The sequence below is a fragment of the Tinamus guttatus genome, unplaced genomic scaffold (genome assembly GCF_059628265.1).
Source record: "Tinamus guttatus ecotype Peru unplaced genomic scaffold, ASM5962826v1 Tinamus_guttatus_pri_ptg000330l, whole genome shotgun sequence".
Classification (NCBI taxonomy): domain Eukaryota; kingdom Metazoa; phylum Chordata; class Aves; order Tinamiformes; family Tinamidae; genus Tinamus; species Tinamus guttatus.
The window spans coordinates 942,537-1,006,889 of NW_028288864.1; the positions used below are offsets into that span (position 1 = coordinate 942,537).

The 64,353-nt window shown below is 39.9% G+C and overlaps 3 protein-coding genes across 4 annotated transcripts; 2 read left to right on the forward strand and 1 right to left on the reverse strand.

Moving 5' to 3' along the window:
* Window positions 1-2,273: 2,273 nt before the first annotated feature.
* Window positions 2,274-35,040, forward strand: LMTK2 (lemur tail kinase 2). 2 transcript variants are annotated; one of them, XM_088529434.1, is made up of 14 exons: window positions 2,274-2,529; window positions 13,004-13,128; window positions 13,929-14,073; window positions 15,856-15,929; window positions 16,414-16,532; window positions 17,945-18,032; window positions 23,938-24,071; window positions 25,762-25,846; window positions 26,527-26,648; window positions 27,295-27,444; window positions 27,695-30,617; window positions 31,981-32,116; window positions 32,967-33,212; window positions 34,110-35,040. In XM_088529434.1, exons 1-14 carry the CDS (start codon window positions 2,409-2,411, stop codon window positions 34,136-34,138), a joined length of 4,497 nt encoding a protein of 1,498 aa, XP_088385560.1. In that variant the 5' UTR covers window positions 2,274-2,408; the 3' UTR covers window positions 34,139-35,040. The 2 variants fall into 2 exon arrangements, with proteins under 2 accessions (XP_088385560.1, XP_088385561.1); XM_088529435.1 differs by lacking the exons at window positions 2,274-2,529; window positions 13,004-13,128; window positions 13,929-14,073; window positions 15,856-15,929; window positions 16,414-16,532 and adding an exon at window positions 17,387-17,404.
* A 7,461-nt stretch (window positions 35,041-42,501) lies between these two features.
* On the forward strand, window positions 42,502-43,082 carry BHLHA15 (basic helix-loop-helix family member a15). Its single transcript, XM_010223240.2, has one exon. It carries the CDS (start codon window positions 42,549-42,551, stop codon window positions 43,080-43,082), a length of 534 nt encoding a protein of 177 aa, XP_010221542.2. The 5' UTR covers window positions 42,502-42,548.
* Window positions 43,083-46,274: 3,192 nt separating this feature from the next.
* On the reverse strand, window positions 46,275-63,388 carry TECPR1 (tectonin beta-propeller repeat containing 1). The gene is made up of 24 exons (XM_010223230.2): window positions 63,128-63,388; window positions 62,159-62,341; window positions 61,555-61,677; window positions 60,806-60,931; window positions 59,523-59,697; window positions 59,324-59,424; window positions 58,259-58,360; window positions 57,729-57,874; window positions 56,411-56,934; window positions 55,372-55,517; window positions 54,885-55,040; window positions 54,225-54,374; window positions 53,400-53,557; window positions 53,128-53,255; window positions 52,758-52,860; window positions 51,909-52,005; window positions 51,435-51,514; window positions 51,052-51,108; window positions 50,175-50,349; window positions 48,862-48,997; window positions 48,417-48,509; window positions 47,577-47,683; window positions 47,057-47,176; window positions 46,275-46,875 (listed from the first exon to the last, which is right to left on the reverse strand). Exons 1-24 carry the CDS (start codon window positions 63,356-63,358, stop codon window positions 46,675-46,677), a joined length of 3,618 nt encoding a protein of 1,205 aa, XP_010221532.2. The 5' UTR covers window positions 63,359-63,388; the 3' UTR covers window positions 46,275-46,674.
* Between the last annotated feature and the right edge of the window lie 965 nt (window positions 63,389-64,353).

Consider the following 64,353-nt stretch of genomic DNA (forward strand, 5'->3'; position numbering starts at 1 on the left):
CTCATATAGTTGCTACCAGTGTTTATCCACAGGAATTGTATTGGGCAAATTGTAACATTGCTGCTGATAGTAGATAGGCAGATAGGGTTGCATCTTGGTTTTTGTGATGTTCATGATGTATTTGAGGGCAGGGAGTAGCTGTGACTCACGCACAGAACAAAGGATGGAAGATTTGGTTATTTGCTTCCACTCCTGGTTCTGCCAGTGACTAATTCGCTGCTGACCACGAACGTACCATCATTATAAAACAGCACTCTGACAAGTCCTTTTAATGATATGCGCCGGCATAACTTCCCAGATGATATCACAACATGATTTTTTTATCAGTGAAGCACATCAAAGGCCCGGCATTCAATTACGATAGGGTGGTTTGTGAAATAAAGCAGGCTGTGGTGTTCAAAACACGCTGCATTCTTCTCACTATTGAAGTGAGAGCCCTCTTACGTAGTAAACCTGTTATACGTGAAGGTTTAGACATGATGTACATTGCTGCTCTGAACCTCAGAGTTATTTCCTTATGTCATTTGTGTGGTCAGTGGGAGATGTCAGACATACCCCAGATGCTCGATGTTATAGTAACAGGTACATTAGATTGACTGGAGCAGTCGGACAACAAACGTGCTGTACTTTGGATAACTGTCACAAAAACATGGATGTAATGTCAGCTAGAGGGAGACACATTCACACGCAGGGGCCTTGCCACCATGTCCATAATCGAGGAAGAGAGATTTGGTGAGAAAGGGGGGAAGTCCATGGAATCTTTAAGTTTCCAGAAATATTTCACTATTCCAGTATTTCAATATTCTTGATATTTTGGTATATCTAGACAAAGATTACATTTTTACATCAGTACCAACCTGGTAAAATTGAGGTGGCATTTGTGCTTAAACATTCAATTAATAACATATTGCATATGACTGATTTTACATGGCAAAGATGGAATTTTAGCTTTGTCCACAACACCTATAGGCAGCCAGACAAGAAATACTTTGGAGCTATTTTCTGTTTTTTATTGCATTAAAGAAAAAAAACACACAATCAGCACAATGCATTAATGATAGTTTATTAAATCAACCGAAGTGCTTCCACGTAACTATTCAAGAAACATATTTCCCTTGGAAGAAAAACTAATTAGAACACTTTAAAAATATGGGTCATTTGATTATACAATTAATGTCTTCCTGGCAGAGAGGACAGCCGAGCATACACACAGACCTGATAACAAAAACGTTGTTAAATTTTAAGTAGATTTCTTTGGTACGGGAGAAATGACCCCAGAAATGAATTTCTTAAAGCCATGGCAGGATTCAGGTGAACATTTGTGACTCCCCTGGACATCCTGGGCTGCTGCGAGCATGAACCTATCCTTGCCTGGGCCCGGGGTACAGGTACCACCACACATTTCTTTGGACGATCTGTTCTCGCAGGCTCATTATGTAATTTGGACATAATTAGCCTTTCTGCTAAAGCATTGGGAAGAGGGAAATCCAGTTTGCTGGTCATGCGATACCGCCCCGTTTCCTCGCTTATACGGAGCTGCCTGTGGCGTCCGACTGACGCTCCCGTCACACTGTTACCTGGGTTTACGCGCACAGGGTGGCTGCGCACCCAAACCTAACCCAGAGGGGCCTGTATCCCGCAGCCGGCCCGGCCACCCCGCGCATGGGTTTGTGCTGGGGGACACCTGCCCTTTACGGACGCCCCAGAGGCTCCTTCCCTGGGAGCCGAGGGGCCGTTGGACAGCAGGAGGCTCTGCCCGGCGAGGAGCTGGGTCCCTACCCCGCCGGCCGGTCCCCGGGAGCTCCACGCCGGGCGGGTTTGGGCCCGTGCTGCTGCCCCAAAGGGCCTGCGGCCTCTGCCGCGCCGGGGTCACCTCGCGGGAGCGCTGCCCCCGCCGCGCCGCTCCCGCACGGGCTGCGCTGCGCCCCGCCTCCCTCTCCCGCCCTCGGGAGCCCATTGGCAGAGCGCGCCGTCAGTCCCGTGGGGGCTCCGCCCCCTGCCGTCACCCGGCGGGCGGGCTGCTTGGCTGATGCGCCCCGCCCTCCTCCTGCCGCAGCCTTCGCTCGGTGCGACTGGCGGAGCGGGCTGTCAATCAGGGATTAGCCTCTTCTCAGGCTTTGGGCCCGCCTCCCGAGCTGGCCGCGCCGCTCCATTGGCTCGCTGGGCTATCGCTCAGCGGCGAGCTCTGCCCCACACGGTCAGGTAGCCCGGAAGATGGCGGCGTCGGCGGCGTCTCCCGGGGTCGGCGGGGCTCTCTGAGGGGCGCGGGGCCGTGAGCTCCGATGCGGCGGACGGTCGCGCCGCGGCGGGGGGCGGAGGCAGCGGTTGCCGCGGCCGTGACGTGCTGCGGGCGCTGAGAGCCTCGAGCCCCTCGTCGGACGCCGAGCCTGGGGCCCGGAGCGCAGGGGATGCAGCGGCGCGGGGGGCCCGGCGGGGCCGGCCCGCTGCCCCTGGCGTTCGGCGTCGCCTTCGTGGCCTCGCTGCTGCTGCGGAGCGGCGCGGCGGCCCCGCTGCCGCCGCCAGGTGCAGGTGAGGCAGGGGTCGCGGTGCGGGTCCTCGGGTCGGGTCCCTAGGTCGGGTCCCGGGTCCGGCTGCACCGCCCGGGCCGTGCGCGCCCCTGCGGTGCGTCTGGTTGGGGCCCTGAATCACCGGGATCCAATGTGGGGTGGAGGCTCCTCAGGGCAGACGGCGCTTCTCTCGTTTCCGGTGAGATTAGGCGAATTCCCCCTCCCTTCTCCCTAAGACAGGGAGCTTACGTTTATTTGCCTCCTGTGTTAGGTATCACTCACTTCCTTCGATTATCCTGGCAGTTTTCCTATTCATCTTAGAAATGCAAACTGAAAGATGTGCTTTTTCTGTCGTATGGGCAGCTGTGTAAAAGCTTATTAGCGCCAGCAGGTAGCAATCATCTGTGCTTTGGGGCCCGGATCATCGCGTTTTGCCGGGCTGGGCTTTGCAGGGCGTCCTTGGACGCAGGCTGGGGCTCAGCCCCTGCATGGGGGTTTGCGGCTGAGCAGACAGTGTGTTGAGAGGGAGGAGAGGGATCTAAGGCACAGAGATTGGGTAACGTGCCTGCTCTTCACGGAAAGTGACAACGCTGGCAGTGGAATCCATCACTTATTTTATTTTATTTTTATTTTTTTTCCCCCTCTCCCCTCATTTTCGCCCCCCCTTCAGCCTTCATGTAGGGCTGTCTTGTTTTCTGCAAATATAGGCTTTTGGGAAAAAAAAAATGCCAGCCAAATTTGTATTTCCGTTGAGACTGAGTTGAAGTTTGTCTCAAGCTCCACTTATTGTCCGAATAATATGAACTTGTCATCAAGCTGTAAGATAAGAGCTATAATTTAGTTTTGTGTGGGGATTTTTTTTCCTCTTTGTTTATCTCTTTTCTTCTTGAAGTACAGGTAACCTTTCTGTTTTAAGGTAGAAGACATCACACTGTGTGGATCTTGTATTCACAGGGTAGCCTACTTCATTTTAATAAATTCTTCTTAATTATTGGGGCTATGATGTGTATTTTGCAAAACTGGGAGCTCTAAAAGCATCATTCTCAGAATGAAAAGTTGGTTGAATGCAGTGGAAGAGATAGCATTAATATAAAAATGAAACAAAAACAATCCCCCAAAATCAAGCCATATATGTCAAGTGCAGGATTGCTAAAGAGAAGTACTTGTGGTGTTATAGTTGTAGCCTAATATGAAGTAAACTGGATATTGTAATTTCATATGTTGTCTTCAGTGATTTCAGCCTATATATATATATATATAAAATCTTACCTGAAGTTCAACAACTGGTCCTAACCTGTCATGGAAAAGCCCATGAAATGTAGAAAATAGAGCTTGTGATTGGTATTGTATCTTTGCCCATAGAGTAAGAAGTTAGGCTTTTGACTTATATTTTATTGAAAGATTTTATTACTTAAGCCTTTAAAGCCTCAAGAGGGACCTTTTTCAATATCACTGGCATTGCTTTTGTTGGCAGGGCTTTCTGCTGGATGAGCTAATGTGTACAAGTGGTTTTGTGTGTAACAGACTCAGTCTGCAGCACGTCCTGTTGTAGCTCTGGTCTCATCAGTGCCCGTGCCAATGTGCCAGCAGCAAGCAGGGAAGCTTCAGGAGCTCCCCCAGTCACCCTCACTGAATAGTGGGCAGCGAAATGCTTCTAAGGTTCCTGTCTTGAACTTTCGTGGTCCTTGTAGGCAAATTTTAAAAGAAGCTTTAGAAGATGAGCCCCCTGATTCCTGCCTGGGGGTTGGGAAGCGTGAAAAGAGCTTCCTCCCTATTATAAATCTCTTATCTCTTCCATGATAAACTGCTTTGACTTCCTGTATTAGAACCTGCGGTTGCTGGTGACTTTTGGAATATGGGACCTAATAGTGCTGTCCATTCTGGGGCTTAGCAATTTTTGCAGTTCCAACATGGTCCTCAGTCCAGGGCTTGTGAGTTGTAAACCTGTGAAGGTTTTAATGGACTCTTCATAAAAAGAATAACTTGTTTCAGAGCTTTTTCAAGGCTCCCCAGTTCTTTGCCTATCAAGAAGTGTTGCTTCTGATGTGTGTGTGTGGAGGTGCATTTTGTTTTTCCCCTTTTTCCCATAAAGATATGAATCCACAGAAAGAGGAGGAAAGGATAATGTGCCTGACATTGTTCTGATGAACTTTGTGGAATAATTCATGGGCTATACCCATCATAACTTAACTCCTCCTTTGGGGAGGAAAATGGAAAGCAGGAAGTGGCTGTGGGCACGTTCTAGCAAGACTAGATTGGGTTTCTTATTTAAAAATGCTCGCTATTGAGGAAGTATGCCAAGATGCCCTGTTCTGTGGCTGCGGAATTGTTTTCCATCCAGGGCCTCAACGGAGGTGAACGGGCCAGTTCTCTGTAAGTCTGGCTTCCTAGTCTTGCCTGATTAAGGAAGGCACTGATGTTGTGTGTGCCTCTTGCTTTTTGTTTTTAAGCTTATATTTCTAACCTCTTTGTTGAAAACAGTCTTTTAAATAGGAAGAGGACTAAAAGAAATTAATCTTCAGAATTATTCTGTTGTTTTTTTTGTTGTTGTTGTTTTTGTTGTTGTTGTGTGTGTGGTTTTTTTTATTGCTGTTTTTTTTTTGGTTTTGTTTTGTTTTGTTTTGTTTTTTTAGACTTCAGCTGGTAGTGGATGTGAAGTCTTGGCCCACTGGATGTCAGTTTTCAAGCGTATTCACTGGCCAGGCTGTCAAAATAGAGAAGTTCACAGAATGAAGTGGGTTTTTTGCCTATGGACCACTAGAGATCTTTACTCAAATGCATCAGGCTAAGATGACTTCCATTTTTAGTAAGGCTTTTATGTTGTGTGGAAATTTAGGAAATACTCTTTAGTAATGGTGTTTTGCAGGCAAATGTACTGCACTGTAATCCGACACTTCTGCTCTGCTGTGATAAAGCTTTATATTCAAATTCAGGTTTTTCATTGTGTTCTTCTGAGTTGAATTTTCCTACTTGACCTTAATTCAGCTGCCTCTCCAAAGAACATGGAACCTTGATCAGTTGTGTGTAATGCTATATAAAATATTTCTATCATCTCTGTAAAATCTGAAGCTCTTCCAAGTAAAAAGGAACAGGAGCTTGAAAATATTCTGTTTTCCTGTAAAACTTGAATAGGTGGTAACAGTTTTAAAGGGTGTGTTCAATTTTACATTTATGGTAAGTTACATAGAATATTAAATTGAATCTAGACAGCCAGGCTGGTGCCTACCTGCTCTCTTGATTTGTACTGAGAACCTCAGTCTTGGGACTCCTTTCTTGGATCTGGTGAGCCTAGTGGCAGTGGCTTCTTGCTGAAAAGCCTGATCATGTACAAATCCAGGAAAAGGAACTTAGGAAATAGGGTATAATATTCAGAAATGGCTAGATAGGGTATCTAGATGTTTGTGTAACTCAAGTATCTTCAATTGGCCGTAGATGATGGGTTATATTACTTTTTTTTTTTTTTTTTTTTTTAAACTGGCTAAGCTGCACTCTTTAGCATGGATATACTCTTGAGAAAACACTTGCGTCTGTGGTGTGCTGTTTCACTAGCAGTTCTGTCTGGCCCACTTGTGGCCGTGATCTGTGGTTGCTCCCAGGCAAGAGTTGTGTGACATTTGTACCTCGTAAGGAAAACAGCAATTTTCTGAATACATGCAAGTTAGAGACTCAGACCACTTGAAGTTAGGAGAAATCTTGGTTGTAAACTGGTGACTTTAATTAGTGGTTTAGTTTTCTTAGGGTGACTCTTCATCTAACCTTTCTCCTCCATTTAAAGCATTAGATTTTTGTCTGACTTCCATCCCAGACGCATAATAATTTTGGCACTAGAGCTGAGTTTTTTAATCTTTTGTTTCTATCTGTGATGCTGGAGGTAAGAAGTCAACCGTGACTCCTTGGCCTGCAGGAATGTCCCTCCCGTGCCCAGGGCTTTGTTCGCCAGCCTGGTCTGCTTTCTCTGCCACTGGCTGTGAAGCATCTGGAGCCAGAGACCAACTAAAGCACTCTGACAACTTTATGGGGGGAGGCTGCTTTCTGAATTCAATTTTCACATCTTTACTACCCGAATATGTTTAATTCCTCAAGTATCATTGTAGCATGTTAAATTTACACTGGTCAGAAACAGACTTGAAAGTATGTGCTTGTAGCATCAGGTCTTGGCTATCAGTTTGAAAGGTCTAAGTGGTTAGTGCTGATTTTGACACAGGACCCCTATAAAAAAATGAGTTTATCCTATATAGCCAGATCCAGCAGTGTATTTGAAAGGGCTTCTGTATTCTGGGGGGAAAAGGGATAACTGTTAGGCAAGACTTAATAGTAATCACTCTTTGGGGCCTTTGCCATACTTTGGGTTCAGTCGCTGCATGCACAGGATATGGGATCTTCAATCAGTATCATGATTGTGAGGCTGTGAAAATGAAGTCCTAATGTTCTGTTTCTGCAAATGCAGGACTTGTACTGCACACACTACTAGAGCTTTCTTTACATCTTCTTTTTTTTTCTTCCTATTTAATGTATGCATCCAGTATGTGGAGCCTGATAAGGCTCTGGATAGGATTGGCAATAGCTTTGTCGCTTTTATTGCTCCCTGCAAGCACTTTGTTTTCATTGTACTGTGCTTGTGAAAGCACTTGAGCGACATCAGTGGTGCTAGAAATGTTTGGTAGATGCGCTCTCCTAAGAGAAAATATACCCACCGTGTCAGGAGAGCTGTTTCAATCCTTACGCTTGGTGTAAGCACTGCAAGCACAATCTCTGGTGAGAAGATGGTGTTGTGCTGGGTATAGCTTAGGCCAGATGATTGAGTGAAGGAGGTTGTGTCAGTCACTTGTCTTCTGATGGCTTTTTGTCAGTATGAAGTGCTTGTCCAAAGTAACACCTTGTCCAATGTTACACTTAGTTTCCTCAGTGATAAGAATGTATACTGCAGCGACTGAAGTGATGTGAATTCTTAGGTCTGCTTTTGCAATCTGAAATTAATTTGGCATGGAAGAGGTGTTGAGCAGTTTAACAGTAAACTTCTGAGTGTTGGCTTAGGTTTTCAGCTTGTCAACAAGATCCGCTTCTGCAAAATCAGTGATCTATGCTAGGGCCTGTTCCCTGGTAGTATTTCTCTCCTAGGGATACTTCTGATGGGAGCAGGAATGAGAAACGGAGTCGAATAAGCTCTTTTGGCAAACTGCTGGTTCTTAAGTGCCTTTTCTGTGTTTTTTATCCCAGTCTCTCACATCAAGAGTTGGGAATGAGTCTATCATGCAATTCCAGATAATCTCATTGCATGAAGTATTGCATATATGAACTCTTTTCATGGACCAAAAATCCTTTCCCCAAAAGTGGTATACCCACATTAATGTGTGACCTTCTCTTCCTGCTTTAAGTGCTTGTTGTCTGCTGTTTGAAAAGCTTTTAGTACCGGTGCCATACTATTGGAGAAAAGGCACTTGAGATCATACCATACTTATCTAGGAACTGAGTGTTAAAAGCAGTATCTGTCAGGGTAGAATAAAATGAGCTTTGCAGAATTCTTTCTAAGCATGGGGACTTTGATTTAGGCCACGTAAGGCAATTCAGATTTAGGCAGGGAATAGTTTATGTTGCTGACAAATTATTGTTTGCCGCCTGTAGTTTTTTGTAAGATTAAATACAAGTGTGCACAAATAACTTGGACAGCTGTAGCTTCAAGTTTTTAAGCTTTTTTTTCCCTTTTGAAATGATATGTATTTTCTGTGGCAGTAAGAAATGATGAAAAAGAATAAGACGACTTTTTTTTTTTTCCTCCCATACAGATATACTTCTATTACCATACCAAAGATTACTTCATTACACAACTTTACCTTATCCAATGAAAGGGTAGTGATAACACAATCTTATGGAAAAGTTTTTAAATATCATTGCCTCCAGTTCATTTTCTACAGTTTGAATTTTTAACTTTGCATCTCAGTTGAAGGTCAGCGGAGTTTTGAGTGCAGGTCTAATATGTAAAGTTAAAGTTGATTTTTACATCCTGTTATAATATAGCCCTGCACAACTGAACAATGGTACAGTGAACTGTACCAGTACTGAGTATTAATCTCAGAAATGGTGCTGGTTTTGGCTTAGTTGTTAAATGGAGCATGAGAGGAAGAGTGTGAGGTGGTGGAAATGCAGCAACTACTGGTGTTTGCTCTGGGGCTCTTCTGGGGGGAACATAGGAGGTCACTGCGTGCGGCGTGGTAACTGTGCAAGTGATGTGCCCAAGACTGTTTATTTCAAAGTGGCTTTTGTTTTAAGGCTCTGCTGGTTTCCTGTAGGCCTCCAAAATTCCCAGGCTTAGGTGTATCTGTAATGGTTTGGTGCATATTAGCTACTGAACCTTTGAAGATTTAGTGGAGTAAACATATGTGGGATGAGTCCTTTTTAAGAAAAGGTAATGATCTAAAATTCCCTTTTGAAGGACTGGGTAGGGTTCAAAAATGCTTCCTCGCTTAATTGCTATCGTAGAAGACAGGCAAAATTATTTAGGAAATTAGAGGTAGCTTTTAAAGTCATGTTTACAAAAAGCACAATAAATTAGGGTGGCATTACATGGTGAATATAGCTACATTGTTAATTATTACTACCACAATTAAATAGTGTTCAGACTTGTGCAAATGCTGAGTACTCTGGAAGTAGGGAGCAAAGTTGGATGTAGTGGCTCTAGTATTTTAAAGGCTCTTCTGACTTGGTGATGTAAAGTTACGTCTCTGCCTGTGATCATATGATCTGAGGGTGTTCAGTATTAAGCGACTGCTGTCATGCTACTTTGGTGCTAGAAATGGTTCTAGCTGTTAGTGCAGAACTGCCATTTCTGTAGCTCTTGAAAGAAAAGAGGCTCCTGCTTATGCAGTGAGACTGTTGTTGCATAGCAACTACTGTACTGGAAACTTAAAATCAGATGCTCCCTTGAAGATCACAGTGCCTGGAGAATGCTTACTTTATCTGGGCCTCGCACTGCCTCTCTCCTAGCAGTGAGTGTCATGTACATTTTTTTTGTCCTCAAGCTTGAGAATTGTGTACAATTTTTTTAAAAACTCTGATTTTCCTGAAGAATGTGTTCTGTGCATTTGCATTTATCCATTCATAATGTGATTAATCACACTTATTAGCAAATTTGAGGGACGCAGAACTTGGGCTCCCACAAGTATTGTGAGCTTTGGAGCTTGGGTAACTGTCTGGGGCAAGAGAGGCAGCGATGCTGTCCTGACAGGGCACGGGCCATTGCCTCTGGTCCTGGCTCCAGTGTGCAGTGGCTGTGGGTTGGCAAACGAGTGTGAGTATCTGTGCCGTGTGGCTGGCTGGTACGTATAGCTCCTGGCAGCGTGGGATGCCACAGGTGGAGACAGAAGTGGGAATTTGGGAGGCCTGTGGGGAAGCTCGGAGGTTGATTGGCTAGAGGCAGAAACCAGTCCTAGGTTGCTGGGATGATAGTCCAGCTTTTCTCTGCCTAGTTGCTAAATTTGGCAGATAAGTGAACTGTTTTATGCAAAAAAAAGTAGACTTGAGAAAATTTGGGAGATAAACAGAATCTGACCTATATAAATTGCTTTGAAAAATACTTTATATGAAAGTAACATTTTTCTACCCCTTAAAATATGCTAATCCATGTTGAAGCACATGTTCTCATGTTTGCGCTTCTCCCTGAGAATGCCAGCACAGTTTATCATCGTTGGTGTTTTTAGGGAGTCTCTTTGCTCCCCTTGAGCACTTGTCTGTGTTCATGGTTTGACTTCAGATGTTTGCTGTGTTCAGATTTAAAATGTGAAATTTGCTTACATAATCATCTTCAGAGATGCTGAGAATTTGCCTCAATAGCTGTTAATTATCTCTCTAAGCTTTGAATTATTTATGATACCAGGTGCTTTTAAAAAGGAGGTTAGTAACAGTGTGGACTCAGTATGTAACACTGAAGCTTTGAAAAAGGTCCTTATCTTGTATATCCAGTGCTTGGGATGATCTAGGTGTTGTTTTGAGATGCAACATTTACTAGTGTAAAACTGTGCAAAGCGTCATATTGTGTTAATGATGCAGTAACACACACACATTAGCACAACCAAAGCAAATATTCTTATTTTAATATAATAGTGATAAAATCCATACCTCTTCTGCATGATGTCTGAAGTAGTCCAGATAGTGTATATTAACAGACAGGAAGCCTTAATGTTGGCGTTTTGATATAGCGATTTCCTTTTTCTTTTTTCTTTCATTTGTTTTACAGTTAACTTTCTGAGGACCTGACCCTGATTTCTGGACAGAATTAATGAATTCTGTATGTTTGGAATCTAGCATATTAAGATACTTATCTTCTACGTTTATTATGATATTGTGATTTTAAAATCACATAATAATTTCAAGTTTGAAATAGGCATCAAACTTGACAGTTGTAATGCAGATTGGAAATAATGAAGTTAACAAAAAAGCCCAGTTAGAAGAAGAGTTAGCCCATATCTGGAGCAGAGAGGCTGGTGGTGCTTATCTGCTGTGGGAGAGGATGCAAAGGCTACTTCTTACATGGTCAGCCATGTAGGCAAGGGGAGGCAGATGTTGTACTGTGCCATAAACCTCAAGTATGTCTGTAGATTTGATAGCTGAGCTGTGTTACACCTGGCTTAATGATCTGCACTGAAATTTGTCATCTTTTAAGATATGCTTGTTCTCTATTGCTGTCAGAGCTCCTTCTGCCCAGTGACTTAATTTTGCTCAGCTAATTTTCATGAATGCCTCTAGTGCAAGTGCAGGGTTCAAGAATTTTGCTCTACTGCCAGTAATAATCAGTAATTGGGGTGATGTGCTCACGAGGGGGTGGTTATTAGTTGGGGACAATTTGTATCTCTTTGGTACTTGGCCTGTGGTGAGTTGACTTTTCTGATTTCAAGTAAAGTTGAGTGGAGGAAGGTGCTTGGAAATTAGGTGGGATGTTTTTGGAAAAAAAAAATCTTTAAGGCTGTAATTTTAATTAGTAATACTTAATAATGTAAATACATCCACTTTTTATCCTAGTAAAGCTGTCTTTTTAATTTCTGTTCTTCATGAGGTCAGGTTGCCAGAGCTATTACGGAAACTAAAAAACTGTTGCTTGTTTGAAAAGTTTACTTTTATTGGATTAACTGCTTTCCTGTTGTATAGATAATCTGTTATTTAGTGCACAGGAAACTTTTATCTTTCTAAATAACAAGCTAATGCTTTTTAACAGTATTTTAATTGTGTCAGGTTACTCTATACATGTTACTAAATTATGCAAATATTCTGTAGAACTCTGTGAAAAGCTGTGGCTATTCCTGTGGATCCCCTAATGTCTGTTCTTAAGTGTTTTGAAGGTTCAAAGAGTTAGGCAAGTTTGTATCTCCTTCCTCTAACTAGTAGTCAACTAATTTAAAAAAAAAAAAAAAAAAAAGTTTTAAGGAAGTTAGACTGTGTTTATCTCCTTACATCAGGCATTGATACATGGATCTTCCCATTGGTATTTAGCCACTTGCCTACCTAAAACCCCAGGCAATTCACGCAGCCTGTCATTCAACAACTTTAACACTGCTACAATATCTAAATGCTCCATAATTAAATACCATTCAACTACTGTTCAAGTCCCCGTGACTGTAGCTGTTATAAACAAGCAACCAACCAAACCCAAAAAACTTCCCCTCCACCACGAGAAGTGTTCTGTGATCTCCTAAGGTGCTGTACAAATACACTGTTCTCAATTTAAGATCAAAACAGGGATTAAAAACAGATTTAGTTTCCCTGGTAATGACTTAAGTTTTTGATGAACTGCTGTGTGACTTTTTTTGCTTTTTCTTTTTTAACCTGACTCATTTATCAACAGTGTTTCAAGGAGTTCTTTTTATATATATAGTATATATGTATATAAAAGCTTGGGAAGTTGCTTAGTGTTATACTTGCAAAAAGGCCATTTCAAGCCCTTGAAGACAGAACACCTGAGGGATCATGAGAGATTGAGACTGGGTGTTGGGAGGGGCGACTGTGCATTTCACTTGTCTTAAGAAATTTGCATTTTGTCAGCCTGTCATTAATAGGTTTATTCAGAGGGAGGACTGCCTCGTAGCAGAATATAGTGAATTTATACATCATGTAAAGGAGGATTTCTTCTAGTTGCCTTATTCTTCAGACAGGTATTTTAGCTCATGGGAAATGTCTTCAAAAAACATGCCACAAACTTTTAATATGCACTGTTTAGATGTCTATAAAAATTTGTCAGCGAAAATCAGAATCCTGAGTCTTGGGGCTGTTGTTCCTCATCACTTAATCATTTGAATCATATAAGCCAAGAACTATGCAGGCATGAGAAAGAGCACAGAAATGTTTTGCCAATATGCCCCTTCTGTTCTTGTTTATTTCTAATCATATCCAGAGTGTTAAATTTTAAAACACCAGGTTTGAAATAAATACAGATTGTTAAAATATGTATTATTAAAAAAAAAAAGTTAAAGGCTGCCATATATTTAATGCTGTGTATGTCTTCCTTCTAGGAGAAGGAGCGACAGCTGAAGTTTCTTCATCTTTTGTGATTCTGTCTGTATGTAGTCTAGTAGTGCTGGTAATACTGCTTGCAAACTGTGTCTCCTGCTGTAAAGATCCTGAGATAGATTTCAAGGTAAGCATTTGAAGCTGCAAATGTAAATACAAGTGCTATTCTGGCAGTGTTCTCATATCCATAATACCTGATTACTTGTGCTAATAGTCAGCAGATATTGACACTTCTATGTCGCTATGCATTTTCTCTTCTGAAATAGTCACAACTGTGTATCTGCATGTGTTGAAACGTTGTTACAGCCAGTAATTTTCAGTACTTGATCTAGGCTGCAACACTGATCTGTCTTCTCAAAATCATTGCTGTCTAGTGGGGTATCTAGTAGAGGTAGACCCATAAGGCAGTTTTACAGTAATTAAAGATCCTTCTTCCTATGTCTTCCCATGTTTTCTTTTAAATTGTTTTTCAAAATGCTGGTGGGATTTAACGTATTTCAGTCAAATAAAGATATTGAAGGTGCATACTCACTGTAGCAAAACTCCTGTGGACAAGTTGTTGTCATCAGAGAATGGTTAGTTCTGGAACTCCAGTTATCAGCAACCTTGATTTTTGGATTTTGCTCTCACTTCTACTTGGAGAATTTGTGGAATGAATAGATAAGGAGTATTCTTTCAAATCCATAGCTTCTCTTTAGAGAGTAAGAGGGAAAACAGAAAAAAAAAAAAAAAACCCTCAGTATTTTTGGTAAAGATAATGCTTGGTGGTTTAATATGCCTTAAAATCAAGTTCTTATTTTATAGTGGGTCTTGATGTAGTGATTTGCCTCTAGCAGCTTATTTTAATATAGTCAGATTTGAATATTCAGATATGAAACTAAGAAAAGTGCATTAATGTTAATTTTATTTACAAATTTTTTATTGTAGGAATTTGAAGATAACTTTGATGATGAGATAGATTTTACACCTCCAGCAGAAGATACTCCCTCTGTTCAGTCTCCAGCAGAAGTGTTTACTCTTTCAGTTCCCAGTATTGCTGTACCAACTCCGTCCCAGTTTCCACATCTTTCAGGTAACACAGACTTCTTTAATAAGAAAATAAAAGTAGGTAATTCAGTGTCTAAAATAGTGTAGAATTGACTGTGCTTGGCTCTTTGCTACGTGGATCCAATTACAATTTATTTCAATTAACAAATACTTTTTTTAGGGTTTAAGATGAGATGTAATTCTTTGAAAATCTACGAACTGATGGCAAGATGTCCCAAAAGGTAGCTTGAGAAAACGAAAATGGGTTATATAAGCTTCTCTAGACTACGTTCTTGATGCATCTATATACTTTAAGGGTTTGAAGTGCTCTAGGACATTTGTGTCTTCCTAGCTGGGTCTCATTGGGTTTTAGCCATTGGCCTTAAATGGAAGCAAGAGGGAATCTCTTGTATGACAACTGTGCTACTGTTTCAGATGAATCACTTTCTTAATGTCACCATCAACTTTCCATGTCATTAATGTGATACTGGTATGAGAGGACATTAGATTTCTTCTGCCTGTGCAAAATAAGCTTTTTGGGATGTATTTTTGAAAAGGCAAGGTTTCTGTAAAAGGAAACAGATATATCTAAAATATTACAGCATAAAGTAGCTGTTTGCATATGATAACTTCATATGCCATCTTTACCTGTCCTACTTGCATTACATAATCATTAGATTTTTAGAGATGAAACAATTAAATTTGCAGTAACTAGTAGCAATTTTACATGTCAGCCTGTCTTGTAATACGAAAGAAATGTAACTCACCAGTGTTTTAATGACTGAGAAAAATGCAAGTTTGTGAAAAGTTGTATCTTGTGTCAGTTCTTCTATAATGATATATAATTGGTAAAACTATACTTTTATCATGATACATTATTTTGCTTGGAAGCAATTGAGTAAGATACACTGGTAAAAGTGTAGTTTTACTGATACAGCATTATGCATACTTAGGAGCATGTTGGCAGTGTATTATTGTGGCTATAGCTGTTATGGTAAAATAATCCTGATGTAAACCTGGTTTGTGGTAGTAAAAGCATGGCCTAGGATTCTCAGTCTGAACCAACTAAAAAGATGATGGATTTTTTTTTTTTTTTTTTTTTTTTGTGTACGTGTCTGTTTAATGAACTAGACAGGGGGGAGAGAAATACTGCTGAACCTGTTTTATCATACAGAGTCTACCATTAGTACTGCTTATCCGCTACCAGGATCCCGTTGTGTGTTGTTTTTGTTATTGCTGTTATTATTATTTGCCTTTCTGGACTCTTTATGTGAAGCATTTTTAGTCAGAAAATGTCCTCCTTTCAGAGGGTATCTATAAGTAGGGCAGTTGGGCTGAAGAGTAAAGCAGTAGAAACCATTTCTCTAAGAATGATAATTCTCTATATAGCTATAAATGTTAAAATGCAAAAACAATGGGTGCTGTTGGGTTTGTTCTCTTGTGTAGGACACTTTTGTAAGCAGATCGTTTATTATACCCAACTATGGTAAACAATATACTTGTGTACGGGGTTTAAAATTCAGCCATTTGCTCTCACTGAACATTTTTTAAAAAGTTTATGTATCGTATGATGAGGCACCCTGCCCTTTTTGTAGGGGGATGTTCTGAAGCAGGTTGTTCAGAGGCTGAGAAATCTTTTTTGAGTGTTTTTTCATTGTTACATGAGTATTTTGTGCATGTCTGAGTATGTTGCAGTGGTTAGCCAAAGGTACGCGTGCAATTGTGGAGATGTAAGAGCTTGCGTTATAATGTTCATCAGTTGTAGGGATAACTTTGTGCATCTGAATAGTTTTGAGTTTTTCTTTCTATTTGTTGTTGTGTATGACAGAGGGATCAAAGTCTCAAGTTTCTCGTCAGAGTCTAAACTATATCCAAGAAATTGGAAATGGCTGGTTTGGAAAGGTGAGATGTTCTCCTTTTAATGCTGTAGTATTGTAGTATTACTTAGTTTAACTAGGCAGTCTACTGTGTTTCCATTAAATGATTTTAATAGCGTAAGAACAACTCTGGTAGAAATTAAATGTTGCATGCATTTTTTAGCTTTGAGTGCTTTTTTAATTTACTTGAAGTTTCTTAGCAGAGTTACTTAATTGCCTGACATTTAATTCAATCGACAGGAGTGAAAACATTGCTGTTATTACCAGTTTTTCCTCAGGGAAAAATCTTAAACAAATAAATGGTCTTCACTAGAAAGCTTGCTTTTTGAAAATTGCTCCACAAGTCAAGATTTATTTTAAAGTACGAGTGTTTAATTATCAAAATTTTACATGCATTGACAAAAGAGACAGAAAATCTTTTTTACAACACATATATAGTAGCTCTTGTTTTTCTTTGTAGCAACTCAGATTAACCCTTTGATTAAAGAAAAGCGGTTCTAATTTTTCAGGTTCTGCTTGGAGAGATCTACACAGGTACTAGTGTAGCACGAGTAGTAGTGAAGGAGTTGAAGGCAAGTGCGGGTCCCAAGGAACAAGAACAGTTCTTAAGAAGCGGAGAACCATATTAGTAAGTAATATTCAATAGCTGGGTTAACTTGAATGCCTCATGCTACTGTATCAGTTAGGAAAATGTTTGGCTCAGGTTATTTTCTGTTTCTGTCCTCTCTTGTAAATTAATTGATTGTACTTGTAAATTAATTGATTGTACTTGGATTAATTGTATTTCCTTTCTAAAAGTGAGCAAAAATTTTTTGCTTAAGAAAACGAGAAAAAAGCTCTTCAATTTAATGTATTTTGGAGTCTTTATTTGTGACTGTAAAATACATTTGATTTGACTTATTATTCTTCTCAGCATTTCCAGGCAAAAGCTCATGATACTGTGCACTGACTTTTTGTCTAGTTACTTGTTTCCAGTAACTGAGATTTGATTTCTGGTATTTGTGTATTCTATTAAAAATGTGAAACCTGGCAAGACCCTCATCTGATACATATTGCTTTCTTTAAAGTTCCTATTTTCAAAATAGAACTGCATCATGTTGGTAAAAATGGATTTTGTTCAGGTTACTTAGAGGGAAGACTTGTCTTAATAATGAAAAGGAATTTAGGATTATACAAAATTGGATTCAGTGGTAATCCATAGTCCACAAAGTGTTGGTCAGACCAGAAATGCTGATAAGGTTGGAATTGTTTGTTCTTTTTCTCCTTTTGTATTATGGTTGGAGGGCACTCAAAAGCACGTGCCTCTAGGGCATTAGTCTTGGTATACCAGAAAGGACTTTGGTATATTAAGGAGGATGCAATTCCTCCTGTTATGTTTTAGCAATAGCAAGAGCTTTGCACTGCTGCCTGCTGCACGCTGGTGCTTTCTGTAGATGACTGGTATAGAGGGGTACACCGGTTGTCCCTCAGGGTGGCTTACACTGCCTGAATATGGTACAAGTGAGTGGTGTCAAGGAGCTTTCTACATTCAGTGCTTATTGCTGTCCTACTTGCACCTGCACTTGGGTTTCAATTGTTGGCAATTGTCAGGAAAAGCAGTCTCAAGCCTCTTGCTGCCTTGACAATAAGGGTTTCTGATTTAGAAAAAAAAAAAAAAAAGCTGCTCTTTCTGGAAACTAAACCTGGCTAAAAAGTTTAGTTTTTTCCTGGTTTGCTCCCCTAGTGAAGTTCACAAACCAGTAGCATGTGTGAATGCTTGTGTGTAAGGGACAGTGGAGCGGGGAGGACAGTTGCAACTCTTTTGGCAATGCTGGCTTACAAGGTTTTGAGAGTTTTTTTTCAGCTGCTGTCTTGCAGATTTCAGCAATACAAAGGAGATGTAAAGGTGCAAAGGGAATTTGTGTCTGTGGATATTTGTACCTTCTCCTTCTGTCCCATATGTACTGAATCTTCCAGGAGAGATCTCATATGTTGCATTACATTGTAAAGGTATACTGTAGTCCTTCTGACTTAAACCACCGCTATGTTTTTTCTGTGCAGCATTCTTCAGCATCCAAATGTTCTCCAGTGTATTGGGCAGTGTGTGGAAGCCATTCCTTATCTTCTAGTTTTTGAGTTCTGTGACTTGGTAAGTACACTTGCAGAAAAGGCTGCAGCGGGCTTTGCCTGTGTGAATTGTAGGTAGTGTATTTATTGCCCTTCACTCATCATTGTCCTGGTGATTTTTGGCATGATCCTATTCTCTTCCTGATCCCCAGGTCCCCTCCCCCCACTGCCACTACCACCCCCTCATCCTCCTTTTCCCTTGGCCCCTGTTTGGATGAAGCAACTGCCTTCCTGAGCCGTGGGTGAAATGCTAAGCACTCTGGGAAGGCTTTTTCATGGCTTTTCCACTGTTAGCACTATAAAAGCCACCAGAGATGGGAAGGGAAGTTGCACAACACTTTGCTCAGCCCCTTGCAGTCCTGGGCCTGTGCTGAATTTCACCTCGTCTTTGTGAGTGAGGCCACATGCACGTGCAGAAACTTTGGACTGTGCCCAGTACACACAGTCTTCAGACACTTTAGCTCTTGGAATCTATCAAGTCTCCACTGAATGTTTGCAGGCAGATTTGAAAGTTTGGATATGGCAATGGATCCAGGGTCTGGAAAAACTTGATGCTGCAGTAAAGCAGTTCTTTATGTGGTATTAAAAGAAAAACAATCCTCAGCTTCAGGTGGCTCTCTGAGCATGTGCTGAATCGCTGCTGTTAACGTGTGTGTCATTGTCTAGATGGCATTTAAAGCAGAGTTTATTTATAGAGTTTGAGATAAATGAATTAACGTGCATATATATTAAAGTTTAAGATTTTTCAGTAGTAGTTTGCATTTATCAGATTCAACATGATCCTTTTTTCAGCTTTATTACTACAGGATTTTCTCTTAAGTGTGTGAATATGGTTCCAGTTATATTAATTGCCTCAAGCAATTTAAATGAGAATGAGCAAGAACTGAGTTTTATTGAGAATATCAGTTAATGTGTCCTTAAATAACTGTATTCTCTCTGTTACTGCTCTTGCTCAAACTTACTAGCTGCAGTAAATTAATGAGGCAGAAGAAGTGCTGATAGAATCATTCTCTCTCCCCTCCCCCCCACACATGGAAGAGAGGCTTGAACTTTTCAAGTGACTCATCAAAGCGAAATGTTCAGTTCTGGGCAAGAATTAGAAAATACATGCCTAAGGTTAAGCCAATAACATTCTTGATATTTTTCAGTTTGCATAAATGGAATAGGTCATATTGATTTTAAATCTTCTTTCTTTTTCCAAAAAGTTTGAAGTTCAGAAGGATTCTAGAACAACTTCATTTTATATAGTTTATGCTAATAGATATACATCTAAATATTTAATCAGATTCAACTACTGGCATATTTTTAAATAGTTGTTATTTAATCTGACTTAGAATTTAAAGATGGAGCAACTTCTAAAGATTGCCCTACTTTAGGCATACAGAAAATTAATATCCTTGTTGGATGCCTGATGATTAATGCCAAAAATGTCATGATCCTGCAAAGTAATCTAGAAAGGATTTTACTTAAGGGGATGAAACAGATTTTCACTAACTGGGGGCAGTAAGCTTGACAGCTGAAGTGGTAGTTCTTAAAAATTTGAATGTAGCTGGACAGTCTTATGGGTATGGGAAATAAATGCCTGTGCTGATTTCTACTGTGAGCAAACTAAAGCTTGTTTTTGGGAAAAAAAAAAATTACTAAGATACAGTTAAACATGGCTTGTCTAACGTTTCATACTGGAAGTCTGAATTATTTGAAGAGTTCCTATTTGGTAGATTTGGACCTCACCTAGAGATGGTGGTGTTTTTGTTCACTGTTCTCACAAATATACAGAGGCTAGACACACAAAATAGTGTTCACTTTAATAGCCTTATGCAGAGATTGGGAGACAAGGGCATGACAAAGTTAGCTCAGTACTTGTGTGTCACTAATGTTGTTGTAAATTAGCGTGAACTAGTGCGGGAAGTACCAATACTGGAGTGAGGGCAGAAGAGAGGTGTGAAGGAAGAAATGTGTGTGAAGCTGGACAGAAGCATTTGGAATAGAAGGTAACTAGGTGTCCTTTTAAAGAGGCAGTTCATAGACTGATAACTCTGAAAACTGCTTTCACCTTGTGAACTGGGGTGGCAGTTACTGCTTGAATTTTTCAAGGCATGAGAAAATAGCAGTGAGAAATAGTGGGTTCTGCTCTACTTCTCTTGGAAATCAGCTAATGCTGGAGATATTGAGGTGCTTCCATAACACACCTTCAGTCCAGTGTTAGCCAGAAGGTGTGTAGGCACAGACTCAGCTGGAGCGGCTCACTGTAGCCTCTCGTGTCTCTGATGTATGTTGTTCAAATGGAAGGATAGCTTTATACGTATGTTCAACAAAGAATAAACTTGCTTTAATCTCTGGTACTTACGTGATTAAGATGATGGTTTGTGAAAAAGTGGCTAATGTGCCAGCTGTGCTTGAGAAGACATTCTCATGTCTTTGGAGCACTTTCAGGCCCCTTCACAGTGTAGACGCCTCAAGTTTGGAGTATTAAATAATGAAAATATGGTTCCTCTTCTGCAAAGAGACTAGAGATGAGGTACCTGTTCATGTCAGGCTCCTCCAGATTTGTCATGTCACTGCACCCCCTTGGCAGCGTCATCTCTTAGCCTCTGCAGGGACATTTGACCTGCTCTCAGCTGCTCAGCAGCCCTCTTGGATCTCGGGCCTCTTGGCCTAAAAGGTCTTGCCAGAGGCAATGCAAACTGTATTGCTGAGTGTCCCTGTAGCAACACTGAATGTCATGGGGGCTCACTTGTTTTCTTGGATCTTTCTGATATTCAGGCTTGCTCGAGTGTTCATTATTAACAATATTTGCTACCATTTAGCCTATCTTATAATATAATCCAGGTTGCTATGTCCCTTGCTTTGCAAAGGTGGTCAGTTGCACATGAGTAATTATAACATTCAAATCTTTATTTTTATTTGCCTGTTTTTCAAAACTGTTTACAATTCTTCAAATATAAAATAAATCTCAACAAGTTCTTAATCCTGTGTGAGTTTTAGTCTGCTGCTGTAGTTTTCTATGAATAGATAACTGTCCACTGCTAAACACTGTAGGCTGGTGCCAGGTTAAAAATAGTAGTAGCAGCTAGCTTGTTAACTTGAATATATTACCCAGCCATGTGTGGCCAACCTTTTGTCAGCACAGCAAATCATTTAATGGAATGACATAATTTATGAGTAAAAGTTATTCGAATGTGGAAGTAGCATGTACATTGTGTGGCTGATTCGCCTGTCAAATTGGTCTTACAGAAATTCTTTAAGGCTTTTAATTCCTGAGCAGAGGAGGTCGTCAGGATGCAAGATTTGCTTAAAATGCTCTGTAGCTTACATTGAGGATGTGGCTTTTGCTAGGAGGTGCTTGCCAGCTGGAGCTAGTTTATAACTTCTTTAGTTTAGGCTCCTTCTAATTACTGCCACATGAAACCATTATCTTCAAATCAAAAAGTCTTTGCAATGAAAACTTCTTAACCAGAGTTAAAAATCTGTTTTAAAAAAAAAAAAAAGTCTTAGGCTATGGTGTGGGTTTCTTTTTTTTTTTTTTTTTTTTTTTAAAAAGAAGCTTGGATTTGAAGACAAGTTTAATGTTTCTTGAACTCTAACATATGCTAACCATTTTTTAATGGCAATATGACCCTTGCACCAAAATGTCTGATAGTGCATTGAATAACCACAATTACTTACACAGTGAAGTATATTGGCTAGAAGGAAGGGAGTTTTTATTTGCCTGAAAACTTCAGAAGGGGCAGTGATGTTACTGAGTAACCTGGCAGGTAACTTTCCAACTTTGTAGCAAGGTTTCAGTGGCCTGAGTCACTTGTCAGCTCTTCCTGTTTGCTTGGGGTGTTCTTATGGGACTAAGCATGGAATTTGCACAATCGAGAAAACTGCAAGAATATGGCACATAAGTGTCCCAGGCCTCTGACTCGTGGAGAAAAAAAAAAAAAAGCCTCTCTGATTTAGAAGACTTGGTTACAAAGAGGGCTGAGCTGGTCTTGCTGAGACCTGGGTGGGAGGGGGGAGTGAGGAGGCCAGATCCAGTCGCTGTTCGGAGTCCCAGGAGAGAGGAAGGGAACTAGGAGAGAAAGTGGAGCTTCCCTCAAGCACCAGTGCGCATGGCGTGTGCTTAAGTGTCTGAGCAGTGGATTTTGCAGAATGGATTTTATTGGGCTATGGGTATATACAGCCTTCCACAGTGACTATTAGACCTAGTACAATCCAGGGCCATTTTCTGGCTCATGGTGTATTGCTGCTATCTGCTTATAGACAGAGAAGGATCATAGAATAACACAGGCTGCAGGGCTGCTCGGAAGGTCTCTAGTCCAAACTGCTGCTCCAAGCAGGGTCACCTGGCTGTCAGGCCAGGTTCCTTAGGGCTTTCTCCAGTCGAGTCCTGAAAGCCTCTGAGGATGGAGGTGGCAGAGCCGCTCTGGGCAGCCTGTTCCACTGCTCGTGTGTCCTCACGGGGAAGAGGCTTTCCCTAAGTTCACCGAGAGCCTCTCCTGGTTCAGCTTGTGCCTCTTGTCTCTGCTCCAGCACCAAGCACCGCAGCAAAGAGCCCGGCTGGTCTCCCTGAAACCCTCCCGTGGGTCCCGAGTGGCTGCGCTGCGGTGCCCTGACCCTTCCCCGCTGCGGGAGGAAGGAGCCTGGGTCCCTCAGCCTCAGCTCGCGGGGCGGTGCTCCAGGCCTGGCCTCTCCGTGGCCCTCCGTGACTCGTGGCAGTGTCTGTGTTAGGGAGCCAAGACCCGGGTGGGTCTAGTTTAACGTGCCAGTAAAAGGTGATGATCCCTCCCTTGGAGCTGCTGGCTCCGCTCCTGTTGATGTGGCCAGTCAGGCCCAGCCTGTGCTGTTGCAAAGGTTTTCTCCCTCCCACGTATAAGACTTTGTCCCTGCTGAATTTCATGAGGCTCCTTTTGGCCCATCTCTCTAGTCTTTCTAGGTCCCTCCTAATGGCAGCCCAGGCCTCGAGTGTAGCTAGTCACCTCAGTTGGGCATAAGCTGTGCTCTTAAAACAATACCAAAATAAAGTCTTTGTTAATGCCCCTTCTGATTGTTTTGTGGCAAAAAAAGGCAAAACAGAACGAATATATTTTAAGATCCTGGATTTAATACAAACCGTATTTCGTATTAGCAACTTGCCTATGTGAATTATTTACTAAATAAGGGATGCTGCATAGCACTGCTATTACTAATGCATTTAAAAATTAAAAAGCAATTCCTTGGTGCATTTCAGGCATTCTAGGAGCTTAATCCACTAGGACTAACCATAAATAACCACTTGCTGTTTTAATGAATGACAGCAGTTTCGCAGGGGTTGGTTGGACTTTCTTCAGGAACTTGCTGCCACCTACAGTCAGTTGAGCAATATGCGCTGTACTTGTTTGTACTCGTTAGGCTGTGCCGTGGGGAATCTGTGTGTCCTCTGGACACTTCTGGATAATTACATGTGATGTTGATTTTTTTTTTTTTAATTTTAATCTATTTAGGAGTAGTGTCTGCTTTTGTTAAGCAACTGTTATTGGCTCATTTTATTAACCAAAACTAAAATTTGGGAATATCCAGTCAGTTACTTGAGCTGCCACATCACTGACATTGAAACACCTCACACAAACATCTACTTGAATAGAGAACACTGTAAATTGTCACCTTCAGGTTACCACATCGTGTAGGAATTGAGATGCTTCAGTTAGAGTTTTATAATATATGTGTATTATAGTTTTATAAAACAGCTTGCACCAGAGGAATAGGAAACTTAATCTTCAGTTCTTTCCTGAAGATGAAAACACTTTAGCAAGTGCAAATAGTTCTATTTATATTCTATTTATGAATATACTAATCTTGTTGATTAATTTTCAAATACTGTGGTTAGTTGGTTCTTCATTAAATATACATTTTTTTTTAATTCAGTGAGCATACAAGACTGATATTTTCAACTTCTTTTACAGGGTGACCTAAAAACTTATATCTGCAATGAGCAGGAACATATTAAAGGAGAATCACAAATCATGCTGCTACAGAGAATGGCATGCGAGATTGCTGCTGGACTTGCTGTAATGCATAAACATAATTTTGTGCATAGGTATGCTTTCCAGACTGCTTTTTTTGTTATGGTGCCCTCTCATGCACACTTATTTTAGTGAAAAGAATCTACATGAATTTTAAAGATGGTGCTTTAGACAGACTTTTGTCTAATTTTACATAAGTCATGAAAGTATGTTTTTTGAGATGTTAATTTAACTGCAGTAATGTATCTACAACTCTTCTGTGTTCAAAAGTCAATTACTTGCTACTTAGTTTTGCAGCCCATAGATCACAACCTGCAGCTTAGCCAATCTAAGAAGTGTAGTTGTACAGCAAATATTTGGACCAGTTAAGTATGTGGTTTGTGTGGATAGGTTTTTTTGTGTGTGTATGTATGTTACTATAATGACAACTTTTCAAAAATGTGAAATACTGTAATGACAATCTTGCAGTTTTTCAGCTCATTGATTTTTAAGGACTAGTAACTGTTCAGGCTGATATATTGAGCAAGAAATTTCAGAATGTTGTCATTAATATTTTGCAAAAGGCTCATGAGTAATGCTTGTTTAAATCTTGAAGATGATACCATAATTCTTCAAGGTATCATATAGTAAATTGTTCAGTATTTGTCCCTGAAGTGAGTTATTGATACTTCTTGCTTATGACAACAACAGGTTTTAGGTAAAGAGGAATTCACATTGCTCTAGTATGTGAACAGTCTTAAGTAGATTGTTACAGAATGTTACAGTAGAGGTTATAGGATTATTAGTAGAATGAAAGTTTTGCATGCAGTTCTTCGTGTAGGTAGAGTGCTCATGAACATATTTGGCAATTGTAGAGAAGGGAAATAACTGCATGTTGAGGTTCTCTACAGAGAGCAGCAAGGTTATATGAGGCTTTGAAAAGCTTGTTGTACAATTGTTGAATCATGCTAATGTCATCGACTGATGTGAAGTCGCTTTCTAATATTTTTGGTTTTGTATGAAGGTTTTATAAGTCATCTTGTCACTAGGTCTAGCAACATTGTTGTATATTGATTCCAGAACATAGATTTTACTTGACTGTGTGGCTCCAAATTGATTCAGTTTTGGAAATGTGGGAGAGCTGTAGACAAATGCAATCCTGTGACTGCAAAACTAACCTTGTCTGATTAAGACTACTGTGAGGAGAGACTCCTAGATCACTCCTCTTTTATCTAGTAGTGGTAAATCTTTAGAAAAGTGCTCTCTACAGTATTGAAGTGAGAGACTAGATCTAATGTAAGCTGAAATGGGTTTTAAAACCTAATGAAAACATAAGCAGCAAAAGAAGTATCTTAACATTTAGTCATGTCAAAAATTTATTTCTGAAATGAATTTCTCAACTGACCCAGCTACTGTGCCTGCGTTTGCATTTTGAATTGGTCTGTTAGTCTGGTCTGTGATGCCAGGCTAGACCTCATCTGAATAAACCCCTCATAAATGCATATAGTGGATGTTGAATCTATAGCATAAGTTTCATATTACTGGTCTGCTCCAATCATGGTCTGCTATTTGCTAATATAACCTCTAAATATGTAAATATGCATTTTACACACACACCCACTTAGAATTTTGGTGGCTTTTGTGTTGATACTTCAAGCTGTTTTCTAGCTCTGTTCCAAAAAGTTTCACTAACATGTTAACCCAAGTGTCTTATTTTGGATTGAAGATTTTTTCTTTCTTTGCTCTCACTATATTTTGGGATTTCTTTTTTTTCCCCCCCACCAGTGACTTGGCCTTGCGGAATTGCTTTCTTACATCCGATTTAAATGTCAAAGTAGGAGATTATGGTATAGGATTCAGTAGGTACAAGGTAGGTAACGTAGTCATCATACTTTGAAGGATTTGGGACCTAAAGTTAAAACAAAAATGCAATAAGGTTATGAACTGATACTAGATCATCCTTAATCCAAGAACAGAATTTTTAAGGCATGACTGGAAAATAACTGTAGCAAGTTTCTGTAGCAGAATATATAATCTTCCTGGAAATTAGTGGATTCTGTGCCTCTAGAAGGAAGTTTCTGCTTAAGCTTATATTTATACCTAAAACTTCCAGTATTCCTAAAATAGTAATGGCAAGCATTATGCAGAAGTTACTTTCAATGATTTTTTTAAAAGGAAAAAGTTAATCAAAAATTAGTAATGAAAATTTTTAACATATATATATATATGCATCAAGAAAGTTCAAAATTCAAAATGCTGAAAATGATTTTATTGGCCAAACACTAAAGAAGTGGACATTCTTTTTTTTTTTTTTTTTTTTTTTTTTTTTTTTTTTTTCTAGTATATACTGAACAGTGACAGGCCCTTCCTATGTAGTGTTAATATCTGCCACTTGAAAAAAACAGAATTAATTTCTTCAGGTGCACGCAGAAATTACACAAAATGATTAATTTGGGGAGGGGAAAAAAAAAGAGGGGGGGGGAGGAATGCCAGTTTCTGGAATTTGGTGCAATGTTAATTTTTCTGGTTATTCTTTTAATAATAACATAGGAAGATTATATTGAGACAGAGGAGAAGAAACTTGTCCCTCTTCGATGGACTGCACCTGAATTAGTAACAAGCTTTCAAGACAGGCTGTTATCAGCAGAGCAAAACAAGTACAGCAACATATGGTATGTAGTAGGCTTTAAAATAACTTGAGCAAGAAATCTGGGAATACACTTAGAAATGTTATACTAAAAACAGTAAATATTTAATTATAAATTGAATGCATTCAATTATAAATTGAAAACACTGCTTGTTATTTTAGCAGTCATGTAGTAGATCAATCTCTAAAATCTGAAGCAATATTCTCTCGTGGAAATATACTTAACATTCTTTTAAGAGATCAATTACATATACAGTTACATTACATGCTTAAGTACTGCAGCAAAGATTGTTTTGTTTTTCTAGTGAATTGAAATGGCCTGTGTTTTCTGATCAAAGTTCAGAAACTAGTGGGCTTACTGTAACTTTCCTTTTTCTTAAATATGCATTTGCTGAATTGATTTTTTTAATACGTGGAAATTTCTTCATTGCTCAGTCGTTTGAGGCGTGTAGTTTTTGTCACCTTCAAGGAACTGTGTTCTTGAAGTTTCTACCATTCTGGGCAAAGCATCTGAAGTGAGTTTACAAGCTCTGAAGTTACTGTGGAGTCAGTAGGAAAGTGGTTATTTGTTCCATGTTGGCAATTATGCCTCTTATAATCCTTTCTTAGCAAAGCAAATGGAAAACAGTCTTTAGAATGTAAATGTCCTGCCATATGCTCTTCTTTTTCAGGTCACTGGGTGTGACACTGTGGGAGCTTTTTGAAAATGCTGCTCAGCCTTATTCAGACTTCTCTGACAGGGAGGTCCTTCTCCATGTCATAAAGGAGAAGCAGGTTAAACTCTTCAAGCCACATCTGGAACAGCCATACTCTGATAGATGGTAATTCTTTTTATTCATTCTTAAAGCTGAACAAGTTTCTCAGTTTGCGTAGTAATCTTAGAAATACATTAAAATTGCTGCATGAAACTGTGCTCCTGGAAAAGAAACCCTAGATAAACATAAAGAGTTGGTGTGGGTAGAAATTCATGCTAGTAATGCTAGTAGCCACTCTTTGCTTCATTACATATCTGATTCTTATGCATTTGTTTTTCGTGTGGAGCCTATTGAAACATGTTCCTTCTTTGTATAGGTATGAAGTTCTGCAGTTCTGCTGGCTACCTCCAGAAAAGCGACCAACAGCAGAAGAAGTGCATAGACTTTTAACCTACCTTCGCATGCAAAGCCAAAGGGACTCTGAGATTGATTTTGAGCAGCAGTGGAATGCTCTTAAACCAAATGCCTCAAATAGAGAAGCAAATAATTCTGCGTTTCCAATCTTGGATCACTTTACAGGAGATAGACTTGGCCATGAAATGGAAGAAGTTCTTACTGTAACTGAAACAAGCCAGGGTCTCAGCTTTGAATACATCTGGGAGGCAGCTAAGCATGACCATTTCGATGAGTGTGGTCATGTGAATCCTGATGACTCAATGACATACACAAATATTTTCTATCCCGTGGAGGTTTTTGAGAGGTCCCTTTCAGAGCAAGGGCCAGGAGCACAAGATGAAAGCGGTCAGGAAACATCCCTTGCTGTCCCTGGGGTGTTACCTGTGTTCGATGCTCACAAGCTCTCTGTTGGAAGTGATTACTATATCCAGTTAGAGGAGAAAGGTAGCGGCTGCAGCATGAGTTTTGATAATCAGTCAGTTGTGCTAACTACAGAACTTGATCATCAAGAAACTCTACAAGACAAAAATTCTCATTTCATGGTTCTCAGGGATCTTGATGTTGAAGAATCCAGCACCGATGGGGATTTCTTTCACTATAATACAGATCCTAAAGAGGAAATTTTGCCTGCTGCTGGTAGTCCAGAAAGTCCTTTCCAGAATATTTTCAGTGAAGTGGACAGATCAAAAGAGTTGATGCACAGAAGTATATTTGGCTTAGCTGAAATGAACGATATTTCTAAAGACTTTAAGCCAACTGCTTTAAACTCCAACGTGGGCATTATAAACACAGTAAGCCCTTCTGAGAAAGAGCATTCTAGTTGTGCTTCCGAAAATGAAACTCTCCTCTTGTGTGAAAATATCTCTAACCAGTCTCGCCTGGTAACTTTAGAAGAACTCTCTGAAAACTACTTATTTCTGCAAGAGAAGAAGTTATTAACAGGGATACTGGCTAACAAAACCAGCAGTGATCTGGGGCAAAAAACAGAAGCTATTCTAAAAAGTATATTAGAAAGCTCGAATAGGAACTCTGTAGAGCCTGCACCTATGTTGGCTGAAAATGCACCTGTCTTTTCTTTAATATCTGAAAATCTTAAACCTGTGAAAGATGAAAATTTTAACCCAATGACAATAAATAAAGATTTGAATTATCACACTGAGACTTCTGCAGAGATTCTGGCACCTTCTAGTCCGTCTGTACCACGTAAGTCATGCGATAATCATGTAAATCCTTCCTATTTGAAGGATGAGGGAAAACAGTTAAATGTGGAAGTTGGTGAAGTCATGCCCTCTAATACTGACAGTCTCTGTCAAGAAGACCTTTCCAATAATGCCAAAAATCATAATATTGGAAACAAACCATCTTATGGTATTGCATTGGAAATGGAGTGTGAGGGACAAATAAAACCTGAAATGCTAGTTAATTCTGATGAAATAACTTTAAGTAGTGTTGGTAGAGACAAATGTAATGATCAAGAAGATAGGAAAAAAAACTTGCAAAATAAGTCACCAATTTTAAAAAAAGATGAAGGTTTATTGGAGGAAAGACAAGATGTATCTAGTCATTTTCAGAACTGTAAAGATGTTACTGAAGAGGTGACCTTAACTTCTGTTGTTACTTCAGATTGTACAAGTCAGGATAGTCTCTTGGAAGATGGCTCCTCTCCTACACAAACTGTAGAGCAAGCCTTAGAAACACCTGACTCTTTGGATTCTTTAGATGTAAATGAGGTTTTAGAATCTTTACAGACCCAGAGTCCTCAAAAACTTTTGCCTCCTGATAAACCTGCAGACAGTGGCTATGAAACAGAGAACCTGGAGTCGCCAGAATGGACTTCCCATATCACGGTTGAGGATGGTTCTAATGCAGATACTGCGTTGGGTACTGTCAGTGACAGCAATGTTAGTGCTTTATCTCCTAATCCGGTTATAATTGTCTCAGAAGTAGCTTGTGTAGATGCAGTAAACAGCAATTTTGAAATAACCCCAAATATTTTTGTAAATGGAAATCAAAATTCATATAGAGACTCTGCCTATTTCTCTGATAACGATTCTGAGCCAGATAAAAAAACAGAAGAGGCTGTAAATCTAACAAGAGAGGTCGCAAATGTTGTTTCTTCAAACAGAGAAGAAAATAATACTGAGGATTACTGTTCTGAAGAGATAGAGCAAAAGCATGATCTGAGAAATTACCAGGATACTAATAATCAAAATGCAAAATTAGAATTAAATCACGAGCTAGAGATGCAAGAGACAGATGTAACAATACAGGGGCGTCCTGACAAGTGGGCTGAGGCAATGATGAATTCCTTGAAAAAATCAGTGGAAAGTAACTTCAGGAATGAAATAAAATCGTCTAATGCTTCCCACAAAAGTGTCTCTTGTGTTGGCACCAACACGTCAGAACTTTTTTCACACAGAGACCTTAAGTCAGTACATGATATGCAGAGTCCTTCAGATGCAAGCAACAGTGAGAAGTCCTTCTATCACCTTGAAGGTTCAAAACTGAAAGAACCAGACATTGAAGGAAAATACCTTGGCAAACTCGATGTTTCTGGAATGCTAGATATAGAAGATGGTGATGATGCAGATGAAGAAGACGAAAACAGTGATTCTGAGGATGATATGAGGACTTTTCATATGCACAGTCTGAGTTCTGACAGTGAAGATGAAATTGTTCATCAAGTACCTGAGATACTTAGTGACAAGGATGATGGGAAACATCTGAGAAGCTTGCTGAAACTTCCAAAATCTCCTACAAATGAAAGTCAACTTGAGCATTGGAAAAATGAGAAAAAGGCTGTAACATTCTTCGATGATGTAACAGTCTATCTGTTTGATCAGGTATTGTGTATCTTTTTAATTACTAAGTTACCTTTTTTAAACAAGTCATGCTGAAATAGCGTGATGTTTATAGCTACCTTGTCATAAAGATCACCTTTGTTTTTGTCTTGACAAGGTTGTCTTGTGTGAGGTAGGTTCTTTTTTAAGAAAGTAAACTTCTTCTGAGAAAAAAATCGACCCCTTTTTTTTAACTTAGCTACAGTTGTGTGCTGATGGAAGAATAGCACTAACTGAAAATGAAATCTGATTTTGCTTGGGGATGGGTGTTTGGCAAGTGCTAAACCTACGCTGCTTCTAGAATTTTGTCATGTACAGTCTGAAACCTGCTCTTGAAAAATGTCATTCTAGTGCGATTTAGAGCTGCATTTAAGTCAACATCATTACGCACCAAATACAATTTTACTGACCAAATGTTCATTTAACCTTAGCTTATCTGCTTAAAGACTTCAAGGACTTTGAATATTTTAGTTCAAAGATCTTTATAAAAAGTAGTAAACAAACAAAAAACCTTACGTTGCTTAGCATTAAGATAATGTTTGTCTACTTGCTTTATCAATTTTAAACCTCGTTAACTTGATACAGAGTACTGTGTTTTAACATTGTGGCAGTTAGACGAGTTAAGTGAGTTGAAAAGAACAGTCACATTGTCAGGCTTTGAAGATGCTGCTTGTGATGCATATAAATACTAGGGGTCATTGTGTCTTGGAAGAGAAAACAAATATTAGGAGTTCTTTTTGCCTCTGTAGAACAGTAATCCCTTTGTTGGAGGGGAAGGCAAAAATTAGCTGTTGTGTTAAGGTGCTCATAGTTCAGCTCTTGCTTATTGTTGTAGTAACTGATAAAATGTTGACTTTGTCAAATACCAGTCACACAAATTGTGTCTTGTCTCTATCCTTAAGGAGGATTACCTGGCCAAAACCAAACAAACAAAAAAGCTGTGAGATAGAACCGCCCAAGTTCATTCTTTGTGTGTGTTCGTGTGGTGGTTTTTTGTTTGCTTTTTTGTTTTAATTTATTTAATAGAAAATAACAATCTGTGACAGGCTGGTTAGAGAACTATTTTTTGTTTATTTGGAAAATATTTTAGCTGTATTCCTTTAAACTTTTTGATATTATAAATAACAGTCATTTCTTGCATGTACTTTAATGTAGATGTGATATAACTTATGTGGAAAGTAGTGTTTTATATGCTTAGTTTACAAGTCTCAGTTCTGTTGTACACTAATTATTAGCACACAGTAGATTCTTGCAGACGATTTAATTCCATAAATTTGATGGAAATAAAGTGTTTTTCTAACCCTGGTATCCAGCTGTATGTGCACATTGTGCATACACAAGTGTTGAATTATTTTTGTTGCCTTAGGAAACACCAACTAAAGAGCTGGGAAACCGTGTGACAGACTTGACCAACCAGGGCTCCGGCAGCGCTCCTGTTCCGCCTTCAGGTTTTAGCTACTTAAACAGATTTACCAATTCGGAAAGCTCAACAGATGAAGAAGGTACTTGAATATATTTATACAGAGCAGGGCTTGAGAATGATTTATGTGTGGTTTTAATGAGATGTCCCGTTAAAATATATGCAATTCATAAGTTCATTGCACCATCTTGGCTTAGGTTTTGCTTTTTAAGGAGTACTTCAGCTAGGTTCAGGTTACTAAGGTAATATTGGTTCTTTATAGGTCAGTGTATCTTACCTTGAGAAGCAACCCAGTTGTAGACAACAAATCCATGTGAGCCACATGACTAGAACAGAGTTGGCTTGATGAAATGGGCCTGGGTATCATCACAGCATCCCAATGCTACTAGACCATCTCAGTAGAGCAGTTGTGACTTGAGGACTCTGTACTGCCAACCCCTGGGTTCAGTAAAACAAGAATGATTCAGTTTCTTTAGCATCTGGATTTGGTTCAGAATTGCTCTGCCAGTTGAAGTATGAGCTCAGTCATGTATCTGGGGAGTTACTATGCAGCTCTTTTTCAATGCAGTCTCCTACTGACTGTCCCTGTGTGTATACCCCATGCTCAACACCAGGAGTTGCTGCAAAAAGTTTGCAACAAAAGTTCTCTCTTTGTTCCCCCTGCCCCCACTTGTAGGAAAAGGCTAATTCTGCACTAAGGTAGTACCCTAAAGCAGGTGAAGACAGGGTTAATGTGTTAGGATTTGTGTAGCCTCTCCTCAGTAATTATAACAATGGATGTTATTCCTGTTGCTTAGGGGGTTGTGTCTGTAATGCTTTAACAAGGTTTGCTTTGGATTAATGTAGTTCTTGAGGATGTTTTTTAAGACTATGTGATTTTTATATGAGTAAAAATCGTCCCCCTGCCTCCTTTTTTTCTTTGTCTTTTTAAGGTGGAGGCTTTGAATGGGATGATGACTTCTCTTCTTCAGAACCCTCCTTTATATCAAAGGCAGCTAATAGCCTTATTAGCTCTAAACTGCCTCTTCAGTCAAAGTATTTCTCTCCACCTCCACCTACCCGGACTCTCGAACAGAACTGGTCACATTCATCCCCTTATTCCAGATTCTCTATATCTCCTGCAAATATAGCAAGCTTTTCTCTCACACATCTTACAGATTCAGATATAGAGCAAGGAGGTAAGTTATTCAGTTCAAGTTTATAAGAGTACTTCTGTAAAGTTTGCATCTTATGCTGTCTTTCAGTAAGTCATACCTTTCCCATTAGGTTGAGATTATTTGCAACCAAATAACTAGTGGTTGATTATTTTCTAGAATGGAGATTATTCTCTAGAATACTTACAGGGCAAACTCACAATTTCTCTGTTTCCAAAATTAGCATTATATTTATATAAATGAAATGTATGTAGTCTTAAGCATTTCTGTATAGCTGTCACCCTGTAGCAATTGAATAAAAGAAAGCTAAGAATTCTTGTTATTACTTTGTCAAGGGTCAGAACTCATTATTATTGCAGAGGGTGAGGATGCTAGGAATATGTGGACTGTCATTGTTGTCCAAACTTATTTTACATTTCAGTTTCTCTTTATAGTTACATTTTAGGAAGCGCATTCTTAAATAAAAAATGAGCAGGCTTAAATCAGTTTAGCATATTATTAATCTTGATATAAAATACTGTATTATAAAACCGAATATTACTGATGGCTGAGCCTTGCTGATAGTTGATGTCTTAAATGTAATCAGTGTTATACAGAGTTGTATTGTTCTTCTATTTTGCTTACTGATTAGATAATGTTTGCAGCTTAATAACTTACAGATAAGAGATTATTTTGGAGATACTACATTGCATTATGTCCTAAGAAGTGACATTGAACAGTGTGAGTTAAGCAGATGTCTATGTAGAAATGTAGGAAATGTTTGCAATACTTGAAAGCTCTAGGGAAATATTAACCACTACTTGGAAGTGCAAAACAGCAGAAAGTCAAGTTCTAGGAAAAGTCTGGTAGAGAAGTGAGTCTTGCAGAGATTTTTGTGCAGAAAAATCTTCCTGTACCTTATGAACTTTCCTCTCCTAATAGGAAGCAGTGAAGATGGAGAAAAAGATTAGACAGATTGAAGCTTCTTCCTGGGATTACATAGAACATACACACTCTGTGTCTGAAACTTCTTTATCTAAACTCTGGATATCCTGGAGTAAACACAGGTAATCAAGAAGTACTAAGAAATGAAAGTAAACACTGAAAGCAATGTTAAATCAGGATATTAATTTGAATGTGTATTTAACTTTGTAATGTATTTTTAAATCAGTGCAATTTTGCTTTTCATTGAAAGATGATTCTGCCGCTGTTTTCAAGTACTTGAAGTATTTTTCAGATAATTTAAGAAATAAGTAAAGCAATTACACTACAGTCTGGTTTATGTATGAGATTGTATAATATTCTTTTTATATTTTTTCCATGTAGTTCATTATCTATTTGAACATTCACCTGTTGTAGACTTGTGTATAACTGTCCTGTGCAACAGGTGGCTGTGTTGCTGAAACTGTATGAATGATAGTTGATCAGTAGTGAGCCATATTTATTGAAGAAGATATCACTACACATTACTTTGCTTATTACAATTGCACTATGGATTATTCTTCCTCTATTTCTGGATGATGTACAGAATTAAAGTCTTAAATTTTTCAAGGAAAATAGGACAAGTTGAATTGGCCCAGTTATCCAGTTTAATTTGTCATTTTTGTAGCCTTTGCTATGCACGATACTTGTAAAACATACATAACTTCTGAGTGTTATGTTAGACTTGCTGAAATCTTATATTCAGTACCATTTCTAAATGATTATCAATTGGTAGTGTTCATGTTTTGTAGGAAACTGGAAAGGAATACCTGATATACTCTGGAATTAATTTTTAGATGAGATGGTGTCTCTTCATTCCTGAATGTGATCTCACTGACTGCTTAAACAGTACTAGCATTTGATTCTGTCATGCTTTAAAGGCCTTCCAGTTTTCAGTACAATTTCTGCTTTGGAGATAAGAGTCAAAAAAATCTACAAAAATGTATAAAACTGTATGGAATTATGAATATTTAAAAAAAAATTCTGCAGACTGGATTTAGGCATGCTTGGCCCTTTGTTTTTTCATTCTATGAATTTTCAAGCCCTCTTGACCTCCTCCTGACTGTAGATTGGAGTTGTCATTGAGGCCTGTGGTAGATCTACCTCTCAGTGATTTTATTATAATGGAGAATTACATTAATGGTGGTTAATTTAAGCATTTGAATAAATCTTGATCCAAAGTGGTGGTCAGCTGGCACTCATATTTTGTACCCTTTGAGCCAGACTGATTTTTAAGAGGTCTTCAGGGCTCCATAGTGCATCTTGAAATGTGCACTGACCCAAAGAGGCAAGATAGAGTTTGTTCTGAAGCTGTCTGTAGAGAAGGGAATATGTGTGTGTGCGCTCATGTGTGTCTTTTTGGTTTGTTTTTAATCTTTCTTTATATTTAGCTAATTTAATCCTTTAAGTTGTTTGAGAACCATCTTTAATTACTACCCCAAAGCGAGTTCAATTGTGGAACAAATCTCTGGCCTCCTGGAATACCTTATGCAGCCACGGATCTGTGGGGAGCGCTGACAGGAATGATTTTAAAGCATTTCGTATTTTGGTGACTCTTTGTCAGGCCTTCAGTGTAACGCTGGTCTAGGTTCTCTGTGTTCTTATCCAGTCAAGAGAGAATTTTGATCACACAAAGCATGGGAGGGCTAGATGCTTCACATGTGTTAAGCTTCTGTGTTGTATACTTCTATGTGTGTGTGTTTTTTTTTTTTAAGTAAGTTTTAAATGACAGGACTATAATTTTTTTCCAGCATTATTTAGCCCCTAAAACCTAGAATGGTTTTCATACCTATCAAAAGGGAATGATTTAGTTCAAGTAAGTTGTTTAAAATTGCCAGTATATTGTTGAAATGACTAATTCAGATGAAGCACTCGGGTGCAGAACTTGCTCAGAACTGTACTTCAGTATGAAATGAGGAACAGAATTTTTCATGGACTTCTCCCAACACAAGATTTACAAGTCAAAGCCAAGTAGCTCTTAATACCTGCTTACGATATGCACTGTAGAGGGCTTAAAGAAGCAGTGCACTACTACTCAGTATCTGTTAAACTATTAGACTTTGTGCAACAAGTACTACAGGTTACTACTTCCATAATACCAACATTAAATTCCTTGATAACTAGGTTAAGGCATCTCATCTGTTTTCTATAATTCTCATTATATCAGAAATTAAGTAGGAAAATTAAAACCTAGGAAGGAAACCCTTTGGCCTGCAAAATTGGGCTCCGAAGAATGTGTGGGCTTATCTACCTTACATGAGGGGAAAAATCTAAAGTACCAGACCAGAGCTCAACGTTAATTTTGATTTGCTTGATTTGGAACGCAGTTCTAGGTTAAATAAAAGCTTATACACCTGAATGTTATAAATCCCAGCTATGCTTTTCTTTCTTGCAATTCTGGAAAGTCACATATCTGAATTTTTACTCCTTTGTCTCAATGGACTAATGTCTGAAGAACTGTCAAAGGAGCATGTTTTCCAGAATGGGTTGGGATGTGTTTGATAGTAAGCCTGGTAACATCTTTTTTTAGTTATATAATGAAGGAAGGTAATATTAAAAGTTGACTCACCATACCTAAACTACAGATTTTAACTTCAGTAATCCAATAGGCTGTATTGAAGTAACCTAAAAGGTCTTTTTTGAGAAATATGTAGTTAAAATCAGATCAACTGCTAGCAATATCTAAGTAAATCCACTGAGCAGTCAGTTGCACAATGAAAATAAATTAGTAATTCCAACACATTACAGTTTAATAAGGGAGTTTGTCCTGAGTCATACATTATATGTAATTTCTTGCACTAGCTACTTAAGCATGGTTTCTATTTTTAGAAGTACATGTATCTATTTTCAATGGTTTATAATGAGGACTGGTTCCATTTTTAATTCCTTCTCTAGTAGAAAACCTAGATTATTCAAATATTTAAAGGCATTGTCTCAATTTGGCTAGTAAAATTATTGAAATATGATCTGATTTCCTACCTTAAGGAGGTTTGTTTAATAATGAGGGTCTGTAGTGAGAAGCCAGTGAAGTGAGAAGGGTGTCTGGTTTAAATGGAAGCACCTGTACTCTCCCAAATCCCCAACCTTGCAGTCAAGATGCGTATATAACTGCATTTATGGAAACTGCCATTTGCATGGAAACAAAGTGATTGAACATTTTTTCCATATCCTTGTTGATGCACTAATGAAAGCCATTTAAGCCTCATTCTTTTTATCAGTATTTTTAGCAGATTTTTATGTAATACTAAACCTTTTTCCATGAGGAGGCTGGTTGGTAGGAAGACATATTTTAATGATTAAGCACTATGCTAAAATGTCGGCATTGTCAGGTGTTAGTGGCATGGCTATTTTTGTTGAAGTTGGTAAAAGGTGGAATCAAAGCATATTAGCCTTATAAGAAATAGCCTTAAAATAAGAATGGAGTGTACAAAATTACTACAGCTTTAAGTCATACAAAAATATCCTTGTATGTTAATGGATTTTGGTACAAGACTGGAAGAAATCTAGAGGAGAGTCAAACATCGTATAAACTTATTGAAAATAAGTATTTGTAATACCAGCAGCCTGTTTTTCAGAAACTTGAATATGACTTACAGTTAGTTTTTGTTTATGAAATTGTTTGAACTTGCACAGTTGTAGGTGTAACTTAAATGATAAATGGTACTGATGTGTGTATATATAATGTTTAATTCTATTTGTAAATGAGAAACTATGTAACAAAATCATAGGTATGAGGTTTTCCTATTGTAATTTAATACAGGTATGAGGTTTATGGCAATATATCATAGTTAATGAAATTTCAGGTCAAAATGTCTTTAAATTGTGTACATTTTTAAATTGTAATTTCTACTGTATATTGATTATCATGCATAGTGTGATTCAATAAATTGCTTGTAATTTAAAAATATTTAATATTAAAATAAAATACAGTTATATATTTATAATCTCTTTGTCTTTGTTTGTTCATTCTTACACAGATACCAACAATAGGTTAGGTCTACGTTGTAGTAGAGGTGTTTGCAGTAAAGAAGCAATACTCAATACAGATGGAATATAACTCTTAAAATCGATTATTGCTTTTAATCCTACAACTTGGCCTGTGTAGAAAGGGAGTGCAGATTTCGCTGTTCGTAAGTACACTTCAGAGAACAGATTAATGATATGTGCTCACTATTTATTGAGTTTATTTCTATAAGAGAAGTATGACTTTTTTTAAATCTAAATACATGTGTTGAACTAACAGAAGATCTCAGGTGAATTAAGTACTTGTGCATGTTGATAGCTTCTTTCTCATGAGATTCGGATTTCATGTGAACCCTGGTACTGCCTGAGGCAGGAGAGATCTGGGTTTTCCTCTTAACCTGTTAACTGCTCAGGTTATGATGAAACTAGTACAAGTCATCATATCGGTGTTCTGAGTCCCGGTAACTGTTGAAACCTTGGAACAAGAACCTGATATCAAGGTGACTTAATGAGGTAAAATATTAACTACAGGACTGAAACTTTACCAAGACACTGGCCTCTATTAAGAAGAGACACCAAAGATTTCAGCACTTACTGGTCATCTCCTATAGGACCTTCTACCAGAGAACATGGATGTTCACAATCTTCATCATCATCATCCATCTTGTATGGGATGATGTGCTTTGTCCCAGGGTCTTAATCTTGCAGGCAATATAACTTGCATAACCCAGGCTGTGAAGTCAGGCTGAATTTTGTTTGTGTTAAAGACTGAGGTGTAAGCAAACTCTGCCTCGGGCAAAAATCAAAATATGGGTATGCAAGGGGGAGCTGTGATGCTGCCTCTCGGCACAGAGGAGCTGTTGGAGACGCTGGAGCTGGCACCGTGACCATGGCCGTGGTTTCACGGGCCAGCTCCTCCTGAAGGGCTGGCTGCAGCACGGGCGTCTTGACAGCCAGACTCGATGTTAAGGGAGGTGTTAAAGACCGCTTACAGAATGGACTGGTGGTGTGTGTGTGGCGGGGGGCTGTTGCGGGGGACAGGCGGGGAAGGCTGTTATGCTTCTGCAGAGCTTTTATATTCTCTGATATGATAAAATGACTGAAAACAGGCACTGCTTTGGGATTTTTGCTGTTATTTCTGAGTGTCTAAATGAAATAGCTTGTGATGCTATCTGTCCTCCTCCCCATGAAGTTACGCATTGTGCAGGTGGATATGTATATATATGGATTATAATATATCAGTGCCTAGCCATGACCCCAACTGCCCACAGGGTGTTTTATAAGGAAGCACTTTAAAACCTGGTCATGATGGAAGGCCAAATGCAAATGTTTTCCTGCTTTTATTGTGCTGTAGAAATGCAGTTTGGGACAAAGCACATTAGCTGTCACCTGGCTCAAGCAGCCATTTAAAAAGGAGAGAAGGAGGCGGGGCGGGGGGAGAAGGAAAGACGGAGGCTTTCCCTGGAGCAGGAGAGCGCTGAGGACCTTCGCCTCCCCCCGGCCCGCCCCCGCGGCCGCTAACGCGACGTGTCGCGGCCGAGCAGCCACCTGCGCCGCCTCAGTGCCGCCTTCCCGCCTCGGCGCGCCGCTCCCCGCGCCCTCAGCGCCCTCAGGACAAGTCCCGGCGCCTTCCTCCGGCGGCTCCCGTTCCCCCCGGCTGTCCTGGTGGCCCTGCGCACTTTCTCCTCAGCGGTAAGTGGACGGGAGGCACACGGCCATGGCTGGTGGGTGCGAGGCTGCAAGTGTCTTCTGGACTCCGGGCTTCACCCTGTGGTTTTTGTCTCTTGTGCTCCCCCTGAATTTTTATGTCCTCCTTGTGTGGCCTTGCCATCTCCCCCTGCATCGCAAGGAGCTTGCAGCAGTTTCTTACGGGTTACAGTGGTGTGACAGGAACCTCAGGAGCTTCAGCATCTTCTTGTCCATCTTCCTGCTTGCTCTATCTGCCTTGCTTCTCCTCTCCTGGCCTGTTTCCTGGCCACCTCCTCAAGCTGTCTCCTTGCTGCAAGCCTCCTCCTCTCACATCCCACAACAGACTGTTGTAGCTTGAAAGGACGAAAGGGGCAAGGACGCGATGCCCCATGGGCAGCAAGTTGTGTCGCTGTGAGCAGAGCAGCTGGAGATGCCCTGAAGACATGAGAGCGGAAGCGGTGGCTCCCCGAGAGCTGCTCACCACCTGCAGCCTGCGGTGACATCCTGTGCCAGGACCACAGAGCACCTGCAGCTAGGGAGGTTGCTTCCTTTTATTTACTTTTTACTGGCTCACCAACCCTCTAACTGCTCTCAACCTAGAAGCATTAGAATAAATTTACAAGTTTTCTTCTGACTTCGGTCTTAAACTCTTGTGCATGGGCAGATGGGAAGAAAGTGGCAGTATCTTGGAGACATGCGAGATCTCAGTAACTCTGACTTACCACAGCTGCTGGAGGAAGGACAGCTGTGAGGCTGCACTCTTCAAACCTAGTGCTGGCGCAATACCTGCTTGGGAGGGTAAAACTTCACTACCTGTCACCTGCCACAGCAGCGTGTGTAGCAGTAGCATTGTTGTCTTTTTTGGTTCAATGGGAGAATAAATACTGCTCTGCTGCTATCATACTCGGACAGAAATTACAATTATACCCCACCATTATTTGATTGTTGGTAGAAAAAGGAAGAACTTTCTGCCAGCCACTTTCCATCCTATTGGAAGTGCGAGGTTCTACTTTTGAGTGCTTAAACTGCTGTTACTGCTACATCTGAATGCCTGGTCTGCTTCTCCTCTATCCCTTAACCTAGGGAGACAGCTTACTTTAAAACGGACTGATTTTTTTCTGGGGTAATTAATACCTAGACATTTTCCGCATTTACATCAGCCTCAAAGAACAGAACTGAGAAAGGAAAGTGGAACTGCACCAGCAGGGAAGAGCTCCTGGAGCCAGCTGTAACATACACAGCTGGCACCTTGAGGATGAGGCGTAGAAGTAAGTGACCTGTAGAATGAAGGGGTTTGGGTAGAGAATTAAAACACGTTAGCTGAGGAAAGCTCATCTCCTGGCAGTCTCCGGCCTCCTCACTTTCCTTCCTTCTTTGCTTAGCTGAGCAGGCTCCAGGCTATGCAAGGACACACCATGGAGTGTGTGTCTGCATGTGTGTGCGGTGGTGGCCACAGCAGGTGGCAAAAATAATGTGGGAGAGAACAGTTGCTCAAGAGAAGTTCCTGAGCTCCTGCATGAGTTTGTGTCATGTTTCCCTCTAGTGGACTGCTCTATATATGCACAGAGCAAACCTCTTCCCATGGAAAACAGATTATCAGGAGCTCAAGGAGAAGCTATTTTTTTTTGTCAGTTTGAGGCTTTTGTCTAGTGCTCCAGTGTACATCTGGATGTGTGTGATGATGCAGTGTGTGGTTGTATTACGACCTGAGGTAATTAGAGCTGGAGAGAAAGAAACCAGAGGCAGTGTATTATCAAATTAATTGACCATTTTATTCATGCTGGTTTATGGTTTGCTCTTCCCACAATCTTTTATTTCTTTCTGCTCATTGAGATCTTTAAATTGGACAAGCAGCATCTCAGCCTGTGTTTTAAATAATGTCCTATTTTCTCTGAGGGCAGGTCTTGCTTTAGTATGGCATGCTTCGGTGGTTATCAGCGGGCTTTGGGGGCTTTTTTGCCCTCCCCCCCCCCTTTTTTTTTCTGTGTCATGACTGCCTAAATCCTCTTTGCATGTAAACCAATGAGACCAATGGAGCTGAAGGGAGAATGTGGCCAGTATTTCTGCCCTCTGAGCACGACTCCAGCAGTCACTACAGCACAGCCTTTACACAGGGACTTCAGCACTTTTTAAGTGTGCTGTTGGTTTGATCCGTGAACTGGAGCTACTGCTTTTATATCCAGGTGCACACTGCAAGAACTGATTTGGCTTCAGTTTAAAACATACTAGTAGACATACAAATGGATGTCAGTGCCAGATGAGCTTGTGGACCATCTTCTTAGCTAGAGAAGAGAGATCTTTCCAGTTCATGGCATGGCTATTAGAAAGTAAAGGGAGTTTATTTCTCATTTGGCTTCCCACAGCCAATGATACCAGCAAGTGGTATTCCCTGCACCTTTGTTTCAATGATTCAAGTAATTTGGCCTCTGCAGCCTCAGTAACCCTTTCCTTCCAGTGAAAGTAGCATTTGTTGTTCTCTAAAACTGGATTTTCTCCTGTGTTCATGTGCACAGGTCACCCGGACTCACGGCGTTCACAACTCCTGACGTAAGCATCACCAAATTAAAATAGCTGATGAAGTATTTGCAGTACTGAGCAAAAACAATCTCGAGCTTGTATCCAAGCGTTTGTTTAGCATGGGACTGTGCAATCATTAAAGAATCTCATGTCATGTTTTTAGAGCAGGTTGATGCTTTTAGTGCCACAAGATTCATTTAAGGGTGATCAGGCTGGAATGTTAATGGAAACATGAAGACTAAAACCAAAGCAAAGAAGCAACGTCTCACTGCTGATAAAGAAACACTTTCTGAGAAGTCAAAAGTGAGGAAGAAAGAACCGGTGAAACGCCTGCGGCACAACGAAAGGAGGAACGGGGGAAGCAAGGAGAGCAGCAAGAGCGCTGCAGCCAGGAGCAAGCGTGCGTGGAGCAGTAAAGACAGACAGCTGAGGAGACTGGAAAGCAATGAACGTGAACGGCAGAGGATGCACAAGCTCAACAACGCTTTCCAGGCCTTGCGGGAGGTGATCCCCCACGTGAGAGCTGAGAATAAACTTTCCAAAATAGAGACTCTAACGCTGGCCAAAAATTACATCAAATCCTTGACTTCCATAATACTCAGTATGTCCAATGGACACTTTCCAGCTGTGGAAGGAATGGGGGGAACCAGTGGATCCAAACTGCTGCAGCATTGCCAACAGCAGCATGGGGATGGTGACCATAAGGAACATCTAAAAAAATATTCCACACAGATTCAGAGCTTCAGCCAAAACAGCTGTTGTTAGCTGCCCCTTCATTCCTTGCCTGCCTGCATGGTGGCATATGTCAGTACATAAGAGATGGTGATTGCTCTTTAAAAAAAAAAAAAGGTGACATTTGTGGTTCATACTGCACCCCCAAAAAACAATTATATAGGTATGGATACATTTTTTGGCACCTCAGTTTGATCTTGTGATACCAGAGTTGAATTGCAGAAAGTAAAGATTTAGTAACTTCTGAAAATTACACTTCCTGGAAGTGCTGTGCACCATGTCTTTAAGCCCTGTGTCACCTGAGCTTGCGTGTAATGTTGTCCACCATCCATTTAACAAGTTGATTCTTCCTTAACTAGCTGCTAGGAATATTACAAATCATGACCAACCTGGTGAATGAAGTGGTACAAGTGGGAACCCAGCCACCAAATCTGATCTTGAGTGTTTTGGCTCTATTCTGAAGCTCACTAAGACCAGGAGGAGTCTCCCTTTCACTTTTCTGGGGTCCCAAGCACAGGGATATGTTACTGAGCTTGAAGCATGTAGTATAATTTTGAATGTTGCAGAACACTTGAATGTACTTGTTAATGGAAGCATTTACCAAACTTTCTTAGATTGTATTCTTTCCGGAGCAAGAACCTTTTTTTTGTCTATGTCTATAGCATCCAGCTTCAAGTAGTTTGTCTTTAGTGGGTTTTGGGTGCTGTGGTAACGCATGTATTAAGTAATGGGCAAGTTACTTTTATGATCTTAGCAACAAAATGGTGATAAAAAGACTTTAGTATAGTCGTAAGTGAGGCAATGATCCAATTATGTGCTAATAAAGCTTGCTATATTATCTGGAATTTTTTTCTGGGCTAGTGCTTAATTCTGGTATTATGCACTACAGTAACTGAAGGAGGAGCTGTTCAAAGGGCTTTTTTAAAAAGTTGTTTCCCAGCTCATTCTAAAAAGTCTTCTGTGACTGAGACTGAGGTGGTGGCATCATGGACTCCCAGACTGCTCTCCCTTGCTAAGTATGTGAGCTTTGCAGTGTCACCTTATCCCATGTTCCTTTTCCTCCCATTACACAAACTGGTGGCAAATACAAGTTTTCATGTCATTTATGACATCTTTGTCAGCTCTTCTTACCTTCTCTCTGGTAACTTTTGTAGGATTCTTTAATGATTTGTTGGCTTTCTAAATCAGTGCTTTGCAGGGAAATGTATTAAGAAACATTCTTGATGATTCCAGACACTTAATGTCTGCCCTGAAATATTTTGTGTAAGAGGGTTCAAACTGCCATTTGGCTGTTTTGGCAGAGGAGAAACACTCAGGAGCTGGAAGGCCAGTGTTTTAGCAGTGCCTGCGCTGATGTACTGCCTATCACTTCAAGAAGCACAGACTACTGAGGCTCTTCTAGATAGAGGTTAAAGGCCTGGGGTAGTGTGTTATTGTGTTATTGTTAGGACTTACTGCAAACAAGGAGTCTTATTCAAATATTAAGCCAAAAATGGCAAATAACATCTAGCATTAAACATGGTATCAGATAAGAAACATGAAACTACCTCTTCTCTGATCCCTGTAATCTCTAGCAGTTAGACACAGGCCATGTGTGGTTTAGTAAAATGACAAGAGCTGTCACAGTGGTAACAAGGTGTTGCTTTTTTGGACAGATCAAGAGGAATTTAATGAAAAGCATTTTTTTTCCTGGTAAGTTATTTTATTTTTCAAAATTGTTTCAATTTACAGTAAGCTTTCCTTAGTTTAGCTAGCCATAACAATGATGATGTATTTTGAAATTTGTTCTCTAATTGTTTCAGATGGCAAATGTTTATTAGCCAAATATTTTATAATTTATTTTGTTCACTTAAACTCATCTTTTCCCAGTAAAATAAGCAAGGCTTGGCAATGCAGGGAAAATGCAAAATTACATTATAAAGCTTGTTGTATAGAATCAGTTTGACTGTTGAACATGTAAACACCATCTATTAAAAGGAAAAAATACATGATAAAGCTGTTAAATTTATTTAGACAAGATGCTGTGCAATAGATATGCAAAACCAATTCAGGGTATTAATGCAAACACAAACATTACGTATGACACTTGCAACAATTTATGTATATAAAATTAATCTATAGTCACATACCGGAAAAATTAACAGGTTCTTTAAACAGTAAAGCATCTTAAAGAATCTTAATTCACATTTGGACTCAGAAACAGTACTTTCCTTGGCATTAAAATAACAAATATATTATTTAAGTACGTGCAAACATTAGTTTTACTTCTACAAATACAGTACTTAAGACCATATTACATTATTCTTCATATAAAAATACCTTCATATACAGTAACACACACACACACACACACACACACCAGAGAAGCCATTCTAAACTACTGACAGGGAGAAACTTGGTGCCCTCCTGAACCTAGTGGAAGAGAAAGCTTTCCCAGTTTTTTTCCAAGAGTGGGTTTTAAAGAATAACTTTACATCACAGTAACTAAAATTCTCAAGCATGACAGAAACAAGTATTCTGAGAATAAAAAATTATTTCTGTTTGGAAGAAGGGATGAATCAATCACTTAGTAAACAAAGAGTAGAGCCTCCTTCTGAGCCCATGTTAGTATACCCTTGTGAAACTATGATGAAGTTTTGCCTCCTTACCAATGTGAAGTCATTTAAGAATCTCGTTTAAGACCTCCTCTTGTCTTTTACTGTACAAAAGCATAATTTTTAACCAGCTGGAACAGAGCCTAATTAATTCCTCAAAATGCCTGGTCCCTTTCAACTTCACTAGTTAGGCACCTGTTTGATTATCAGGGGCTTCAGTTACAAGGGAAAAAGAAACCAAACACGATTTATCTGCCTTTGTTCTGACAACTTAGAATGAGACCTTGTCACTCTTATCCAAATGGAACAGGACCGCGCTCCCTGCGTAGTCCTACCGAAACCATCACCAAAACCAACGGTTCTATTTGCTGAGTAAAATGCCACTCACTGTGAGCAAAGACAGCAGAAAATGGCTCTCCTGGTACCTGCACCCTAAGCTGATCCATGCAGAAGTTTTTGGGCATATGCATGGAGGAAATTTTACTGGTAAAAGCAAGAGCAGCATGACAGAATTGCATGCTTGTATAGGCAGGACTTACATGAGCAAAGTGCATGGATGTCTGTACAGTTAGGACCAGTTACATTTGCTGGGCAAATCACTGGAACTTCCTGTAATTCAATTATATTGAAATGATTTAAAATCTTCAACTCCATTCAAAGATGAGTTTACAGTTTAGTGTTCAAGATGCCTGAGTATGTGAGAAACATAGTAAAGGAAATTAATATTCATAAAGAATAAATGTAGTGAGTATCTGCAAAGACCTTCACATTCATATGGTTTGGTAGCAGCTATGGTAAAGGGTCAGAAATACATTGTGGCTACAATGCTTGCCTGCTGTGTCAAAACAAGCAGTTCTTTCAAGTCACATTCTACTCATGATGTAGCAGAGAAAATCACCCCATCACAAATTCCAGTTCTAATGTAAAATACATGCACAAAAGGGTTATCTTTCTTTCAGGCAGTACACATTTGGGGTTTCTTTTAAGTTATACTGACTACTGTTTGCTTTCAAGATGTAGGCAGGGAGAACTTAACAATTAACAGCATTTCTGTCCATGTCTTGTTCTTCACTGACCATCAAAGAGGTGGTTTTAGAATGTTCTATTTTTCCTTTACTCTCCTCATCTTCTAGATCCACTGATCTTGCAGGCTCTTCCTCAGAAGTATCATGTGTGGTGATCCTAGATGCTTCAGTTGCATTTCCTCTGACTGTAATGTGCTCCCATCCACCCTGTAAACGAAACAGAAAAAAGATCATTCTGCAATTGTTTGATATGATGTTTTGCATACACTGCTAGTCTTATATGATTTATTTTATACTATTTGTTCTTTATAAGGAAAATTATCCTGCTTGGTCCTAACTTGGAAAAAACAGGGTCCATTACAGCAGTATTTGATGCCTCAGCACTTACCCCAATCCCGTAATCCCACGCGAGCCCCTTAGGTTCCATGGGCCGAACACCAGTGCGATGGCAGACTGTCCCACAGCTCAAACTGTGACTTCCTTGCACCTTGTCAGCTATCACCCAGACCTTAAGAAAGCAAAATGAAGCAGTAAAACGTGTTTTAGTGCTGCTCTTCCCAGATTTCAAGTTATGAAAATTCTTAAAATTAGTCTTTACCCCTGGATAGTTCAAAACTGCCCCATTCAGTCAGAAATGGAAACAAGAATGAGACATTGTAGCTGTAGTGAAAATTTTGCTAAACAATAAGTAAAAGAAAAGGGTGTTCATAGTGCAAGGCTGGCTGCATCACTATTGCATTGGTCTGATTTTGTGTCGCTGTCAGGATTAAAGTATTTAAACAATCACCTTGTAGCAACTAGACAGATGAACAAAAAACAGTGTTTCTGAAAAATAATAAGTTTAATTACAAAAACATATGAAACAATTCTAAATAATCTAATAAGACACAAGAAAGCCTAATAAGTACCTGGTCGAGAGGCCCTACAGACACTTTACGGATATTATTTGAAACATGATCCCAGGCAGATCCTTGTGGGTAGCTTGGTGTGATACCTTGCCGATACCAAAGATTGCCTATAAAACAAATACTCTTAATTACAACTCCAGCTGACTGCTTGTTTAATGTGCTGGTACTGAACAACACAAGAAATCTGTAGTTAATACTGGCCATGTCCTGTGGAAATGCATTATGCATTTGACATGTAATTTCCTACTTTGGAAGTTACAGTTCTACACTTATTCTTTATAACTTTCCTGAAAAAAATAGTAGATACTCTATTTTGTAGAATTTCTTGGGGAAAAAACATTTCTATATAGAATTACGCATTAGAGAAGTAAAACAAGTAAAATAGACATCTCTGGAGATCACTTTAAAGACTTATTTCTTTTACAAGTGGATCCTTCACAATTTGCTTTGCAATGATGGTGTAATTTTTACAGCTTGCAAAAGGAAGCCATTCTTCTCTAGCTCTGCACACTCATGGATTTCAGACAGAAATCCTTCCATGCAATTCTCTTCTTTGACATTTGTCAAAGCAAAGGTGCTGAACTGATATTTAAGGCATCAAATATGTCAAAATAAAAGTTCTCTCCCCCCCGCAAAGAAAAGGCTGTCTACTCCATCTCTTAAAATACGAAATATTATTCCTCTTGGCACAACAATAATTTGTCCAAACAGACAATGCGACTTAAGACTCCTCTTTTTAAATCTATTTTAAGACTCCTCTTTTTAAATCTATTTATACTTCTTTTTTTTTTTTGCGCTGGAATGCCTGTAACAAAGATAAATAATTTAAAAAGTCCTCACCATTTTTATCCAAAGCGAACACAGAAGTTCGGCCTACTGAGACTTGTTTTAACTTCTGCTTCTGAGGTGAAGGAATATGGTACCAACAGTCACCTACAGGTCAAAAACACTTGAGTAAAACATTGAGAAAACAGTTACATTAAAGAATTCTCAGTAAGGTCTACAGTTGATACACATATAACGGCATGAACCTCATGAATGATTTTATGCTTGATACATTTTTACGAGCTGGCCTTTACCAACACATACACTGTTTTTAAACATCACACGGGGAAGAGCAGATTAACTGCTCTAATTAACATGATTATTATTCATATGCGCTGTTGCAAAGGCCTGTGATAAACATGTCTTTCTCAGGTATGGTAGTAGTGTAATGGCAGCTCTCGAGCTGCACCAGGCTACCAAGCTCTGCTGTAACGACACCTTCCAGGTGACAAGTACTGACCTGCAGGTTTTTTGGGAGACACAGAACCTCGATAGAATGCAGACCCATCTCTAGCAATAGCCCACACTTGGTAAAATGCTCCAATGGAGACAGAAATGAAGGGCTGATCTGTTCCCACATGAAGCCAGGATGTTCCCTAACAAATCATGAATTGTGAAATAGAGGTTAAACACTCCATGACAAAACATTCTTGATTACCACCAAACAGGAGAAATCTGCACAGTGAAAAATACTGAAAAATACTTTTTTTATATTCTTTTGTTACTGAACAAAAACAAGGTGTCTTATCTTCAAAGATATTTGGATACTTAATTGTCTTTGTAATTAATATCCAAACTAAACTATAGCAGTACCTTTTCTATTGAAATTACTGGATTTTAAGCGCCTACATGTCTCTAAAAGGTGAGCTAGATACTGTTTTAAATATGCAGAACAACAATCCTACAAAAATCTACCAACATGGGATTTCATATTCCAACGGAATTCTGATTACAGGTCTTGCTGTTGCACTGCTATACAAGATCTATACTATTGTAACATATTGTCAGGAAAAAAAAAGTCCTATAACTTCTAATTTTGTTTTCAGTTTTTCTCCAAATTCCATTCAAGTCAATCACTTTTTTTCCTGTTGTAAATATGGCTTAACATTAGTGTATAACAACCTTAATTTAGTGTTCCAACATATGCTTATTATTGTTAGGAAAGAACACTTGCTATTGAAGTTGCTGGGACAATATGCATCTTTCTACATATTTTACTGAACATTAACACACCATTTCTCTCATAAAGAAGATAAATCTACAGCCTACAAATCTACCAACATCCACGCTTACCCAGATTTTAATAAGAGTCAATTCCAAACCCCATCCCACACCTCAACAATCAAGGAATGTACTCCTAGCAGTATCAACGGATATTAGATTTGAGTCTTAATTTAGATAAGTTCTATTTATTTAAACTGAATATACACATTCAAGAAAAGAACAAAGAGAGAGGAACTAAACTATCCGTGTGGAAAGTGGGAATAAAAGGAACGTGCTTCTCCACGTTCCATACAAGGCATGAGAGAGGTCACTGCAGATGAAATGGCACAAGCTAAGGCAGATTATACAAGATAACTGATATTTTAAGAAACGTGTGCAGAAACTTGCATTACAATTGATGGAGGAAGATTTTTCAAATCTGTTACACGAAAGGGGAAAAAAGAAACGAATCCAGGGCTTTGAAAGAACACGCTGCATGATGTGTTTCTGTATTGAAATAATTACATTAAATAGACAAATAAGGCAATAAAAACAAACAGGGAGCCTTACAGCTGGGTTTTGCTGTGTCACTCCAAGCCTGCAGAGCACGTCTCCTTTGTCACTGATTGCCCACAGTGCTACTGATTCTTCATCATCTGCATCTGAACTGGGAATTATGGAGATGTCCCACAGGGTAACAGGAGGCACTTCCAGCCATGGCCCGTTGGTGACTATCTTACATTTTCTGAAGCAAAAAAACCCCAAACCCATCAAGAAGCATGCACTTTCTACAACTGTTTTTTTTTTTTTAATTGCTGTCTACAACCAAGGCCCCTGAAATAGCCCACAGCTTGTGCTACATATCTTGTGCTTCATATCTTTCTAAAAATTCATGGGCAGCAGCTGCATAATGAATGTTTGACCCCAGCAGTACAAGAAAGGCATAGAAAAGCCAGAACAAAAAAAAAAAGGGGGGAATGCGCAGACTTTCCCTGCTTAATAGAATATAGTGATAGTTTGCCATTTCCTCTAGTTGTATTTGAATAGGGTACTTTTGATTGTTAAAACTTTCATTTTATAATATAAAAGGTCTGTGTTACCAGCTTTTACAAGTGACCTAGTAAGTACTAATGTATCTAGACTCTACCATACTGTAAACATTTCCCATAAGGAAAATCCGATAAAGAATATAACTATCTAGCTTTTATCTACTGATATAGCAGAAGAAAATAGTATATCTGCTTCGTAAAGCTTAAAAAGAAAGCCCTTATGCTATGTGTTAAAGGACATGAGCTTCTCTGCTGGAGATGGGTCATTTACTGCACATTACTTTGCTATTGCTCTTGTTGATTGTGTGAAGAGATCTTCCCCTCATAACTGAAGGAGACTTTAGGGAACAGTTAGTATTATAGAGCTCTACACTTGTATTTTTATCTCCGTTCCTCACCTTGCCCAGCGCCTCCGTCGGACAAAGTCTTTCATTGTCTTGTGACCATGGTAGGACCTGACAGAACAGATTTAAACACATGTTTGTGAGGATGTCAGAGAACATCTGACTGCAGTGGCAGCCTGCCAGGACTGTCATGGATCTGCCATCAAACACCCACCCTGACTTCGCAGTACTTGAGACTATTCAGTTTGCTAAGATCAGCTCGCTGCCCCACCTCCCCAGGAAACCCCAGTCCTAACATTGCCACACAGAGTGAGAAATTAAGGCATGCTTCCCCTGTTAAAACATAGCTAACATGCAAAACAGGAGGCTAGAAGAAATGAGGACTTAAATATGATATTGCCTGCTAGACTTCTAAGTAGAAGAAGGTATTGCCTTACGCCGGAAAGTCTGCTGCATACTGCCAGCCTTCACGATCAGTTCCACCTGATGTATTAAAATCAATATACCAGTCGGATACCTATTATCGAAAAGGATAGTTTCAATAAGAAATACACAGAAAACTAGATAAAATAATCTTCAGTGTTTCCTCTCTGATGCTTGGATTGCAACAACTTGCTAGAGACAATCTAATATTTGCAATAAATATTCATGCAAAGGTTTCCAAGTTTGTTTTTTATATAGAAGTTCAGTTGAGATAAGGAATATGAGTAACATAAGTCTAAATATAATTAAACATTGAGTTGTTTTTTTTTGTTGTTGTTGTTTAACTTTATTTTAACTTTTGGAAATTACTGCAAATGTATAAGTGGGAAACCGAAGTTAAATATCATGATGAACCCAGGAAGAAAAATATGTGTCATTTAAGATAAATGCTACACATCCCCTTCCTTTCATAGTAAAAGAAAATTTACCCAAGACCACTGTGGTGAAGGAGGCTTTGTATTCAGTTTTGTACATTCCTGCAGGCCAGAAGCATCACTCCACATGTATCTGTCTGTGGGCAGACCTCTGTGATCAAACAGTTAACAAAGAAAGCAAGGTCATTTACAGCAACAGGAAATTTGTAAGGAGGAAAAGGTTTATTCCTACTTTCATATATATTTGATATATATTATTAATATTTTCATATTTCCATATTTTCATCCCTATTCTCAAAATATGAAAATAAAAATATTTTCATATTTTCATATCCCTATTTTCAGTCTTCAGTCATGAAATTGTATACTAGAAATATCATGTTAGTGAGGAGGATAGTGGGACACAATCTGTACAACTGCTTCCAATGACACCAAGCTTAAAGTCAATGTTAAACTTCTCTGTGGGGAGTGATATTTGTCACTATGATTTAAAACTGGAAAGTGAATCTGAGTTTCTCTAATACAGACTGCTAGACATGTGAATAATTTTTAAGTAATTCTGTTCAATATAGTACTCAAGGACCCAACATATTTAGCACAATCTATATATATGAATACATAGCTTCTAATACAAACTTTTGATCTATGACCTTTATACTGAAATACATTGTAAGCAGGCAAATTATGGGCATTCACAAAACACAAATGTGTAATGCATTGCAATAATGCATTTTGAATTAATATTTACAAGAAAGTCAAAGACTGTACATATTACATCTTAGGTTAACAATAAATGCTGGAGAAGACTGAAGATAGAATTAATAACTATTTTGAAAAGCTAGAACCCCTTGATGCTTCATTTGACAACAGTGAGAAACACGCTAAATGAATAGAGTAAATGACCTGCTGCTATATCCAGTGACTGGATTCCACCGTTGGTTTTCATAGATATAAACGCATTTCACATCTGACTGCGTATAAATATTATCAGCACTACTGGCCAGTCCTGTGAGAAATAAATCATTTGGATTATAACAAAGCTAAACCTCAGCGGTACCGCATTTTAAATTCCAGTAGCTACAGTAACCTTGATATTTATCCTATTTCTCACTTCTAAGTTGATAATATAAAGCTCTAATACCAAGTCCTTCCTCATGTGTGACTTATCCACTGTCTAATTCTACAGATCAAACAGGCTAAAGGAAGGGCAGTAGTTTGAAAAACTGACACCAATCAAGAGCAAGAAATGTGCACGCCACAGCATCCTCCTTACCTTGAATGAAGCCACCCCCATATCCCCCAGTGTAAACCCAGGCGGTGTGATCATATCCTATGCCCCACACGACGCCGCGGTTATTGCTCTCTATCATTCGAAGGTGGCCTCCAACTTGACGCCAAAACCTGCCAGAAACAGGACAGTATTTTACACCATGGACAGAGGTCTGCAGGGCGCTAGAGAATCCAACAACCCGTCAGAGCCACATGAGAGACCATCCCTGCAGGATGGCCTCCCGCACAGACAGAATGGCTTCCAAGAGCTCTTACATTTGATCACAAGGCATCAGGTGTGGTCCAGCTTCCAGTTCGGGGCTTGGCTCGCTAACAAAGATGTCTCCTTTACAGGTCACTGACCAAATGGCATGGTGGGAAGGAGGGCCTTGGATCCGTCTGCTTTCGCAGCAGGACATGCTCAGCAAAGACAGCTACAAATCAAGGAAAAAGCAGAGAACTAGAAGGCTCCTCTTACAGTGTGAACAAGCATTTAATATATGTGTTCTAGTACTGCAAAACAAAGGTTCACCTTTACAGACTTCTGCAAATCAGCAAAGGAAATCAGCAGCTTTTTGCTCAAAGGCACTGCAATTCAGTGTTGTAGAAATTATGAACAGAGTCACTGGGATTACTGTGATTTGCTGTATCTGATCGCTATGCAGTTATCTTTAAGGTGTTCCACTACTTCCATGTATGCATGCGTGGCTGTCTGTACATAAATATCTCTACAGCCATCTCTGAAAAACAGCTTTTCCTGAGCTATGCAACGACAATGGATAACACAGATCTACTAGTACCGATGAAAAGACTAGCTGAATTAACTCCAACTCATTCATAGTCTAATCCATATTCAGAGATTTCCAGAAGGAAAACAATTTTGGTGTTACTGTAAATAGCTGCTACATTGGAAATTCTGCAAACTCTAGAGAAAGCCTCAGGTGCCTCTAAATAAACTTGGACAAGAGTCAAAATAGACTTGCACAAACCAAATAGATAAGGACCTTAGATATTATAAATGTAAAGCTCAGATTTCAGAGACCAGCCTTTAAGTTTTACTTCAAACACTGGCAGCTTGAAACGGAAAGTTCACAGTATTACCCAGTCGTGCATTTCTTGCTCGGTTGTGGCTGCTAGACGGATCGGCCATCGCTGCTTCGTCCGTTCAGGTGTATACAGGGCAAAGGAGTGTTTGGCTTCATTCAGAACTTCAACTAGAATAGTGACCTCGTTCAGGAACACATGGATATACTAGGACAAAAGCAAAAATATTTGTGACTACGTCAAACTCCGAAAAACCTTCCTCAGCACCAACACTTCAGCACCATGAACATTTAGCTCTTGCCAAGGATAGCAAAGAATTAATTCTTAATGCAGGAATAATTCCATTCATGAAGTGGGGCTAAATACACAATCCTGCATTAGCTCTTGTGTCATATTGCCAATATGCATCAACCCAATTTGTGAAGACCCTAGCCAGCCAAGCATGGTTCTTTCTTTTCAAACAGGAACATTGTGTACTTCCAAAATAATTCCTAATTAGTTCAAAGCTGATTGTGGATGCTTGCTGACTTGGAATTTCTGACAGGGTGGTAACATAGCTATAATTATAAAAAAAATTAATTTGCTATTACCCTAGGCTATATTTGAATTGGTTCCCAAAATTCAGAACAGCAGCATATCATAATTTCCACCCATTTAGAAAATGTTTTTCCCTGTTTTCATAGGCTTTCCTCTGCCAAGGGTTTCAAATGAACACACCTTTTTCTCCTCGTGATACATGTAGTAGATGAACAGGATGCTGTCTCGCATGCCGTCACTCCCAGTGAACTGCTCAAGTGCAACTCTAACATCCATCCATTTATGAGGCTTCCAATTTCTCCACCATTGCAAGGTCCCAGTTTTAACCCAAACTGACTGTAATACAGACAGAATTTTACAAGAACAGGTAAAAAAAAAATGCGGGACTCCTTCCTCACAAGTATTATTGCTGACTGATGCTGTGTTACCTCCAGAAGAAATGGTCAAGCTAATGCACTTGCACAGCCTGCTGCTCAAGGTTTGATGAGCTGCTAGTTTCCCACAGGGAGCCTGGAGAGTGATACTCCAGGACAGCAGTAATAGATAGAAATAACAAGAACATAAAGCAGACAAAGTTCACAGCTTTACATCTGAAAAGTTCTGTTGATGCCCAGTACTGACAGATGTAAGCACTTACCAGAAATAAATAAGCATCCTCCTTGCTTACCTGCTCAATTGCCTGTTCATAGTGTCTAAAATTCTCCAGTTCCCGCTTTGTCCTTTCACTGAGCTGTTGAAAAATCTGCTTTCGCCATGCTGCTGTCTGTGCTGGGGTGATAGACAGAGAAAGGGACTGCGCACAGGATGTCAAACCTACAATGGAATCAAAACCAATAAACTCCAGTGAGCTTTGAACACAGTTTTGTGAAACAGGCACTCAAGGAAAAAAAAAATGTTGCTTTAAACACCGGACCAAATCAATCCAGTTTAATATAATTTTTTAAATTCATACTTCGGGATCAGTGTGTTATAGATAGACTTCATAAATAATCCAGACAAATGGGATCACTAGATAACTGTATAGAATCTTTCAAAGCTAGAAATATATAGTAGGGGGAGGCATCTCAAAGATTATGTGACTAAACTGCAAGATTAGATAACGTATTTCATGAACAGTTACACTGTTACTAAACATTGGGAAGCCACAGTTCATGACAATTGGTTTATTTTGAAAATGTGATTCCATTCCACACTCTACCAAGAATCTGTACTGCACTGTAGCCCTATCCAGCTACCAGCTGGGCTCACATTTGCAGTGCCTCCTAAGGTAACTTCTCTGTCTCACCCTTGTCTCAGTGGGAATGGTAGCAGTAAGGCAATATTGTGGTATTTTGTATCCATCAAGGGAGCCCCCCCTTAATTGCTTTCAATTACCACCAACTGATATTATGGCTTTGATTTGCTTAAAGTTCCAGTTTCAGTGCCATGAAAAACTAGATGCATTTATGGCATAGTGATTATTTGCATAATTCTGCCAGAAACTCAGAAAATACCATCTTTGTATTTACAGCACGTCAGTCCCAAAGTGCTTTGCAGCTAAATGCACACAGCGCTAACCTCAGACAGAGCATAATGACCAATTGCAATAAAAGCAAATGGATTCTAGGCAGTTCTGAGATATGGTTGTTGCTTGAAAAAAAAAATCATCATCATTTTTTCTTAAAGCAGCATGATAGATTGTAACTGGGACTCAGGGTTGGTGGTACCTGATGGAACGGTGAACCACTTCAACGGGCTGTGCGAGTCTAGGAGGCAGCCTCCCCCCGACACCCAGGCCCACAGCGGATGCTCATCAGCTCCATACTGTTCTTCAGCTCCCACGGAGAACACGCCCAGGGAAGACAGGCTGGAGGTCTCCGCAAAGGTGCTCACGGAGAGGACTGGGTGCTTTTGGGCCTCCTTTAAGTCAATGTTTGTCCACTGCAGTTCTGCAGAAGGATTCTGGTTGGTAGATTTTTGTTTTTCAAGATTTGCTTTCTCATTACTAGTCGAAGCAACACTGCCTTCTCCTTGATCAGAATCCAGGGGATCCACAGTCAAATTTGCACTTATTTCTGCTGTCTGGCTGGTGGCACCATTACTGCTGTTGCTGGCTGCAGCTCCCAAAGGAGCAGTGTTGGCAAGGTTCACGGATACACTTCGAAGCTCCGTATCAGAGGAAGTATCTGCATCACCCTGAATGATCGCATTTGTTTGGTTCTGAATATCATCAGTGAAGAAGCACCCAGCACTGAAAGGCAAATTGGTCATTGATTATCATTCAAAGCCTTATAAATCAGCACAGACCTTAGACCACAGACATGCAGAAACAGACGCAGCCTTTCAACTTTAGAAAAGACATAACAGACTTCTTTTTTAAAGGTCAAACTATCATTAAGGTTCTGCACACCAGTCTGATAAATCTGAGACACAGGACAATGTCTCATTGATCTTTAAGATCAGTAGTGTTGACTGCCTAGAGCTCTCAGGAAAACATTGAAATAACATATTTTCTGGATATCATATAACAAATACAATTCTTTAGAGCCCATTAACTTTGTGATTTTTCTCTTAACTAGGCAAGTGCTTCTACTCAGAGACTGTTCTGACTCACAGGGTTAAACAAGTGGCTTCTGCAGCTCTCCCAGCTTTTCTGGCACCACTTGCACAGCCAACAGGCCAGCACTTAGCAGGGAGCTGCTGATTTAAACCCTCTAGGAAGTAAAAATGGGACAGTGAAACTCAGGAGAAGAATAATCATTAAGTAGAGATGACATTCCTTCACAGGTAGCATTCCCACCTGTTAAAAAGCAGCTCTTGACAGCAATAGTAAGTCCCAGAGAAATATGCTTTACTGTAAGATTGCAGTGAGTTCCAAAGTGGCAATAGCAGCTTTCACTCTGAGTGAACTTTAATGACAAAAACAAATCCCAGCTCTTTGTCATATTTAATGGTCAGAGACACCTTCCTCCATGTCTGTACATTGTATCTCCCATCACTGAAACCTCTGGTTTAAGAGTTTAGAGAAAATATTTTATTAAGTACCTGAGCAGACTTGTCGAGCTCCCAGTCTGAGATCTGTCACTCTCTCTGCCAGATACTATTGCCTTCCATGTCTTTCCACTGAGCTCACTTGGTGTGACACCTTGACGAAAGTAAATTGCTCTGTCATCGCAGCCAATTCCCCAGACCTAGGGAAGGAAAGGGCTTGAGAAAGGAAAGGGCGTGTGATGCAGATAAATACTATCCACAGTAAGATGCAGTGCTAGAAAATTCAGGGCAAGGATACTCTGGACTTAGCATTTACCTTTTGTATTTATCTGCAGTGCTGATACTGTAGATAAAATATAAAACTCTGCACCACTAAGAGAAGACTTTGCACCTGAATGTGTCATACTAGAGATGAGCTGACTGATACCTTCTGGTAAATAATTTGGCCATGCACTCCTTCCTAGAAGTTCAGTCATGTGGATCTCTTGCTCAGCTGTTTATACAACACTGCTGACAATCCTTATGACATGTGTGAATACTGCCTACATAAAGGGGAATATAAGGGTGGCATACAGCTGTCTTACCTGGTTATTCAAGCCTACATTTACCATCATCATTTCTCCAACCATTTCAATCCAGCTGGTTCCACAAGGATTATGTGAGTTCACCCCTCTTCTAAACCACACCTACAACAATAACAGAAGTCTAAAGTTTGCTTCTTCTGTACTAGCAGGCAGACAAGTAGAATTCAGTTTCTTAATATCCAATACTGACTTGCCACATCACCTATATCGGGTAAAGACAGAGTAATTCTTGTAGAAGTTTTCAGCTCTGTGTGCATGTTACCCAACTAGAGTCAGAATAGTCCATAAGGATGATCTAGACATTTTGTTAAAACGTTCTGTAACAGTTATTCTGCCCCTGGAAAAATACTTTTTATGACGTATTAACTATAGGCTGGTTTTGGTTAGGATGGACTTGCAAACAGTGTTTCTACCTTCAAACCCAAAAAGCAATGCTGAGAAAGAGATGCAGACTTCTTTAGAGGTGGGGATTTTAAAATTGTCCCTCTTAGATTAGTTTTTACCTATCAGAAAGTGTCTGTCTGTGGCTGGGTACCTCTAGAAGTAGGATATGGTCAAATAATGGGAAGTTATGCGAGTCAGCTGACTTGCATCAGTTACTTGTAACTGTCATACCTAACCTTATCCCAAAGTAAGTGACAAGGGGAAGGTTATACCAAAGGTCTAGCTGTTTTGATTAAAAGACTTAAAAAACCTAGTAGGCAAGTGAGGCGAGACTTTGACTTTCTGTAAACAAGGCAGGGCAAACAAAAGCCCATTTAATTTTGATGCTTAATATCCCTTAATAGTAGGTCCCTTACATTTCTCTGCAACATACAAACCTACCACATCTGTTTGACTTGGTTTAAAAAATTCCTTCCAAAGGAAAAGCAAAAAGTCTCCTTCAAGTTACACACAACTATTTACGTTAGGAACCACAGAGCATTCCCATAGCAACTGGGATTCTCCACAAATGCAGGGAGTTCAAATCACCAATATTTCCTATGAAGTTATATGCAAGCTTGAAAAAAAAAAAAAAAAAAAAAAACAGGGGAAAATGCAGAACCAGAGCATAACCCCTCTTACTTTTCTGTCTTTTGTAACAGCCCACACCACATCAACACCCACAGAGATGTGCATAATCCCATTTTCAGAGCTTGGTGATTCCACGATACTCCAGGAGATTCCTGCAAGAAACAAAACCAGGAAATCACTGCAGGTTAGTTTCTTATTCTACTTTACATAAATAAGAAAGATTCCCTGCAAATTATTACAAAAGATTTACCTTGAGGGTTATTCCTATCAATTCCTTCTCTCACAATAGCTTGTCCTTCCCAAAGAGTTGCCCAGAGAAGGTCATATGGTCCACAGCTGATCTGTACAACTTCACCAGGAGTGGTGACTAAGGACCATGTAGAACCTTCTGGATTGTGGTGGCAGACATTTTCTCTGTACCATACCTAGACAAAGGGAAAAAAAATATTGGAAAAATACCAATATAACAGTGAAACCAGTCAGACAAGCATGAAGACAACTTGAACTAGAACAGTCTCCCTTAACATTATAATAACATTTTTTTAAGTGTTTGCACTCTGACCTTAAAAGATAATTTTGGATTATGGATATGCAGTAAACGTCCACTTCCTTGTGTACTAAAGGAGGAGGTGTTTCTACAGCCTATCTTTTATCATGCACGTGAATCTGGACTGAGCATATGACCTACTGCTACAAGTCTGCACATATTTCAATATTTAAAAACACTTCAGCAGATTTCAAGGCATGTTCAATAAACCAAAAATTAAGAAAGAGGTAACACAAAATCATTAGCGTTAGATGACAGCCTAGCCTCATTCCCACTGAGCAGGTCTTGCCACAATAAGAGTCAAAATTCTACTCTCTGTAGAGCCCTCTGTGGCATCCTGCAAATTGTTGGTCTTGGTGCTGCTGCTGGGGCATTTTCCTAGAGACTAGAGTGGGAATGGGAAGGTCAAACACAGAAAGCGTCCTGTGGTGGGCAGATGAGCGTTCCAAAACACAACTGCTGAGTGCAAATCTTCATCTTCAGAAATATTTTGTTTTCTCTGGGAACCTCTGTGTGGGAAATTAGGCATTTTATGATATCTATTAAGTAAAACTGCAGAGTAGGACGCTGTCACTTATTACTGAGAAGCCAGAGGCAAAGGGAATTTTATTCTAAACAATTTAACCAAGATTGCCTGCCTCTCCAGTCAGGGATGAGTGTGAATGAAATCTCTGACCACCTGTTAGGATCACTACATTCTTCCTGGTAAGTCAAGAATTGTCTAGAGACAAAGGACAGCTACTCAGGTACACACTGTAAGATGGGAACACATTGAAGTAGCGAAAACAGAATCAAAACTTCACAGAACATTAGGATGTAGGTTGATAATAATGTAGTCTTAAAGCAGCTTTGCATTCTCTGCTAGACGCCACCAGCATAGCTCTTTACCACCATAGGATGGTAACGTGCCTGCCTTGCTTTAGAAGCATTTACCTCCAATTCAGTATTAACACTTATATGACAAAATTGCTGGAACACGCACGTACCCTCCCCTGTAAAGAAACTGCCCATACTGATAAACGGCCAACGGGCTCATCGGTGATTTCCCATCCGCCAATGGAGATGTCATTGAAGGGGTCTGGTAACTGACCTGGATCATCGTGCGATGTAATCTGGAGCAAAGAGAAGGAAGGTTAAGAAAAAAAGGCAGAAACACTGCAAATAGATCACAGTGATTTGGCTGGTGACTCAATTTTAGCAAAATGATTAATATATCACTTTCTAAAATGGCTGAGAACAGAGGCTCTTCCTCTCACTCCAGCCTGCAAAGGGAGGGAAAATACTGCTAAAGCAGCATGAAGGAACCTGTGTTTCCTTCCCTACTGGGAGGATCTTTACCTATATAGGCCCTATCTATTGAACTTGAAAGCTGGAAAATCACAGACTGCAGTTTTGTACATTCTCAAAATTTAACTAAGCAATAGTTACACAGATAAAAGATGCAGCTAGGAGAATGATGCTATTGAGATGCTACCTTGGAAGAAAATGTTTGGTCACACAACAAAATGTTTTGAAATCGACAAGAGCTGGATATCTAACTCCCACTGCACTATCAAGGGATTTCAAACCTTATTACCATGGATCTATGAAAACATCCAACTTGCTAGGATTATAAATTGGAAGCCAAAGACTCCAGGCCGAGCCTACACAACAGTGGTAGAATGCCAATTTTGCAGCACTTCCCATTGATTTCTTCAGAAATCAGTTTAGTTAATACTTAAATGAAATCCAGAACCTTTGCCCAAACGTCCCGTGATTTGTATCTCCTGTATCTGATCCACCTCCTGCGCCGGACACAAGAATTCCATTTCTTATCCTTTGTGTAGGTGCTGGGGAAGTCGATGGCATAGGTCCAACCCTGCAAACAGAGGGTTTCTTTTATGAAAATCACGACCAAGGCAAAACTTGAAATCATAACTCAGAGCAATTGTGCACAAGAGTCACTCCCACTAATGTAACACAAATTATGTCTTAGTTGATCAGTTAATTGGAGCCACTAATTCTATGAATGATTTATGAACCATGTCGCAGTGCTCCACATGATACACACAGAACAAACAGGACACAGTAAAGCACTTTACTTTGTTTATAATGAAGATCTTAAACAGGAATACTATCCAGTTGCTAACATTTCATGGCCTGATCCAAAGTTCATTCAAATCCAATAAATAAATAAAAACATTCCCACAGGCTTCAAAAGCTTTCTGACAAGATGCTTCATTGTGCAGTATTACAGTTGAGCTATTTCCCAGTAGGAACTGGCTATGGGAAGTTAGTGCCTTTTATTTTACAGACTGAGGATTCCCAGAACAGATCTCTTTTCGGTATTGTTCACCTACCCCTTTCTCTGTTGGTTCCCCTCCAATATTTTCATCCACATACCAGTCAGACTCCCACTCCCAGTGTGGTGAGGGCAGTGTGAAACTATCAAGCTGCTGATGTTTTAGCCCGCTCACATCACTCCACTGCCAGCGGTCGCTGGGCATTAATTTCTCACAAAAGCCACCAATTGGATTCCAACGCTGCCAGAAATAATAACAATTATTTTATTTAAGATCACTTCTCCTCATTGGACATATATAGAGCCGTAGGGGTCATTAGGGATACGTTTCTTTTATTCTGCATTTGAAGAGTAATAATTCCTGCGATGCATGAGAGTGTTCATGCTCTAAGCCCCTAGTTAACACCGTCTTTGGAAGGAAGCTTCTTGAAATATCAAGGACGAGTTGGCTGCAGAACTAGCCCCCAAACAAATAAATTTCAGCTACATAAAGAAGAACATCTGATGATATAGCTTATTAAGAAGCAGTGCATTTTCTTTTGGTGATGTGGTACACATACCCATGAAACTAGCATTAGAATAATGCTGTAGAAATGCTTTGGGATCTCCTACCTAATTCCCAAGATAGAGATAACTAGAATCTTGCCTACCCTAAAACAACAGCGTAGTTGCTATGCCAGAAAGTATGTCAAGATAGCTACATCCATACATCTTTTCTTCATATCTCATGGTACCAAGAGGATTTTTTTTTGCAAATCTGTCTTTAAACAGTTTATAAAACCAGTAACTCACTAGGGTTTTCACCAATGCAGCTGTGATATCTTTGTATATACATAGATACATAAATATATATATTTATATAGTGTATATGCATATTCTTCAGAAACAGGAGTTAGGAAGTAAAAGAAAGCAAACCCAAACTTATGTCTTCCTATGGGAAAAACATGCATAGACAACTGATCTAAGGATTTGCTACCATTCCTTTCTGAAGAACACATATCAATCTAACAGAGGTACCATCTCATACCTGATTCTCATAGGTTTCTTCCTGGTATCTAATAGGAACGTCACCTGAGAACACATAGGTGTACACTTGATGATCGCAGGCTATTCCCCAGCAGCACTGTTTGACCGCAGAGACGCGTTTGAATTCCAGCTGTGTGTCCTTACAGAGCTCCCAGTACTGGCCAACAGTAGATAGAGTGTAAACCCTCCCAAAAATATCGACAGCCCACAGAAGGGAACTGGACATGGCCATGTCTGAAAGGCAAAACAAACAAACAAACCAAAAAAACAAGTAATTAATAGAAAGTACAATTTTAAGAACAGGATCTTGAACCTACTGTAGATCAGTATTTCTGATCTACATGATCATGTAGATGTAGAACATGATGCAAATAGACATCTTCAGTGTGTCTGCATGTCCAATTTAAAATCTTTTTAAAATAGTATGCCTGCAAGCCTGGAATCACGGTAGCATTACAGACATGTCAATGAAGATACACACACACACACACACACACACACCCCTCCAAAAAAAAAAAAAAAAAAAAAAGAGAGAGAGAGAGAGAATGGAGGAAAAATCATTGGACTTCAAAAATAATTTGCAATTAATTTCTTGGATGTTTCGATCATTCTGCGGCTGAGGGGTGCATGCCCCCGCCCCGGCTGCGCCGCAGCAGGGTGAGGGTACCTACCTACCTACCTACCTACTTCCCGCTCGGCTCGGCTCGGCTCGGCTCGGCCCGGCCCCGCGCTCAGGGCGCACCTGCCACCTGCCCCCCGCCTGCCCCTCACCTGCCTCCCTGCGGCCGGCCCTGCCCGGCCTCGCCGCCCCGGGCGGAAGGAGCCGCCGCCGCCGCCACAGCCGCGCGAGGGCAACGCGGGGCGGGACCGGCGAAGCGCGCGCTCCCATTGGCTGCAGCCGCCGCGAGCCGCCTGCGCGCGCCGCCGCTATTGGGCGGGAGCCGCGCGCGTCACGGCCGCTCGCGGGAGGATCTGTCTCCCCCGAGGCAGCTCGGGGCTTCCCTGGCGCTCCCGCCCTGCGGAAAGGGACGACTCGTGCGCGGAGGGGCCGGGGAGCGGGGTTCGGCCTGAGCAGCCCCGGGAGGGGCCCGCTCAGCGTGCGCAGATACCTGAGGGAGGGCGTCGAGGATGGGGCCAGGCCAACGACAGGGCGAGCGGCAACGGGCGCAGGCAGAAACGCAGGCAGGTCTACCTGAATTTGAGGAGAAACTTCTGGGCTGTGAGGGT

Bases quoted from the DNA above. Each gene is read 5' to 3' on its own strand.
- LMTK2 (XM_088529434.1), top strand. From the start codon at position 2,409: ATGCAGCGGCGCGGGGGGCCCGGCGGGGCCGGCCCGCTGCCCCTGGCG. The intron at 27,445-27,694 runs GTAATTCTTTTT...TTCTTTGTATAG, and splicing joins CAGCCATACTCTGATAGATG to GTATGAAGTTCTGCAGTTCT. The intron at 32,117-32,966 runs GTACTTGAATAT...TGTCTTTTTAAG, and splicing joins AAGCTCAACAGATGAAGAAG to GTGGAGGCTTTGAATGGGAT.
- BHLHA15 (XM_010223240.2), top strand. From the start codon at position 42,549: ATGAAGACTAAAACCAAAGCAAAGAAGCAACGTCTCACTGCTGATAAA.
- TECPR1 (XM_010223230.2), bottom strand. From the start codon at position 63,358: ATGGCCATGTCCAGTTCCCTTCTGTGGGCTGTCGATATTTTTGGGAGG. The intron at 58,361-59,323 runs GTAAGAGGGGTT...TTATTGTTGTAG, and splicing joins CTGTTACAAAAGACAGAAAA to GTGTGGTTTAGAAGAGGGGT. The intron at 47,177-47,576 runs GTACTTATTAGG...TGCTTTCTTAAG, and splicing joins CTGTAGGGCCTCTCGACCAG to GTCTGGGTGATAGCTGACAA.